This window comes from Pagrus major, chromosome 9, assembly GCF_040436345.1.
Source record: "Pagrus major chromosome 9, Pma_NU_1.0".
Taxonomy (NCBI): Eukaryota; Metazoa; Chordata; class Actinopteri; order Spariformes; family Sparidae; genus Pagrus; species Pagrus major.
The window spans coordinates 12,547,274-12,619,209 of record NC_133223.1 but is presented as its reverse complement, the minus strand read 5'-3'; the positions used below and the strand labels follow the sequence as shown (position 1 = coordinate 12,619,209).

The 71,936-nt window shown below is 41.7% G+C and overlaps 4 protein-coding genes across 4 annotated transcripts; 3 read left to right on the top strand and 1 right to left on the bottom strand.

Annotated features, from left to right (window-relative positions):
* Positions 1-7,847: 7,847 nt before the first annotated feature.
* Positions 7,848-10,286, top strand: col8a1a (collagen, type VIII, alpha 1a). The gene is made up of 2 exons (XM_073474109.1): positions 7,848-8,139; positions 8,350-10,286. Exons 1-2 carry the CDS (start codon positions 7,848-7,850, stop codon positions 10,284-10,286), a joined length of 2,229 nt encoding a protein of 742 aa, XP_073330210.1.
* Positions 10,287-15,034: 4,748 nt separating this feature from the next.
* Positions 15,035-16,800, top strand: jagn1a (jagunal homolog 1a). The gene is made up of 3 exons (XM_073474172.1): positions 15,035-15,068; positions 15,560-15,660; positions 15,772-16,800. The coding sequence occupies exons 2-3, from the start codon at positions 15,572-15,574 to the stop codon at positions 16,232-16,234; spliced, it is 552 nt and encodes a 183-aa protein (XP_073330273.1). The 5' UTR covers positions 15,035-15,068; positions 15,560-15,571; the 3' UTR covers positions 16,235-16,800.
* Positions 16,801-17,040: 240 nt separating this feature from the next.
* Positions 17,041-33,086, top strand: tfg (trafficking from ER to golgi regulator). The gene is made up of 8 exons (XM_073473775.1): positions 17,041-17,164; positions 18,920-19,133; positions 19,364-19,447; positions 22,421-22,567; positions 24,408-24,575; positions 24,718-24,864; positions 31,606-31,698; positions 31,815-33,086. The coding sequence occupies exons 2-8, from the start codon at positions 18,950-18,952 to the stop codon at positions 32,213-32,215; spliced, it is 1,224 nt and encodes a 407-aa protein (XP_073329876.1). The 5' UTR covers positions 17,041-17,164; positions 18,920-18,949; the 3' UTR covers positions 32,216-33,086.
* Positions 33,087-34,963: 1,877 nt separating this feature from the next.
* abi3bpa (ABI family, member 3 (NESH) binding protein a) lies at positions 34,964-68,011 on the bottom strand. The gene is made up of 20 exons (XM_073473911.1): positions 67,844-68,011; positions 59,032-59,211; positions 58,878-58,946; positions 58,608-58,740; positions 56,604-56,794; positions 55,886-55,929; positions 55,086-55,134; positions 53,837-53,896; positions 48,557-48,745; positions 47,678-47,743; positions 44,993-45,055; positions 42,835-42,957; positions 42,334-42,423; positions 41,993-42,202; positions 40,731-40,836; positions 37,846-37,925; positions 37,205-37,234; positions 36,912-37,070; positions 35,908-36,030; positions 34,964-35,531 (listed from the first exon to the last, which is right to left on the bottom strand). The coding sequence occupies exons 1-20, from the start codon at positions 67,956-67,958 to the stop codon at positions 35,416-35,418; spliced, it is 2,196 nt and encodes a 731-aa protein (XP_073330012.1). The 5' UTR covers positions 67,959-68,011; the 3' UTR covers positions 34,964-35,415.
* Between the last annotated feature and the right edge of the window lie 3,925 nt (positions 68,012-71,936).

Here is a 71,936-nt window from a genome sequence, read left to right as displayed (position 1 = left end):
AGTAGCTGTATTCCTCGGGGTTGTGTACGAGGTTTGTTTGAACGAGGAGGTTTGCAGCGCCACTTGAAGAGGTGTTAATTTTACGAGGTGTGCTTTGTGATAAAAGCTGCGTTTAGGGAGCCGAGGAGCTGCAAATGTTTTTCCCTTTCGCTGAGAAACCACAACGTCAGAGCACTTACCAAGATTGAGTGCAAGAGTGCTGCTGGCTTAAGGTTAAATTTGTAAATGGTTTGCGGTGCAGGGAGGGAAGGCAGAGCGGTTTGCCAAACATGCTCAGTGGGATTTAAACACTGACTTTTCGGTCAGGCTGCCTGTGAGATGCAGATGGAGAAACTCAAAAGACCTAATTTAGGCGAATGAGTGAAGAGTTTAGGTGCGTAAGATTAATCGTTCAATTTTGAATCTTTGCCCAGAATGCGATTTGTACAATTTGACCTCTCACATCTCACCACCACCGGACTTTTCTGTAGAGCCTTTTTTCTACTCTGTTAGCAAGGTGGTTTAAAAAGACACACAGTCTCGCCCTCTGACATCCACAAAAGCCTGCAGGGTCAGTAAGTGGCTTCAGGTCACTGAACCGGGATGTTTCCAAAGGGAGAAAGGGGCCAGCGAGGGCAAATAGACAGAAATGAGGCAGAGGGTGAAGATGGCCCGGAACAGGCACGGCTCTGTTCACACAGAGACACAGGAAGAAAGAGAGACGGTGAGAGGAGCGCTGTCTGTATCTGACAGAGGACAGAGAATAGACAGATGTGTCTGGAGACACGGGGTTAGCAGACACAGAGCTAATATTTCCATCCCAGTCCAATGTCACTGTGTGTGTGTAAGTGCATAGTTTTGTGCATGTGTGTGTGTGTGTGTATAATGCATAAGCAATGCAAGCCCATGACACCAGAGACAGGTGCGTTTCCATGAGTGAGGAATCAGCCAGCAGCCATTCTCAAATATTATCTATTATCTATTATCTTGTGCAACACTGTTGGGTGTTTTTACGTGCATGATGTAAGTTACACCAACTTTTGCAGTGTTTTTTGTGTAGTTTTGTCTTGAATTATTTTGGCCTCCACACAGTGACAGTATGATTGCACACTGTCTTCCCTTTTATCCCCACAATAACAATGCCTAAGCGGTGTTATGTTTGGAGTTATATCTTTATAATAGCACACTATAATAGCACCAATGTCACACAAAACATCATTTGATAAATTAATTAAAGTAATTTTAAGGCATTTAAAGGACAGTTTTTCCTAAAATACCTTTAGTGCTGTTTATCCATCTAGACTGTCTCACTGTGAGTTGCTGAGTTTTGGAGATATCACCAAAGATATGTCTGCCTTCTCTCTGTTATAATGGAAATAGATGGCACACACACACAAAAAAAAAAAAAAACATTTGAAAAACCTCACAGCAATGTCTCTTTCCAGAAACCATGACCCGGTTACTCAAAATAATCCACAGACCTTGTTGTCAAGAGTTTTATGTGGCAACTATTTTCTTTCCGTATCACCGTGCAGAAGGAAGTGCAAACCTTCTCGTGGATGAGAGGCTCACACTTGTGTCAGCGCGGGATGTAAACGTTAAAGGTGTTGTACAACGTTAGCTTACTAAGCTAGTCTCTCCTCTATGCACCCTTCCTTCTGCACAGCGATACGGAAAGGAAACAGTTCCTACATGAAACTGCTCACAACAAGGTCTGTGGATCATCTTGAGTAAGCGGATCATTATTTCTGTAAAGAGACATTGCTGTTGAGTTTTTCAAATGTACTTTTTGTCACCACAAACCAAGCGCAATCTAGTTCCATTATATTTGAGAGAAGGCAGACACGTCTCCAAAACTCGGCAACACACAGCAAAACAATCTAAATGGAAAAATACAACTTCAGGTAAAAGGAAAAACATGTACTTTTAATTTTAGGGTGAACTGTCCCTTTAAGTTGCTACAATAGCTTTAATGAACACTGAAACTGAGGCTCATTTCCACATCTGTAGTTTTGATTCCTTTATTCCTTCTTGACACATTTGTTCAGGGTGTTGCACAGCTGTTGCGCTTAATAAGATTCTGTAGGTTGCAGCTTGTATAAGCCGCAGTAGCCGACACCTCAGCTTGGGTTGACTCAGCAAAAAAAACACAGAGATAATGCCCATGAGTCCTCTCAAGTCGCACACCTGATGGTCAATTTAATGTGTTTCGTTTATGTAAAATGTCATTAAAAGATGGACATCTGGAAGTAGTCGGGGAAACAGAGGCACACACACGAGCACGGACTACATACACACACACACATTTCATACAATGTAGACTACTTTGAGGTTTGCTTATTTTTGAAGCTGTCTGGACCTGGCAGGACATGCTGAGAGCTCAGTGGTGTATGACCAGCCACACATGATTTTGGCAGCAGATGTTGAAAAATTAGGGTCCGAACCACAGATATCTGTACCTCCTCATCCCCCTGGGCTGCTGACTAATGGTTAACATGTTGGGTTAAATTCAAGTGACAGAACAAGATGTGGTGAGTGTTAAAAAAAATGAAAGTAGTAACTTTAGCATCACTTCTTTCACAGTGACAGAAACATTAGAATATAATGGTTACTGAATATGCTACACATATTTAATGTAGCCATAGAAAATGTGTTGTAGATGGGCTCTATCCATAATAGCTGCGTGGCTCTATTGGATCTGATTAATGATTGTTTTTGCAACTTCCTTTTATTGCTTTTTTTTTTGCTATGATACCATGTTTTTATATTTACATGCCATATACATATATTTATTTACTGTTTTCTGTAATAGAGCCTTCCGCCCAAAGAATTTCACAAGTGTACTTGTACAACCAGAATGACGATACACATCTGAAACCCTGGGATGGTACTGTCGGTCTGCTGGTTCACCTATTTTGTCTTGCCTGAATCATCTCAACAAGTTTTGGATTGATTGTCATCGCTGTCTGTTCAGACATTTGAGCTCTCTATAGAATGGATCCTGATGAGCACCACCATGAGGTTCACATGTTGGGTTTTGAGGGAAATATCTTAACCACTCTATGATGGATTGCCATAATTTGGTTCAGACATTCATGTTCCCCTCTGGATGAACTGTTTTCCCTTCAGTGATCCCCTGACTCCTTCTCTGGTGCCATCATTAGGTTAAAATGTCGATTTTTCCAAAATTTGGTTCTTGCAAACATCAACAAAACTACTGAGATTCCCATTAGCCTCAGCTGCATTATGTGTTTAGTGCTAATAAGTAAATGTAAGCATGGTAACAAATTGGGTGGTGAACATAGTATCCATTATACCTGCTTACCATCAGCACATTAAGATGTCACTGTAAGCATTTTACAATGCTGACATTAGCATTGCTCCTCGAATGGTCCCGTTTCCTGAGTTGAGAAGTTGTCTTTCGACTTCAGTATTTTCATGTCCATCAAGGGAGCGACATCGACGCCAAAAAGAAGTTGTTTTGTATTTTATCATTCAGGACGTTAAACAACACCTTGACAGCTGTTTCCACTACTTGAGTGACAAGGAAGCACAAAGGAAACAATAAATGGCTTTTTAAAAGGTTCTTGCCAGCAACTCGTGTACCAGGTTGTTGTTCTGACTTGAGAGGGCATTTACATGAATTTTCCCTGCCAGAACAGTCAGTACAGCCTCACAAAGCTGCTAACTTGGCTGTAGAGTCCTGATACAGAAAACATTGCAATTATACATGGAAAGTATAGCATATTTACAGTTATTTAGGAAAAGTCACCTGATCACTCATGAATGCCTCATCACTCTTAAGAAACTATTTCAGCATCCATACTTGCTGGCTTAATGTTCATCATTATGTGCACGTGTGTCTTTTCCTGCCTCATAAACAAACCAGTGTAGAAAGGGTGTGAACTGAATCACACATGGGTGACATCTGCCTGGTATGAAAATGTAGAACATGGTTGCTGTTCCTGTTACAAATGACAGCGTGTCAGACAGTCATCATCGAGCGAGCCAGATTGTTTTACACCAGTGTGTGAAAAAATTCAACTGTAAATCTTACAAATGTGAGAAAGGGCTCACTACACGTTACTCACACCATCGTGGCTTCTCACAGCTGTGGCACATTTATACGTCACTTCATGTCTGACATCTGTGTGGATAAAGACGGAGGGATGACACCAGCATGAAATATAGTCAATCGGTATAATAGACTTCTTTGTAGTCACTTTGTTATAAGTGCACCCCTCTCTCTGTCTGTTTTCTCTCGTAACAAGTTAAAATGTGGAAACTGCTGCTCAATGTTTATGTCAGAGTCTGAAAGTGGTCCTCTGGAGGCAACACTTATGTAGAATAATGTGTTGGAGAGAAGCACACCAGGTAAAGACAGGAGGTGTTTCCATCACTCTGCGGTCACTGTTACAACGTTGTGGTGTTGCTATGTGACGCTGAACAGACCCTCGTTGTACGTTCCCTCTGATCTGCAGTCGCAAGTTTTGTCAGAATATTTCCACCCCTTTAAAAACACCTTTCCACACAAACACACACCCACATACCGACAGTGAGCTGGGACGTTCCTAAAAGGTAGTAAAACTGTCACATTCATTTTCTCAAACCTTTATGTGTGTATATACTGTAAATACATGGTCAAAATAAGGGAAATACATATGAAATAGATCACTGATATCACTGATCCTGACCGTGTCTTCGGAAATGCCTCCGATACTGGAATCTGTATCGGCAAGTACACATAATGTATTTATTAAAAATGGGACGCTTCTACCTCCTAGCAGCGTCCCATACACCTGCGTGGAATATACATATTTTTTTACTGCACAAGTAGCCAATATCCAGAAACAGCAAGTGACCTTTTTTTTTAAAATACACTGGAATTGGATAGGTACTTTGGTGCTGGTATTGGATCGGTAACCCTGATGTTGATCAATTTGTAGATCAAATACAACTTTTATGAATCATATAATTGTCATCCTCTCATTAACAGATGGGATGATTCAGTTGTATGTTTGGATTGTCGTGCTATAAAAGCTTCTCTGTTGCTGCTGTACATTGTGGAAAATTAAAAAGAGCAACTGTGTCCGGTGTGCCATTAGACAGCGGGTGAAAGTTTGCACCTTTGTCACAAATCCTTGAAAGAGGCTCCTCTCGCTTCTGGTGGGTCTCTTGACTCGGAGTATTTGCTGACAAAAGTGTGTCTGAAGATTTTAACCTGACAAATGTCTCAGGATCAATGCACCTTTAGGGGGAACGGCCCACAGCTTCCACTCAGTAGGCAAAAATAGGTTACAGTTTTCGTTGGGAAAACTTGATGGCATTCCTCTGGACTCTTTGGCATGTCTGGTCTCTGTCGCCATAGAAACAAGGTGGGCTTCTTTCAAAGGCCGACAGTCATCGGGGGAGACAGTGGCACGGCCATGTCAAAATCACCAGCCGACTGAGAAAAGGCCAAAGGGCGGAAAAGATCCAAAGAGCCAGTGATGGAGTGGACACTAAGGATGTGGTTTAGGATGTGGTTTAGAAAAACGACAGATGAGTTGTAATAAAACTGGGACTGTGATTGAGGTTGAGCCTGGACGGGGAGTGTGGCAGGGGATGAGTATGCTGAGTCCGGGATGGAAATGGCACTTTAGTAAAAGAATGACTGAATAAAACACTCAGAGGAGCAGCTTATAGTGAGTATTCATTGGCTGTGGAGCTAAATAAATCTATTTGCCTTGCTCCGTTACTGACTATTTAAAGCAGACAGCTGAGGGAGGTAAGATGAAAATAGGAAGTCTGAACTGCACAGCTGAACCGAAACTCTGTTTGTTCAAAAACTGTTCTTATTGGACCTGAAAGGAGAGAAAAGATATTGGAAGGCACATCAAATGAAGGGATTCTTCCTCAGTAGTGTTAACCAGTGGGGACAAGCCCTTTGTATGCCTTCCTCTGTCCACTTGACTTTTTATGTCATTAACGAGAATTTGTATTGTTTTACCTTATTATCAGGAGTAGTGTGCACACCAGTGAGTTAACTGGAAGGTGGCAGAAATTCTTCACACACTTGTAAAAGATTTTTTTAGGCTTGAGTGTCAGGCAATGCATGTTCATACAAATGTCCTTGTCACCACATATCTTGTTAATTTAGAGCTCAAATCATCAGCATAGTGTACATTGTCTTTAAGAAAAATAGGAATATGCTCTGTACTAACATGCATATCAGTATGTTATAGCCACAGGACTGCACTCTTCACCTCTGTGAATGTGCAATTCTTTGGTAACTCATACAGTAGTACTGATTCATCATTGTACTGGTAATGAAGCATCTTGAGCCAGTTATCTCAAAGGCATTATGTTTATTCTGCTAAGATTTAAAGTAATGGTGTATTTGTTTGTAAGTAAAGTTTTAACCAAACTAGGGACAGGAGGGGATTCAAAAGTATTCTGTGGTATGACATTTTATGTGGCTCCCTCTTGTGGATAAGCACAGTAAGTGCAAATTATCCCAGTCTAGCCTGAGAGAGTGACACATTATTATGTGTCACAATGTGTAAATTTGTGTATTTTTAATGCCAGGTTTAAATGGCATACACCTTTCAGACAATTTAACTTATTGTTCAGAAATAACATTTTATAGTCATTGAGCAGTAGTTTAGTTTAGTAGTTTATAAATATCCCCAAAATATGAAATTACATTACCAGTAAATATGAGACATAAGAAGTGCAATCAATATTTATTATAGATCACCAAAAGTAAATTAATTTGTATTTTACTGTAACTTCAAAAGATTTTCAGAAAATTGGTCTAGATTTGTTGCAGAACACCACATTCATCTTCCTTCATACAGTCACTTCATCTTTCTGTGTCAGATCTAAACCAAAGACACATTGATAGCAGATTATTCCCAAGAAGAACATTTCCAAAATCCTATTCTGAATGTAGTTTGGTACCAATGTGAAGAATGCATATCCTCTCTAGCAGTCAAAGACTTAAAAAACTCCTAAGAGCCATTTACATTTTATTTCAAGTCCATGTGATTGGTCATCTGTTTCTTAGTAGAAATATACAGCAAACATCTGCATGGTTCGGTTTCAAACAGGGTTCCAGTTACATGGGAGCCAATATGAGCTGAGCTCCCATGGAAGCAGTAAAATCACACATATCTAGGGGTCACTAATACATTACTAAATACCATTATTTTCATTTTAAAAAATGATTTCTTCAATGTAATTAGTATTAGGGATAAAAATAGGTTAAAAGAAACAAGTTTTCCAGTGGAACTACTTCACTAGTAACAGCAATATCACAGACTCCCTTACAAATAGCGTGATTTTAAGAAATGGTGCATGAGAAAACTTAACAAACTTTGTGAAACGGCTGCAGCAAATTTAAAATCTTTGGTGCCTTCTTGTAAATTAGGCATTAAACACAATACATTAGGATGTTTCTTTCCTTGTAAAAAGTGTGAGTTTGTGGCTGCACCACTGTAAAAGCTATCCTACATCCTGTCTAATTCCGTGTCTGAAGTGCTTCTTACCTCCTAGCAGCTGTTCGAACACACTGTTTCAACTGATTTCACCATTTACACTAGATTTATTAAAGTTGCAAATGGCATCCACTTAACCAGCCCATTCACTCCAAAGATGAGCAGAAAAAGAAAACAAAAAAAAAGAAACAACTTTCTGATGTTGTCTGGCTATGACAATATCACACAGATGACACTCAGACACAAGTACAACATGAATGTTCATGATATGTAAAAGAAATGCTAAACTACCACCCCACAAATCTCTGATCTACTTATTAATGTACATTTGCAGTCTTTTACTCATTCCCTTATATCTTGTCTTCTCTTCCTTCTAAACAGGCCTTGGCCATGCCTCCCCTCCCTGTCCCCCTCTTGACACTGCTACAGCTTGTAGTACTGACTTGTGTGAGCGATGGGGCCTACTACGGACACAAGCAACACCCTCAGCCATACCAGCCAATGCAGCACCTCCCTCACATGGGCATGGGTAAAGAAGGCTATCCCCAACAACAGTACCTTGGAAAAGAGGGGCCCTATATGCAGTATCCCCACTACAGGAAGGAGCTTCCTCAGATGCCCATGCACAAGGGCAAAGAAACCGGTCGTAAAGGGGGCAGCTATAATGGTGGCCAAGACAAAGGTGAGAAAGTCAACATTTTCAACAAACATTCACCAACAATCTACCAAGAACATTTGGATGTTGAACACATGTGACATGACATGTTGAAACATGACAACTTTCTTTATTTTTAATGCCATAAAATACATTATTTTTTATGCTGATTCTTCAAGCGCTGAGAGAAGAAAAGTTCATAAATAAGAGCTATTTTATTTATCTCATCCCTCACAGGTCAGACAATCCCTAGTGGTGCTGAAGGAATTCCCCAAGGAGAGCAAGGACCAGCTGGGCCACCTGGGCCAGAGGGACCTCCAGGACCTCCTGGACCAGCAGGTAATGGACAACCAGGACCTGCAGGACGCCCCGGGACCCCCGGTCCACCAGGAGTGCCAGGAATGGGCAAGCCAGGTTTGCCAGGACTGCCAGGCAAGCCAGGAGGAAATGGTGATGCTGGGCCTGGAGGAGAAATGGGCCCAAGGGGAGAAGAAGGGCCAGCTGGACAGCCAGGGCCTCAGGGTCTTCCAGGACCACCTGGTCTACCAGGAATAGGTAAACCAGGGGTACAGGGATTACCAGGCCAACCGGGGCCCAAAGGGGAGCCAGGTCACAAAGGTCTGCCAGGACTTCCTGGATTACCTGGACCCAAAGGAGACAAGGGGATGGGCCAGCCCGGACAACCTGGTCACAAAGGGCTCCCGGGGCTCCCAGGACCTGCTGGCCCAAGAGGGCTGCCTGGCTTTGGAAAACCTGGATTGAATGGGGCACCAGGGCCACAAGGACCACCAGGAGACAAAGGACACCCTGGAGAGCAAGGACCAACTGGGCTACCTGGTGAAGGAGGACAGCCTGGTCCTCCAGGTGTACCTGGTCAAGGGAAGCCAGGCCAGAATGGCCTACCAGGACAGCCAGGCATGCCAGGTGGGAAAGGTCATCCAGGACCACCAGGTTTGCCAGGAAAGCCTGGACTACCTGGATTTGGTAAACCAGGAATGCTAGGACCAAAGGGTGATAAAGGTATGGGCGGGCCACCTGGATCTCCAGGACCAAAAGGAGATAAAGGCCATGGTGGACTACCTGGTATGCTTGGCCCTCCTGGACCAAATGGTCCACCTGGTTCTCCAGGTCCTATGGGACCCCCAGGAGGTCTAGGTGCACCTGGTCTTAAAGGAGACTGTGGAGAAGGAGGACCTAAAGGACTTGATGGTGGTAAGGGTGACCCTGGTCCTTCTGGGTTACCTGGCAAGGATGGTCTGCCTGGAGAGCGTGGAGAGCCAGGACCAAGAGGTCCACCAGGGCCAATTGGTGCCAAAGGAGATGGTGGGCACAAAGGTCTGTCTGGTACCCCTGGTCCTCCTGGACTTCCTGGGCCAAAGGGACAAGGTGGACTACCTGGTGAGGTAGGACCTCAAGGTCCTAAAGGAATCCCTGGAATGGATGGTGCAGCAGGACCAATCGGGCCTCCTGGTCTTCCAGGGCCAAAAGGATCTAGTGGTCAACCTGGTTCACCAGGCATTGCAGGTGAAGGGATTCCAGGTCTTATTGGTCCCGCTGGACCCCCAGGGAAAGATGGCCAAGCAGGACCCAATGGACAACCAGGTCAGCCCGGCCCTCCTGGACCACCAGGCCCACCAGGAGAAACTGGTCTGTCTCCTGACATGGCTGGAGTGCTCTCTCAGATGGGCCCTGGACTAGATGGTGTTAAGGCTGGTACTTATGGTAAGAAGGGCAAGTTTGGAGGCAATGGGGCAGAAGTGATGGGTGCCAGTGGGTTGGAAATGCCAGCATTCACAGCTGTAGTAACAACTCCCTTTCCACCTGTGGGCACTCCAGTCGTCTTTGACAAGCTCTTGTACAATGGTCGCCAAAACTACAACCCTGAGACAGGAATATTCACCTGTGACATGCCTGGCATTTATTATTTTGCCTACCACTTTCATTGCAAAGGAGCTAATGTGTGGGTCGCTTTGATGAGGAACAATGAGCCAGTGATGTATACATATGATGAATACAAAAAGGGTTTCCTAGATCAAGCATCAGGGAGTGCAGTATTACCTCTCCAACCTGGAGACACTGTGTATGTTCAGCTGCCCTCGGATCAGGCTGCAGGACTTTATGCTGGGCAGTATGTGCACTCCTCCTTTTCCGGGTATTTGTTATATCCGATGTAAAGCTACAAACTCCAGGGATAGAGAGGTTTCAGTGACAACAAAGTGGTAGCATATTTTTTATAATATAAAACATGATCATAAGCCACCTTGGACTGAGCAGTATTAGCAATGTGAAGTCAGCCAACTATTGATCTTGTCAGCACAGCTGAGAGGACAAGATAAAATATCTTAAGGAAAATTAGGAGTATCACAGTCTGTATATACAGCAGCTTTTGATGCAGCCTTATAGCCATGAAATTGGGAGAGCAAAGATGTTTTCTTTTACAGCTTTGAAGATATAAAAGAATGTATAAAAAGGCATTCAAAGAAAACCTTGAAGATGGCTGCCAATGTACTTGTAAACACAAGAGTGCCACAAACCCAAAATAGTGCAATTTGTTATTAGGTAGAAACATATGAAGGGAAAATGTGAAGTGTATGCAAAAAGATAAAACAAACAACAACTTAAATAATACTGTTCCACTAGTGTCAAATTCCGTACCTCTTCAAAACTGGCAGCTACCCCATGTAGTGAAAAATGTGAGCACATGAAGACTTATTCATCTTGGTAGGAAATCTTTTTGCATGTGTACCTTTGTATAAATACAGTTTTTGTCTCTCTTTTGATAATGACAAGCATGTAAAATGCCTCTTGAGAATGAGATTACAAGGTTTGCATCACAGCAGTTTGTACATGTTTTAGAGGTAAACACACTTCTGGTCATGTAACCTGCAAAAGACTGGGTTTTGGGAAAAGGTCAATTGTATATAGTGCAAGTCTCACCAACATAAGAATTGAGTTTCCAAAATAGAGTCTGGGGGGAACCTAAATGACTTTCACTTCAGATGTGTGAAGACTTTACACATACAACTTGTATTGGTAGTGACCTATTAATGGCAGTTATTGTGCTCACTTATAGGAGCACCAAAGAAATTAAATCGAAATTAAATAATTACATGCATGATATATTTTGCTGACTGACAATTGCTCCCATGAGTGAGAGTCAAAGATTGAGAATGTAATATGAATATTTTGTGTTCATGCATGTCAGTTTATGGGTGTATTGCTGTAAAGAAACATTTTTTGTGCAAAAATACAAAGGTCAAACACACACACCACATTGCCCTGAATGATGAAAACCACTCCATAAACAATATTAAACATAACACCACAATATACATAAAAGTCAGCACTATGCAGCATCACTGTAACACAAACTTAACGGCAGCATTACACAGGTGCAAGTGACAAATGGAAGCCCAGAACCTGTCTGTGAACATTTGCAGTTGCACAGATTTACTACAATATAACACTCAAAGGGGATTGAGCAGTGTTCCAGTTAATCCTGCTATTGGAAGTCAAACCAATTGCTAAAATGTATCTTACTCAATGGTTTTTATTTAAAATTCAACCGATTATACTCTGTAACTGTTTTGCAAGCCTGGTCCATTTGAGAAACAATTTATGGATTGTTGTATTGAAATGAAACGCTTGTTGGATTTGTAATCCAGTCGCTCTGATGTGATTTGTATAAAAGTTAGAAAACCAAATTAAGTCCTGCAGCTTCCTGGGTGTGCTGAATGTCTCCTTGTCAGGTTTGCGGGGGAATAAGAAATAAATTTGGATTTTGAATGTCGCAGTAATACATAACAACAGTAATGTCAATAATTTATTATTTTAGCCGCTGAACATGTACATGCGATGACGAAAACATAGAGTATGACAACTTTTAAAGGACAATTAATTGTATATTTCTCCTTTTAACCACGGTGCTAATACTGTTGTTGTAACCAAAGATTTTATGTCTGAATGTTTCCTGTTTGTTATTATTGTCCACGTTGTTTTTTCTAAATAAAAATAGTTTAATAAAAAAAAAAAGACTGTTGTTGACATCTCTATTTGTAAGCTCACAGAAATCAAACCTATCAGACAGAGGCTGGTACATCAGTTGAAAACTGCCTGGTTAAATTAATTGTGTGAGCTCATCCATGGAGAAATGGAAGTGTGATTACCGAAAAATGTCGACAGGAATGTTGGTCCACACAGGTGTAGTGCCGAGAAGAGACTGCTTGCCGAAAAACGACTACCCCCGACGGGAACGCGCATCAGTTCAGAGGAAGTGGGCGTAGGTCTACTACGGGTCAGCTGGCAGACGCAGCACCGAGAGAAATGTTTTTTTTACTGTGCAGTCCTGTAGCCCAAGTGAAGAGGCTACGGAAAAAGAACGGCGCAGATAAAAAAAGTAACCTGATGTTTCCATAATGTAGGCTAGTTGTCAACAATTGATGAGGGTAGATGCTTTACCTTGCCACTTTTATTGTTGTTGTTGAAAAGTGACTGCACCCTGTAACTCTGGATTGGGAGGGGTTACATTCTCTGTCTTTTCAGCATTAATAGTAGAGGAAACCAGGTGCATGTACAGTGAATTTGGTCAATATCACTCCTTGCAATAAGAACTTACAGGGTGCAGTCACTTTTCGGCAGGCCCTGCCGAAAAGTGACTGCACCCTGTAACTCTGGATTGGGAGGGGTTACATTCTCTGTCTTTTCAGCATTAATAGTAGAGGAAACCAGGTGCATGTACAGTGAATTTGGTCAATATCACTCCTTGCAATCCAGAGTTACAGGGTGCAGTCACTTTTCGGCAGGGCCTGCCAAAAAGTGACTGCACCCTGTAACTCTGGATTGGGAGGGGTTACATTCTCTGTCTTTTCAGCATTAATAGTAGAGGAAACCAGGCGCATGTACAGTGAATTTGGTCAATATCACTCCTTGCAATAAGGACTTACAGGGTGCAGTCACTTTTCGGCAGGGCCTGCTGAAAAGTGACTGCACCCTGTAACTCTGGATTGGGAGGGGTTACATTCTCTGTCTTTTCAGCATTAATAGTAGAGGAAACCAGGTGCATGTACAGTGAATTTGGTCAATATCACTCCTTGCAATCCAGAGTTACAGGGTGCAGTCACTTTTCGGCAGGGCCTGCCAAAAAGTGACTGCACCCTGTAACTCTGGATTGGGAGGGGTTACATTCTCTGTCTTTTCAGCATTAATAGTAGAGGAAACCAGGTGCATGTACAGTGAATTTGGTCAATATCACTCCTTGCAATAAGGACTTACAGGGTGCAGTCACTTTTCGGCAGGCCCTGCCGAAAAGTGACTGCACCCTGTAACTCTGGATTGGGAGGGGTTACATTCTCTGTCTTTTCAGCATTAATAGTAGAGGAAACCAGGTGCATGTACAGTGAATTTGGTCAATATCACTCCTTGCAATCCAGAGTTACAGGGTGCAGTCACTTTTCGGCAGGGCCTGCCGAAAAGTGACTGCACCCTTTAACTCTGGATTGGGAGGGGTTACATTCTCTGTCTTTTCAGCATTAATAGTAGAGGAAACCAGGTGCATGTACAGTGAATTTGGTCAGCATCACTCCTTGCAATCCACAGTTACAGGGTGCAGTCACTTTTCGGCAGGGCCTGCCGAAAAGTGACTGCACCCTATAACCCTGGATTGGGAGGGGTTACATTCTTTGTCTTTTCAGCATTAATAGTAGAGGAAACCAGGTGCATGTACAGTGAATTTGGTCAATATCACTCCTTGCAATAAGGACTTACAGGGTGCAGTCACTTTTCGGCAGGGCCTGCCGAAAAGTGACTGCACCCTGTAACTCTGGATTGGGAGGGGTTACATTCTCTGTCTTTTCAGCATTAATAGTAGAGGAAACCAGGTGCATGTACAGTGAATTTGGTCAATATCACTCCTTGCAATAAGAACTTACAGGGTGCAGTCACTTTTCGGCAGGCCCTGCCGAAAAGTGACTGCACCCTGTAACTCTGGATTGGGAGGGGTTACATTCTCTGTCTTTTCAGCATTAATAGTAGAGGAAACCAGGTGCATGTACAGTGAACTTTTCGGCAGGCCCTGCCGAAAAGTGACTGCACCCTGTCATCCTTATTGCAAGGAGTGATATTGACCAAATTCACTGTACATGCACCTGGCAAACACAGAGAATGTTATGCAGAATGTAAAGGCAATCCGTTAGTTAGTCTACAGTTCTATACTGCATTATTGTATTCATAATTATGCTCTTAAAAGTACAAGTTATCCAAAAAGTTACTTAAGTAAATGTAATGAAGTAAATGTAAATCGTTATTACCCACCTCTGATAGCACTTACTAATTTCTCAGTATGTGTTATATGATTGCTATCTAATGTGACGTGGAAACACTCCTGCATTCTTTTCTGCATTGATTTCCTAATCCTCGTTATAAAATCACTGAAACAGTGATACTGAATTATGACTTTATTTATAGATCAAAGCGGTGTAAAATCACATTGCAACAACGATAACAACAACAACAACAATAAAAGTGGCAAGGTAAAGCATCTACCCTCATCAACTGTTGACAACTAGCCTACATTATGGAAACATCAGGTTACTTTTTTTATCTGCGCGTTCCCATCGGGGGCAGTCGTTTTTCGGCACTACCGGCCCTAATGTTAACCAGCAACACTGATAAGGTAAAACAATGAAAGATAGTGGATGCTTAGTGATCTTTGGTGCAGCTTTAATTGAGAAATGGCCCCTGACATGATAAAAGGGTCATTTCCGGTCTAAATCATGAATGGGCGTCGTGGCTCCAGCTGGCTGTCTGCTGTGAGGAGAGATGCTGATGCTGCGGGAGGAGGGCCTTCTGGTCGACATTGTGCGCATGCGCACAGCTGTTTACAACATCCATCTGTCACATCTTTTGTTGGTACAAATTCAAACAAGCAGCTCAGACAAACGTCAAGGAAATACACCGCGGTAAGCATTGTTAGCTGTTACATTTTAACGTTGTGTGTTATCACCGCTTGGTGGTGAAGGTGTACTCTGCTGAAACTGCTAATAATAAAACGACGCCAGCCCAACACGCAGTACGTATCTCCTGAAAGGTAATGTTCAATTAGGTTAGCTAGCAGCAGCAGCTAACAGGCTAGCCTGCTTTAAATCGGTCAGCAGCTCAACGTATCTGCCTAAAATGAGTCATTTTCAATATAAACCGTTGTTTGCGACTTCGTATCAGAATCAGACAATAGTCTGGCTTATTGTGGTTGATTTCCTGTCATTGTGTGCTTGTTTATTTTCTTCCTCTCCTCTGAGAGCAAGATCAGGAAATTGGGGAATTGTTACTGCACTATCCCCTGTATCCGCACATATTACTGACCAAAACCATTCAATCAGTAAATGAATAGTTGCAGCCCTTTGTTCTGTCAAGTGTTGGCTTGTGAAATGTGATTTGTCTCGTGTGTAAATAGGTTTCCCTCACCATGACATCACGTGTTGGCCCTAGAGCTGCTGGTACCAATGGAAGTGACTTCAAACACAGAGAGAGGATAGCTCCACATTACCAAATGAGGCAAGTACCCTTTGTCTGTGTCTGATCACTAAATGTAAATGTTACTTCAAAATATTAAGAACATCGAAAAGGATCATTAATACACCTTGTTATCTGTTACTGGTTTTACAGTGCTTCCCTAAAGTCAGAGGTCCGGAAGTTAAACCTGGTCCATCTTCTCATCTGGCTGCTGGTGGCGGCTCAAGTGACTGTCAGCCAATTCAACCTGGTGTCACATGACACAGTGTCCATGCCATACCAGTGGGAGTACCCCTACCTGCTCAGCCTCCTCCCTCTGCTCTGCAGCAGCCTGTCACTGCCAAAGAACAATATCAGTTACCTGGTCATATCCATGATCAGCGCAGGGTTGTTCTCCATAGCACCTCTCATATATGGTGGAATGGAGATGTTCCCTGTGGCGCAGCAACTGTACCGCCACGGAAAGGCCTACCGCTTCATTTTTGGCTTCTCTGCAGTGACTGTTATGTACCTCATCATGGTTGTTGCTGTTCAGGTGCATGCATGGCAGTTATATTACATGAAAAAGCTGTTAGACTCATGGTTTAACACCACTCAGGAGAAGAAGAAGAAATAATGGAGTGACCAAAGCTGTGACTGGGCAAAACTGTGTTTTTATCTTAATTTATGCATAAAGTTATGAGTCGTCATGTCCACTTATAGTTATTACAGATATTATCATGTAACATTATATGTTAGACAACAGTGTAGAATAGAGGAAGATGTACAATTTATGCAGGAACCTGGATTTTTTTGTCACCATTATTCATTTAAAGCGCTCAATCAGGAGTGGTATCTTAACAACATCCATAAACATAGCATTCATTTGCTTTGTACCCTCTTCAGGACTGAGTCTAATTTGCAGCTTTTCTCCAAACAGAGAAATAGATCATTGATAACCAGGACATCATTGTTATCGCTCTAAAAATGTTGCCATGATTTGAACAGTATACATGTAAAGGTGTTTTTATTTATACATCAGTGAGGGCATGATTGTTCCAACATACATATTTTGCTTAGAAATTGGTACTGTATGTGCAGATGTGCTGATCAGTTGTACCATTCAGTAAGTCTACCTATCACAATATCTTTTTCCCCCTTCAGATTGCATCCAGCCTATTAAAAATAAAGGTCATAATCACAGTAGCTGCCTGCCTGTTTTCTCATTCAGCATCAGAAAGCTAATTATTAAGCCTGTGTATATGAGTTAAATATGCATTTTACACAAAATGAACTAAATAGAAAAAAATGAAATGAATGCTGTTGAGCTTGTCACAATTGATGCTTGATCATCAGTCTTTACAATTAGGTGAGTCGATCACAAACGCACTTTGTCCCAGATGGTCTGCGGCTGCGCGCACGGAATGCCACGTACTGTTTGACGTTTACAGCTTGTAGGACACTTCCTGATGCTGGCACCCGGGCTCAGCTAGGCTAGCTAACATATTTAATTTTCACGGTTTGTGGAAACCTGTGAAATACAGCGTGGTCAAGTCGTCTGATTCAGGTAATAGATTTTCTTGTGTCTGGGGTCCAACTGTACTATAACGCAGTTTAAAGCAAGCAGCAGTTTCTATTTGAGCTGTATTTTGCTAGCTAGTAAGCTAAGTAGTTAGCCTGCTAGTTAGCAGCAAGCTAATGTTACGTTGGGTACGCAGGGAGCTAGACTACACTAGCTCGCCCAAACAGGTGTCGAGACTGATCTGTAGGAAGTTACCCAGTTTTGAATCGATTCTGATTTTTAGGAAAGCAAAGTTGATACATTACTGGGTGAAGAAAATGCTGGTTTACTTAGCTCTGAATGCCTGTTATAGATAGCAATTTCAAGTTGCATATGAAATCTCTCTTAGCCGGCTGATGTCTATAAAGTGAAATTAAGGCTATTTTACTTCAACACATGACATTATACAAAGGGAGATTAACTATAATATTGTTTTTTACTCGCATAAATAGTTTATATTATCGTCATTGACATGACAATGATGAAAAGGCCGATCAAATGTTAACGTCAGCAGTCACTAGATTGCTGTTCACGGGCCAATGACAGATGACTGTGCGATTGAGCCTCTTTAACTATTAGCTTTAGCCACACTTGTCATTTGACAATGGCATGTTAAACATTTAGTCCCGACGTCCCGGACGTTCATTTTGTGGAGCTAGTCTCAATAGAAATGAGTTTGTTGTCGTCCGTTTTTTAATATAGTGTTCACTGTGACGTTATGCTAAAGGTTAGCTACCACACAATCCCTAGCATCCAGCCAATTACTCATCTGGCTAGAGCAGTCAGAGCTGCAGCATTTGTGGAATTAAATCCACTGTTATATATTGACCAGCCATGAACATCAGCAGGTAATGTCATGGTTAATCCAACTAGTAACTACAGACACACGATCAGATCAATGAGAGAGCTTAATTTATCGCTAACTGTTGAGGGTAACTTATCTGAATGAATGTATGTTAGAGTTACATTGCAGATCTATGATTGCAAACCACACACCATCTGTGAGTTTAACCTGCCTAACACACACATGTTCACTTTATATGATTCTGAAAGATCCAGTAAACATAGTTGGATGCTTTGATTCTCTTATCTGAATCGTTGATGTTTTGGGTCAAAGTCTAGAGAGGTTCTGTAATAGCATAGAAATGTTGCTGCCACCTCACTGGGTGATGTTTGACCTTTAGACTCAGTTTAAGTGAAGTTGTGTGATATTGTGAGTACTACATAAGCCTAGTCTTGATTGGATTTTAAAATTATAATCAGTATAAACCCTGCAGAGAGATAGCCTCATTGTTAAAGGTTAAAGGAGACTGTTAGACCAAATCCTTAATAAAGAGAAGCTGTGTCCCTCTCGTTGTAATTATCATAATGCTTTTAGGGAAGACAATAAAGCTCTGTAACAGTATAAAGGAGCTGCTAATGAAACATAATCCCATTGTCCTTGTTAAAGTAGTGACCAGATTTTAGTTGTAGATAGCAACTGTCACAGCAAACACTTCCCCTGACCTGTTAACCTACTTACACAGGCCCGGTCTTACCTGATGACCTTCTTAACCAATTTTATGGACGATAGCTTTTCTTCTGTATTTATCCATATATGATCACAGTTAGTCCAATTCAGCTATTGCTAATTTGTCATAGTTCAGGACTAAAATTCAAATGTGCCCTAATTTGCATTGAGAACAAGAGAAGGAGAGCTAGGGCAACACACAGGCATGTTGTTCGGCTGGTTGTTTTTACAACTGCCTCTCCTCTGTTAAGTGGTGGGAGCAGAAGAGGTCGGACGGCACCATGAACGGCCAGCTGGACCTGAGCGGGAAGCTGATCATCAAAGCCCAGTTGGGCGACGACATCAGACGCATCCCTATCCATAACGAAGACATCACTTATGATGAGCTAGTGCTGATGATGCAGCGCGTCTTCAGGGGAAAGCTGCAGAGTAACGACGAGGTTACCATCAAATACAAGGATGAAGGTGAGTGAGGACACAGGCTGTCGATCCTAATTGGTCTCAAGGGTAAGAACATGAATGCTGATTAAAGATGTGTGATAGTGTGTAGTTTTTGACACTGACTTTGTTGCTTAATCATGTACTTCCAAAAATGGAATAAAGGTGTTGTTTCTTTTGGTATCTTCACATTTTTCGTTTCATAGAGACACTTTCCCTCTCAGTGAATCATTGGTCTCTCTTTTCCCCTTTTCTAGATGACGACCTCATCACTATCTTTGACAGCTCCGACCTCTCCTTCGCCATCCAGTGCAGTAGAATACTCAAACTGACCTTGTTTGGTGAGATATTGAAGTCATTTCCTTTCTGTTGCCCCATCATAGACATACACTGACATGCAAGTGAATTTTGCCATAAGGAATTCAAAGTTCAAGCCTTTAGATGTCTTGTCTCAAATCATGTGATAGCATCATCATGGTAAACTGTAGACCAAGATGCCTCACATCAGCTGTTACAGTAACCCGTCACTGGAGGGCAGTCCAGCTTATGTTTCACACAACAAACCACAGCTCCTCTCTATGCAAATGAAAGTTGTGTGCACTCCCATCTGACCAGTTTGGGCCGGAATTTTTGTGTGTTTCTTAGCACTGATTCAGCACACAAACAAAGTGATAGATAGTAGATGGATGATTCATAAAAGTTGTTTGAGCAAGTAATACTCGCTCCTAGTCGTAATCTTAGTTATGTGCCATCCCAGCTAAATCCATAGCCACTGAGTCATTGCAACTGCGGGTGGAGGCCATAGAACAATTAATAACAATTCACAACAACCAGTTAACCACACCCCAACATGTCAGGTTGAGGCCTGTTTTTTTCACATAGTAACAACACAGCCAGTTAACTTTGTGTAATATAACTGTAGCTTTATGGGTAAATTTATACAGCGCTTTCCTAGTCTACTGACTACTCAAAGCTCTTTGCAGCACTTGTCACAAGGTGCCGACCTGCGAATCAAGAGCGATACAGAGCTCCCTATCCACATTATATTCTATTCTGAGCCATTCACACACACTCACACACTGATGGAACAGCAATTGGGAGCAATCTGCGGTGCATTATCTTCCCCCAAGAAAACTTTGTCATGCAGCCAGGAAATCAAACCACAGTCCTCCGATCAGTGGACAGCCCGCTCTATCTCCTGAGCCACAGCCGCCCCAAACAATAATTATATACAATGTATACTCAACATAATTAATTTAAGCTTTTAGTGAATTTTGTCTGTTTTGTAAAAATGACTTAATGTATTTGTGGGCATGAAGGCAAACGCACAAGTTAATGATGAACTGTATTCCATCCATCCTTTAGCTTTACCCACTTGTCATTTGAAGGCTCACAGGGGCTGGACTCATCTGACGTGCCAGCTGGGACACTTTTCTTTCAATCATGGCAAAACATACGTACCCATATAAGGTCATACAAGGCTCATGCTCAGATTCTCCTGGCAGGCCATCTTTACATAGCATTTGTTTTTCAAATGTTCATAACTTATTCTACTTCCAGTAAATGTTTACTCATTCAGCGCTGTGTCCCAGTGTTGTGCTTAGAATATTTTAAATTTGTTTTGGAGCTTTACTGCTTCCTGCCAGGAAATTAAGATTTAACGTTATGGTGATATCTGCATAAATCTTCATAAATGTCAGTCTTTAAGATATTGAGTCTACAGAATATTGCTATCAGCTGTAAAAAAATAAATAAATAAATAAAAACATGACACAAAGCCATAGAACCATCTTGCATCTTTCAAATTTAATAATGTAATCTAGATTTAAAACTCAAAATGACTCACACAAAGTTAGAAATACAGTAACTAAGTCTCCTCTTAAAATCTGGAATGACAACATGATGTTGTTTCCTCTGCTCCATCCTCTTGCTGCTATTATTAGCCAGGGAGCTGTAAGATGTGTCTCTTTGTTTAAAAAAAAAAAAGTTACTTCCCCTCTATCAAATCTGGCTCATGTTTGCGTGTCATGACCTCACGTGGAACTGATATTCTTAAACATGTGTAGAGATTCAAAAAGAGCAGGAGTAGCTGGAGTCTGTGGCAGCCCGTCTCTCAGCGAAGAGCCTCGTGACCCCGTGCTTCTCTGTTCAGCATTATCCACTCAAACAGAGAAAACGTTGTGAGAGAGAGGAATGTCCAGCGAATGCTACTCTCGCTGTTGTTGTTTGCGATGGAAATTTCACCCCTCTACATGAATTATTAGTGGGAAAATGAGGGTTGAAAGAAGGTAGAGTGACCCGCATGGTGCAGGTCACACAGGTTCGAGGGATGTGAAGAATTTTGTCCCGCGTTTCCTGCAGATTGGCAGAGTAATAATGGACCTGTTGGTTTGATTGATGATTTTATTTCATAAGTGAGCATGACCAACCAGTGTCCTTTCTCCCAGCATTTTCCAGCTCCATTGTTAGTTAAATACCTCTCTGGCAGGGTGTGATGATGAAGCTCTCTCTGTCAGCCTGGCTGCTATTGTGACTGTCTTTGTGGATTCAACCATGTGATAGATGATCTCTGTAATCCCATGTATTCAGAGTCTGGAGCCAACACAATTGGGACAGATCATCATTCATACTGTACACATACTTACTGTAGCTTTTACAGACCAATGAACTGCGGAGTTCATGTGTATACTGTGTTTATTTTACATTAATAGATGTTGTTGTGTAACCACACATTTTGACGTTTCACTTAACTGTTAATCATAATGTACCAGTTAAAAAACATCTTATAATATAACCAACAACATTATACCTCCATGACATGCCTCTCAGTGGTAGCTGTATATCACCAGCTGATAGCCCCTTACAATCGAATTTATTTAATGTTCCTGCTCAATTGTGGTTTGGTTCACCATCTGCTGGCTGCTGACACGTTTCTGCGCAGTCTGACCCAGATATTCCTGGGAGCTCATGGCTATAACTCAGCATCTGACGATGATCTATGTCAACCAGCAGTTCAAGTTCAAGACAACATCGTCCCAAGTGGGAAATGATCTGAATTAATGAGATCCAGATTCAGTAATGTATAAAAAGCCCCCATTAATAAAGGTAAGGACCAGGGGATTGCTGTCTGTAAAAGCGATCAGGAGAACCGTTTTATCCATCACCCTTCTTGCAGTCTAACACACAAATGGAGTCGGCTGCGCAGAGTTGGAGAAATGTTTGACTTTGCTTAATCATACTCCCCAAACAAATAGCAGGGATTTATTTTAATTTGCTCACATATTCCCTCTCTCTTCATCTCTCATTATGTGCAGTGAATGGTCAGCCGCGGCCTTTGGAGTCGAGTCAGGTGAAGCATCTGCGCAGGGAGCTCATTGAGCTCAGGAATAAAGTCAACAACCTGCTGGACAGCCTTGAACCCCCCACAGAGCCTGGTCTGGCTGCTACTGCACCGGACAGTGGTAAGCACCCGCATACACATACATGTTAGCTGCTGTAGGCCAAAAAATTAGTTGATAATGGCTTATTGCAATTATGTTTGTATTGGGATATACACCGATCAGCCTCAACATTAACCCACTGACAGTTCAAGTGAAAATCACCACTTGACACGCTCCCCAAACATTGTCGCAAACCAAGTACACCTCCTCAAGGCAACAGCACTCCCAGATGGCACACCTGTCACCTGGTGTGGCTGATAGGTGTATTTTAATCAACATTAGGTTGGGACTAGCGATTATTTTCATTGTCATTTAATCTGCTTATTATTTTCACAGTTAATTTATTAATCGTATAGTTTATAGAATGTCAGATTGAAAAATGCTCATCTCAGTTTCCTAGAGCCCAACTTGACATCTTTACATCGTATCTTGTGTCCAACCAACAGTCCAAAACCTCAAAACTCTTCATTTATAAATGATGAGCAGCAAATCCTTACATTTAAGAGGATGGACTCAGTAAATATTTGATGTTTTTACTTGAAAAACAAATGAAACAATGAATCAGTTATCAAAATAGTTGGCAGTTAATTTTCTTTTGCTCAACTAATCCTTTAATCAACTAATTACTGCAGCTCTAGGTAACATGTTACATGAAATTGCAGTACAGAAATGCCAAACTAAGTTTTAATTCATTTTGAAAACAGTGTCCCCATTACGTAGTTCGCCTACTGGAGAGCACTGACGTGTTGAATTTTATTTTTTTTTCCCAGCTGAAAAATTTCCTGCTTAATATGATGTTGGTCACAATTCTTAAAATATAAATCAGCAAACCTAAGGGATTTGTATCAAGTTTGTTTATTTATGTTTTGGGCTCATGTGTAAAAAACAACTAATTGCTATTATTACTATTACTTAGCCAATATATTGTTGTCAGATTTGTTCACCTGTCAAATATCCTTGTCAGTATTAGCCACAAAAATCCGGTATCTGTGAGGCCATTGGTAATGGCACATGTACACACATATAAACACAGTCCAGACAGTTTTATTTCTCTTTTGGTTTCTTTTTTTTGTGTGTGTCTTAGATCTCTTAATCCTACTGATGGGAGTCACGCGCCCTTGTTAACAAATAACACTTGTTCACATTCCACATGCTCACTGCCCGAACAGTAAGATGTATAACCCACAGAGACACTGGCACCAGACTGAGACAGTTTATAAGGTTCAGTTATTGTTGGAATAATTGGAATAAAACTTTTTTCACCTTGAGGTTTGTCTGGAATTGTACACTACATTTGTAGCTTCAATGTGCTTCATGTACTGCATGCATACTGGTTCTGTCCAGTTAGCTTGTGGTCACTAACACCCAAACACATACGCACACACGCCCTTCCCTTGTCATCATAACTGTGACCGAAGACTTAATGTGACGAACACGTGTGGTCATTTAAGAGTATGGTAGTAGGCGTTTGTATTAAAACTGACTGCTGACTGACTGTTCCGCTGTTTGTAACTCACTGAGAGTAAACAAGAACATATTTATATGTGATTTGGCTGGAATTAAGGAGTGAAATAAACAGGGGTGATCTGTATTTTGCAATCTGGCACTATACTGAGACAAACAAGGGGATTTGTTCTTCTGAGTCAGATAATCAAGTTCTTTTATGAGGCTTGGACAGTGTTTGCGAAGAACACTCAATCCTCCATCCGCCTTCTGCTACATGTTTGTGTTGATGGTGTAATAATAAAACTTTTTTTTTGTGGTCAACACAAACGAGAGCAAAATGTTGCATACAGGCATTGCATTATTGCCACACTTTGTCTCTCCTGGTTCTTAAACGTTTCTGCTTTGGTGTTTCTAGAATCAGTGGATGGACGAGAAGGCAAAGTGGTGGCAGCAGACCCCACAGTGAAACAGGCCACTCCAGTCAGTGCGGCCAGCATGTCAGCCTTCGACCCCTTAAAAAACCAAGATGAGGTCAGCAAGAACGTCATCTCTGCTTTTGGCCTGAGCGAGGACCAGGCCCCAGGTATTACACACTATCCAACTGCAAAAAGCAGAATATGCTATTTATTTTTTTAATCATTTGATTTTTTTCAGCACATAGTTATCATATAAAAAATACATGTCTCCTTCACATGTCTGCTCCCCCCCCCGTTCCACCTGCGTAGCTCCCCCTGCAGTTGCACCAGAGGAGCGCTCAGGAACCCCTGACAGCATTGCCTCCTCCTCGTCTGCAGCACCTCAGCCAGCAGTGCCCCCTCAACCACAGGCCCCATATCCTGGAGTACAGCAGGGACCCCCAGCTGGCATGGATGGTGAGACACTTGCATCCCCATGAAAACACAAATTCCCTTATGCCATATTTAGCATATAATTGGTGAACACACACGTAGTCTGAGGCAGGTAGGGTCTGTGTTTGTTAGAGTGCACAACAGGGTTAATCCAAATGATCACAGGGGGTTGGAGACCCTGCAGTAAGGGCGGTTTAAGCAATTACACTTTCTTTTACTGTGATGCTGTTATACTGGGTATTTTTCAGGAATTACCACCAACGAAGCCTCATAAAAATGTCACCCCCTGTTGAGCGAGTTTTAATGTGTTTCCCTGAACTACCGATCCAAGCTCTTTTGTAGAGTAGCACTGCCTGGGATCTTACTGACTCCCCTGGTGAGTTGTAGCTGGCTTGGTAGTTCATCTTTTAAACATTCTGCGTTAGTAGTATTAGCAGTCCACCACCCAGACAGATATGCAACTCCCCTCTCAAGTTCTTGCCATAATTCATATGTGAGTCAGTGTTGTAATATTTCTTTAATTTGAAGATTTGTGTTGAATAGATTGAAATGTACTCCAACTGAACTTTGCTATCAAAGTCAAACAAAAGAAAAAATCTTGAAAAAGCAGCACCAGATAATCTGTGCAGGGGTCCTGGGGCTCTTGTGTCCTGTATAAACATCCCGCCTAGTCGACTTACACACACGGTACCACCGTGAAAGCTAATATAAACTTACTGAATCATAAACACTTCAGACTGAAGTTTTTATTATTTCTATTATGTTGTTTATATGAGTTCAGTCTTGTTTCAGCTCAGGTCATGCACATACGGGGCAGTACTTACACACAGGCCTGTTGGGCAGAACTACGCCCTTTTCTTCATAACGGAGACTAAAAGAGTAAATCTGCAGCCACTGCCACAGTCTGTGCAGTCCTGCTGTATGTAAGGTGTAATTTCATGCCACGCTTGTCTGAGGCCATTCTATATAATGTAATATAGTACATGTATGACGGACTGGGATCAAAGAATGCACCAGAAAAATACTGCACTTCCATTTTTTTTGTGAGCTGTGTTGGTTAAATTCCACTTACCTTCTTTTATTTTTTATTGGATTACAGACAATATCACATTTTTCCTGCCAGCTATTAAATGAGGTGATGTATTAATGCAGTGGAAGATTATTATTTTGATATGAGTAAAGCAAACTGAAATCTGATCCGTTCTGCTTTTGAAGCAGCAGCTTTCAAAGAAAGAAAAATGAACCTAGAGTCTTACTGCAGTGGAGTCTTAATTAACACTGTGTAAACAAGAATCCAGGGAATCAGAGTTTATCTCATGCAGCAAAGACCTTATCACAGCTCTCCCCTGTGTGAGATCTTTAACATGCATATGTTGGACCCAGACCCAAGGCCTAGATAAAGATAAATGAACTAAGCATTGGGCAGGATGTTGGCAAAAACAACAAGACTTATGTTACTCAGTTTTCTCAGCAGAGTACCGCTCTGTGATCCAGCTCAGGGGAAGAAATGATCTTCTGTGCCAATCTCGCACGTCCATTTCTTTTATCCAAGCATCTCACTTAACATTTGGGAATTCTCTGGCTCTTGTTGTGTAGAAAGGCCCAGGCAGGTGCAGCCACTGAGGTGCATATCATATTGTTTGTTAAATTGCTGTTAGTGGATTGGATTGTTTTCAGCTTGTGGTTTGGCCCAGCTGAAGGAGGAGACCACTGGAGCAAAAGAGATGACTTTTTTTTTTCTTTGCACCCTGTGAGAGCAGTAACACTGCTGACTCCTAACCACACCTGCAACACTGAAGATCAACACACATGTGGTATGACTACTTCCATTTAACTGGTGGTTTGTGGTTTGGCCTGGACTTACTGGGCCTCTCCAAAGGCTTCTAAAAGGGTTCAGTTTATCCAGAGAGAAACTTATTCAGTCACTGGGTTAGCCAGCAACACGCCATGTTGCACACAAACAGCCAGCTCAACTGCAAGCTGTTCATATTGCTTTTTCTTTCTTCAATAACAAAACAGTTAGGAAGAATAACAGCTTCTCTTGTCTAATTAGTCACATGTTCTTGCTGATTTGATGTTTGATTCTGACTGTTTTCTAGACATAAATAGATGTGATAATGGAGGGATGCAATCATGGAGTCTAAGCTCTGCACGGGTACACAAATTAGCATCATTCCAAGCTTATTGAAAGGAATTAAATGCCATGTTTTTGTTCATTATCACCCTTGCTCTGTGATGGTTGTTACAAAGTTCTCATTTGGAGAAACTCGGTCACACACAGAATTACAAGTTGGTGCCAGGCAGACCCAAATTTATCATCATAATAACCAATAAACTACTGTACCTGACACACCTCACACCACCCTGTGTCAGTTGTTGTGTCTTAACACAATGCGATGCAATCAAGAGTGTGTGAAAACTTCTTAGCAAGCGGTCAGTGAAGTTGAAATACATCACTAAAAGTAAAAAAAGATACAATTCCAGGAGTCAATATCAAGTGTTGTCTTCTCCCAGTTAATATTAAATTCACATTATGTCGATTTTAGCTTCTAAAATCAAAATGTTTGAACCAGGACCTTCATTTGGATCAGGTAGCTCAGAACAAATGTGTTTAAGATTACTGCAGCTGTTATTTCAGTGTGTCAAGTACATATTAAATCAACCTTTATGTAAATATATTAAGTATCAGGCTCTGCAGGAGATATCCAGTGTTAAAGAACTCGGATTGGGACCAAAATACTTGACTGGGTCGATAAAAGATTGAAACATTCAGCAACTCCAAGTGGTAGTATTACGGACGCAGGCAAACCTACTGGAAAAAAAAGAAGAGATCAGTAAAGTATTGTCATTATACAAATTGGAAGCTTTTGCTTGGTACCATCTTGTACCCTTGCAGCAGGTTGTTAGATACATCTCCAACCCCAACGTGGCAACAGTTCATCCTCTCCTTGCTGCAGATGGTTGGCACACGACAACATTAAATTAGATCCTGCCAAGCCTCTCCTCACTGCTCACTCTTTGTCCTCATATAATTCCTGTCTCTGGTTGCAGACTGTTTATCAGTATGACAACCTCAAGGCAAAACAGAGCAGCCACAAAAATCTGTTAAAGGTAATACATCGGTTTGGATGCCAGCTGAGCACGTGTGGCCTTTTTAAAGGCAGCCTCAAGCTCCCTTTTAATGAAAGCTTGGGTTACTTGTTAACATAAGAATGCTGCTAACAAGATCCATAAGATTTCAACCTGTTGTCCGTCAAGATGCTGAGAGACCCTTGGCAGTAATTTACATCTGTGCAAGAAAGAAACTGTAAACACATGTTGTAGCAGCGGCTCAAACATTAGCGTAAGGCCTTTTATCAGATGGGCAGATGTGTGTTTGGTGTGAAATGTTTATTTAAAAATAGGACCTGTTCTCATGACTACTTCTTCAGGCATGTTTAGGGGTCAGTAGAATTACAGCCAACTGCGTCTTTGTTCCAGTGAACATAATTTTTCCCAACTTGGGGCTTTTCTTTCTCCTGAAGTAAAGCAGCTCTGTGTTCAGTGAGCCCCTGGTCGTTTCTTTGTCCTGTGGGCGCTCAGCAGGCTCATAGTTGACCTCTTGGCTCCACTGGAGCAAAATGGACTCCCCAGGGCCAAAGGGGTCTAACAGCCACGCATCCTTCCATCACTCTTACATAACACTCGTGATGGATTACAGTCTGAGGAGAATAGGAGAAGAAGCCAATTTAACACACATGCCTTCACACAATAAAGACCATGGTGTTCATGTAAAAGGTGCTGTCAGAGAGATAACAGATGGTTGCCACATCTTGTCAAAGCTTATAAAAAGTGGTACACTGTTTCTAGCTAAATATTTAGTTGTCAAGTGTCTTCCAGATCAATGCAAAGTAATACAACTTGTTTTCTGCTAATTGATTGAGCCTCAGCTGCTTGAACACAATATTTGTTACAAGAGAGAGTTATTTCTAGTGCTTTTCACAATGTATTGTAAGTATTCTTAAGGGCTTTTACACTGCATATTCTCTGTAAGAGTTGACCCTTGGGTAACGTAGCCCCTTCTCACACACAAATTGTTAACCCTGGGTTAACCTAAGCCCAGGGCTTTACAATTCACACTGAACTTCCAGCACACAGCTTGTGTAAGTTGCGTCACAGAATAACCCATATTTTACTCTCACCCCGTTTCGCACTGGCACAATCTGGCCCTGTGTTTAGTCTATTTTCTCAGATAACCACACAAGCTCAGGGCTAACACTGCTTCCGAGCAGGGCCAGAAAGTCACGGTTAACCCACTTTGAATGTGTCAGTGTGAACGCTTTCTTAGCCTGCCGCTATCAGCCCCTTTAGTTTGGGATTAAGAAGGTTCCAAGAATGCTTTTAGCTTTGCAGTGTGAAAAAGCCCTTTTCACACACATTGTTAACCTAGGGTTGACCTAAGTCTAGGGTTATCCAATTCACACTGTACTTCAACTAGCCCTGAATTAAATGTCCGTAGCAACACGTGAATAATGTTAGATTCTAGAATGACATGTGAGTACTCCATTTCACACTGGCACATTTAAGCCAGTTGTTTAGTTGATTTTCAGGGAGTAATCCTACAACCTTGTTTGCCCCAGACTAAGAAAGCTTTGAAACTGGCACAATCGTGGCATGTTCTAAAGTCAGCTAACCCCGACTTTATCCTAGGGCCTGCTGGGGTAGCCCCGAGTTGGCAGGGTTATTCCCTAAAAATCCACAAAGCACAGGGCTAAAAGGTGCCAGTAGCATCATTCTAGTATGTAAACACTGGCTGCATGTTCCAGCAAACATTTAACCGAGTGCAAGTAGAAGTGCAGCGTAAATCGTATAGCCCTGGGTTAAAAATGGGTGTGTGGAAATGTTATCCCATAGTCAACTCTTAGACCATGTCTTAGAAGAAGGGCATCTCACACTGCATATTCTTAGCTAGTCTGAGTCCATTGAGGTTCTCGGTCAGTACGAACAGGACTCTTTTCAGCTTTTATCTTATTTTGACCTTCAAAAAATTGTAATGCGTCACAGTATCAGCCCTCTTACAGAGTGGAAAATCAGCACCAGTTTTACCAGTATTTAAACCAGTGAACCTACTTTCATTCTTCCTTCTCTCTTTTCTTCTCTTCATATGCCGTCACCCCAATTTATATGGCAGCAAGGAGAGGAGTTGGGCCTCGTTAAGGAAGAACACTAGCTCGCCAAATTTTTGCATGTTTGCTGAACATTCAGGCATTCACTGGAAAACTTGATGAGCAAATGTAAAATAACAAGGAAAAAAAGGACGTGCATGACTTCACTGTCGAGCATAATATTACTGATTACTCATCGTGTTGCTCAAAAGTTGTTAGTGAGTGTAACATAATGTTCCAGGCTTTCAGAAGCATTTAGAGAATTACTATTTAAGACACATCATTGAGATGACTGGAGTTGTAGACATGAGACCATCCTCCACATGTGCACGTATGCAGTGTGGACTGGTGAAGTCATGGGTTATAAAAGGAGAGCAGGAAGTTGCTGTCTGCAAACAGACATGTCTAGTGGACAATTTCTTGTCCTGATGCAAGTTTGCCTGAGTCATTCACGCCAGTGTGCACATAATATTTTTAACGGACACATATGTCAGCCTCAGTTTTGTGTTTGTTAATGTCTGCTCGGGCACCTGCACGCTGCTCTCCAGCTCAAAGCTAGTTCTTAATGTAAAGCGCCCTAGACAGATACCTGTGGGCAGCACCGGCTTTTAGCAACAAATACTTGTATCAAAGTGGTTGCAGCTGTTTGCACTGAAGCCGTTTCTGTCCAGATGCACAGGTGTTCCTGTGAAGATACAGAGACCCCTTTAAACTTCCTGCATCATGGATAGCTATCATATATAAAACATTGCAGTCCCATTGCATTCCAGCCATATGTTAAAATGCAATGTTGTAAAAAGTACCCCTACTTGAGTAAAATAAAGATAATGTGTTAAAATATGTTTTCGGTAACAGTGAAAGTCACTCATATGAATAGTACTTGACCTAACATCTTACTTATACGTTTGTTACTGAAGTACATTTAAAAGTAAATTACAAATATATATTTACATGTATATAAACTGTATATTATGGGTTGACCGATTATTTGACAGGCTGCTTATCAAATCCAATATTCAGCAAAAAATGTGCAACTTTGCGTCTGATGCAGCATGTGATCTTCAGAGTAACTGTAACTTAAGTGATCAAATAAATGTAGTGGAGTAAAAAGTACAATGTTCGCCTCCAAAACTTTGTGGAATGGAGTGGAAACATAAAGTACCAGTGCCTTAAAATTGTACTCACTGTAAGTACAGTACTTGAGTAAGTGTACTTACTTACATTCCATCACTGCTGCAAATGCCTCTTTCTAAGACATGTACACTACTTCCCCACACTGTAAGTACAGTGTAAGTGTATGTGTGTAACTGTGAGTGGTCTTTCGAAGGAGAGCTGATTTCAATTTGCATGCAGAAAACATACACATAACAAACAGATGCACGTATGTGGCTCAGTGTAAATGTGTACTAAATCACGGGGCGCATCAGTTGCTTACTAGAGCATGTGCCCCATGTACAAAAGCTGTATGCACCCAGGTTTGATGCCAAACTGTGGCACCTGCATCTGGATGTTATCCAGATATGAAAGTATAAATGTGCCCACAGATGTAATGGATAGTGGCTCACATTATGTTATTTTTGTGGTTCTTCTGTACTGATGATGCTTGTTCCTGTCTCTTCAGGTCAGGTGTACCAGTACCAGGCTCCAGGTGGATACCCGCCTCAGCAACCAGGCGCTCCCCCACAGCAGCAGCAGTACGGTATGCAGTATGCTGGTAAGAGTAAAAATAGTTAGGGTTTTAAAAAGAAAAAAGGTAGCTGCTGTCGCTCTTTTCCCTCTGTAGAATGAATTAAAGAAACTACCTCCCTCCCTTCCTCCCTCTCTCTGCAGGATACAGCACTCAGCCTGGAGCCCCTCAGCCTGGCCCACCTCAGCCGCAGCAGCAGCAGTTTCAGAACTACGCGCCTTCCGCCTCCCAGGCTCCGGCTCCCGGTCCAACTCCAGCTCCGGGCTTCCAGGGTGGCCAGCAGCAGCCCCATCCATCTCAGGGAGCCCAGCAGTATCCACCAGGAACCTTTCCTCCCCAAAACTATACCTCCCAGGCCTCGCAACCTGCCAACTACAGCATGCCGCCCAGCTCCCAGCCCGGCTCAGGGTACCAACCCCGCCCTGGATACACCCCACCTCCAGGCACCACCGCCACCCCTCCACCAGGAGCTGCTAACCCTTATGCCCGCAACCGCCCTCCTTATGGCCAGGGCTACACTCAGCCAGGCCCTGGATACCGGTAAAAGAGGATAGCGGATGTTACTGATCCTCACACACCCTTCAAACCCCCTACTCTATATGTGGCTCCAACTGTTTGGCGTGGGTGCAGGAAATATGATCTACTGCTCTGCATCCCCTCCTCCCCCTCTCGTACCAATATCAAGTCCAAATATGAAACAAGCAACTCCCCCAGTCTGATGGTTAGTGTTTGTATGCTGTCTCTCCAACATACCGCTCTGTTTTGGCCCCGGTGTGTGTTCCTTGTGTTATTTTCCCCTCTTCTCCTGTCACCGCCACATCTGTCGGCTCTGCCCTTTTGTGTCTGTCATGGTAAAAATGTAACCAGTCTGTATGTTCACACCTGGAAGACCAAAACAGGCTGGTGCACAAACTGTTTCTTGTTCTTTTGATGGTAACGCTTCATTTCGCGAGTGAGATCCGCATCAACATTCTGCATTTGTGTCTCGCACTTCAATGACAAGCATCTCAGCCGGTTGTGTTGAGTTTACAGTGTATAGATGCATTTATAAGACACTATCTAAATGAAAAGTTACCCGTCTGTCGTTTGTTTTGTCTGTTTTTTGGTTTGATTGTTTTTTCTTTATTTGATCAATTTCACCACCATGTCGGTATTAATGATGTGTCAATGAAACTGCCCCATGTTGGGAACACTAGCTAAGTGATGGCTTATGGGAGGTGTAGTTCCCATGAAGGAAGGCTTCGTTTGTTTAGCTCGTTATATCACCTCCAGTAAAGCTTGCTTATTCCTCTTTCTCTTTATCTTATCACTGGTTTTTACTAATAAATCAAATTCCACCTTCAAGTGAGATTAGTTGTTTATGTATAAACTGTAACATTTTTTTTTTCTTGAACCTAATAAATGATTGAGACCCAGCTGGAGTCCTTTTTTATCTTTCAATATTGTGTTTCTCTTGGCCCAGTGTTGTCTTGCTGTGTTCTCTCCCTCTCTCTCTCTGTCTGTGGTTTCTGAGTTCATGTCTCTGTTAAGTTTGGCTTCTCTCTTCCTCCGCTCCTCCACCCAGATTTGGAAAACTGTGGTAATGCTGGTAGTCCTATTTTGTTTTCCTGCCTGTGGGTTGTGGTTGGCTGGGACATATGGCATGCGCGTATGTGGTTGATCTTTCATGTCAAACTGTCTCGCTGAGTGAGAAGAATTGAGCACAGCAGGTTTATTTAGGATAATTGAGATTCATTTATTTAGCATCGCTCTTCACTTGTTCTGCGCCAAACTAAAATCCATCTTTTTAGCTGCGTTTGTCCACTTTAGATGGTGCGTGATGTTGATACAGTTAGCACAATATTAGGAATGTCTTAAATCAGGTTAATGTCAAATTCAATATCACTCCCACAATCCTGTGTTTGATCTAATTTGTTTCTTCTTACCTGTAGTGCTTTTTATCCATCCTGATTGTTTAGTGAGTTGGTGAGTTTTGGAGGTATCGGCCGTAGAGATGACTGCCTTCTATCAAATATAATGTAACTAGATGGTACTCTGCTTGTGGTGCTCAAAGTGCCACAAAATACATTTGAAAAACATCAAGAGGGAGAGCTATTTTCTTTCTGCTGAACTACACAGCTATAAAATTAATGGCATCTGTCCTAGCTAGTCTGTACACCAAGTATGAGGCTACCACCAGCAACCAGTAATATGGTATATAGCACTGAACATGTAACATTTCTTTTTTCTGCAATTAAACAAGATATGTGTTAGTGACCTTAACAGGTGCTGGTAGAGTGATTTTGCGGGGCAGAGCTGAACTAGCCATTTCCCTGTTTACAGTATTTGTGCCAAGCTAAATCAGTCAGAATCCTATTTTCTGAACAGACATAAGAGTGCGTATCGTCCACTATTTGCTCAATCTCGGTAAAAACGCAACTGAGGACGAGATTTCCCAACATGGTTGAAACTTTAACATAGAAGGCATAGAATCAAATGGAAAATGAATGTCAGTCAATATAAAAACAAGATTTATTGCTGAAACCATACACGGTGCATCAAAATGGCAGTCATGGCAGACGTGGAAAATAACTTGCAATTTCTCTCCAATTATTTATAGCTTTATGTACACTTTAATTTGAACACAATGACATAAATTATGGGTAACACTTTAAAATAACCATTAATAGATAGTAAATGTATAGCTAATTAAACTTAAGATGACAGTTAATGAAATGCTTTATAAACCATTTATTAAGCAATTGTTTACGTTTATAAACCTTTATATTTGGTTAGTAAATGGTTTCTGAAGTATCTCATTGTTTGGTAACAGCTAAAAACGATTAGTTAATGTTTAATTAACCATAAATTTACCATTTAATAATGATGGTTATTATAAAGATTTACTAAATTATGTAGTTTGCTTTATGTCATTTCCACATTAAAGCTCAGTTTATTTATTTATACATTTTATAACATTTATTCTTCTATAAAATACAGGAAAAGACTGCATGAGCATTACAAATACATCAATCTTTTGTTTCCATGTGACCCCATAGTAACACTGGACTCAAGCTGTCTAACAATAGAGCAACGATTTGGCTGAAGCTGATTTGATCTTTTATTTGACGTATATGAAACTATATGATCCCTGGAATACATATTGTATTTCACACCATATACATATATGAACAGAAGTTTAATACTGTGCAAACTGCAACTGCTAATAATCCCTTAGGGCCAGCAGAAGGTCAATCCTGCATGTCTGTGTGTAACATAGTCCAAATGTACAGCAAAAGTCTGATTGGCACCTTTCTGTACACGTATGTGTTCACTGACATGCAAGTATTGGAAACAATTTTTACTTTCTCATCTTAAAAGCCCCGAGCACACAGAATATTCAGTCACGATCCCCCCATAAATAATATCATACAAGTTATTACACTTTGGGAGCCAGCTTCCCAACATTTTCTCTGTGATTACTGTATATTCAATAATTCGGTTCACTTCAGCTCCTGCATTCTTCATGTGCTGTGACATTTTCGATACATACAGAAATCAAGACCAATGTTACAAATACACTCAATAGAGGTCGGTGACACCTAAAAGTCCTGTAAAGGGTCACACCTGGTAGAGAAGGCAGAACTCGCCTAAAGTGTCCCGGGTAACATGAAAGAAAGGCCCACTTCCCGTCAGGCCAAATCAGGCGTCTTCATCTCGCTCACCACCAAGGAAGTCATCCTTCCTGGACAGCCTCGTGGGGTCTTACCACTTCCCAGGTATGGGTGTGCCGCACTCGTACCAGGGGACGTAAGTAACATGTGACTTCCCTCCAATCTCTCCGAAGTGGACAGGTTCCTGTCTCAACGCTCTAAAAAACCCTGGTACAGAGACAGAGGAGGGTTAATACTACAAAGTAAATGTTTGGTTTGTGGTAAGAAACTTTTGATTAACACATGTGTTGCATATCAATTTTTTGCCCGCATGTAATTTTGTAATAAGATATTAGACTGCAACCATTGCTATACATGTAGAGTGACCTAGATTAGTTTATAAAAGTTATTTATTAGTCTGAGACTAAATCACTTTAATTTAACACATCTTCTTTGTAGTGTCCATGTTGTTTCCACATGACGACTTAAAAGCTCATGAACATAAAAACGTCAAAAGACCGACATCTGAACTTAGGAAATGGGACAATCTGATGAGCATGTGAATGCACTACTAAAATAATCAACTAACAGCTAACCAAAATACCTGGCCTGCTGGGTAGCTCCTCAGCAGACATCTGGCTGCCGGTGCGTCCATCCAGGAAGGAGTCCACAAACTGACAGTGGTCCTCACCGTGCCCCGTCTGATCTCCAATGTTGTAGAACTTACCTACAGAGAGGACAGACAAAGTATGTTTCTGTCTATGAAAATAAATCTGATCACATTATCAATCTTCAGTCTTAGAGGTTATATTGATATTGAATTGAAGTGATCACACAAATCATCAAATCAGTCATCCTGTGTTAAAAAGACAGACATGTTATGTTTCCTTCAAGGAGACTAGAAGGTTTAAATTTGTTTCATACGGTTGTGGGTTGGTTTAACATCATTGCTGTTTGCACATTGTGTGTGATTGTGTTTTCTTGTTTGTCCTCAGGTCCCCCCCACCCCCCACCCCTCTCTTGTCTGTGAGTGGAGGATCACATCTGATTTCATTCAGCATTAAGCCTTGGTGTTTTATAAGCTCTGTCTAACCTTACAACAGGTCCACTGGGCCAAGCGGCTGTAATGTGCCGCGTGAGCCAGAGAATGTGATTGGTGAGGTGCTGATCTCTAATCATTAGTGATTTAATGTTTAACACTGGAGTTGCTTTGTGGTTTTTTTTAGATCTTTGGTCTTTTCTTCTTTTGTAGGATGACGGCATCTTTATTTTGAAAATGCTTGTTTTCTGTTGACCTTAATATTATTTGAATTTGTAAATAAATCATTTTGTGATCAAAACCCCTGCTCATGGTTTCTCCTTCTTCTTTTACTCCCTTGTCTAATATATCTAACTATGTCCCCTGGCCTCACAGGGATGTTACAGAGAGGAAGAGGATTCTGAAAAAGATTTAATTAAAGTTTGCATTAGTTCATTCTTCAACTTAAATGACTGTTACCCAACTAAAACAAGGAAGTTCCCACAGAACTGACATTTCAGAGATGCAGTGTGGCAGTGTAGGGGCCCCTAAGCAGCAGCCCTGAATTCACTGTTTCGAACTGTAATTACCATTGAGGGAGTCACTCAAGTAGATCTTGTATCTCAGGGAGTTGCAGAGCTGGATGCCCACAAACTTTCTGTACCAAGTTCTCTTCACATACTGCTTTCCACTGCATTCAGAGTAGGCATCGGATTTAAATGGGAACTGAGTCCAGATGGCATCTTTGCCTGAGAGGAATTCATTAGAGGCAAAAGCTTAATATACTGATACAGAATCCAAATGTAGTGTCAGTTAATATATATCAAAACGTAATTTAGCTGGAACATAGTGATCAGGAGAGAAAAAATGATATGATATTCACCTGACACATATTCGCTCACTCGTGGATCCGCTACAAACGGGAGAGAAACTTGCAATGATTAACGTCATCAAAACAGCTTCATATCAAAGTCATGAGACATCTTGAAACATTGTGCTAGACAAAACGAGACTTGTATCAGAGCCCATTTGGCAGAGTGTTTACAATGTTCAGCCCCGAAAGGCTTCGCTTTGATTGCGCAAGGGCAGGAGGCCAATTAAGCAAAGTATTCCCCTCTCAGTGTTGTCATTGTGAGTTGAAAACATTTGACGAACTCAAGCTTTTACTTTATGATCAGTGTAAATTTCGCTGTGCTCGGAGCACTCTTATCAGCAGGTGGATGATACGCCTCTGTTAGAAAAGAGCCTCGGAGGACATCTGGTGAGCTGACAAGAGCCTTGAGTCTTAATCAGTCAGACCCCGGTGCCATGTTGAAATCATTAGACTAACAACTGCCTAACAGCCCACCTTCAGAGATTCAAAGTAATGCTAATCACTTCTTGATAATTAGCAACATGTACAGTACAGTGGCATCAACAAGCAACTAATTAGTCTATTCTATTTGAGCAAACTCATCAGGGTTTATCAGTAATGTCCTCTGGTATGCATTGTGCGGATTAGATTAGAAGGTTTGTAAAACTTGCCTGATTCTGTGCTGAAAGACACAGGATCACTGGAGGGTCCTGTTCCCAGCTCGTTCTTTGGTGTTACTTTGAATTCATAACTGAAATAAAACAGAAAAAGGGGATAAAAGTCGCAATCCAAACTCTCAATCTGAATTCCTCCAAACTCCAGAACTGGGACGCATAATATTTTCGTGCCTTAGACGGCTAAGAATGGGTCACACACACACACACACACACACACACACACACACACACACACAAGCACACGCACACACACAGAGCTGATGGTTATTCCACGTGCTGCGTTCAGATGTCCTGGCAGTAGTCAGGCCAGCAGACCCAGCCCAGGGGAGGGTTCTGGTGAGTTCTGAGACTCCAGATGCTGAAATCTAATTAAAAACTCAGTGACCCTCTCCACCCAGGTTTCCTCAGCCTTTATGTCGTTTTGGCCATTTTGCGTGAGCAAAACCAAAACATAACTCACTCATGGGTCGTGCAATTACAAGTGAATCTGGAGATACCTAAACAAAGCACACTAATAGCTTTTCAGTGCCATTTAATATGCCTCTTTAGATGAGATCTACAATGAAACGTACTAATGTAATCAGAAAGTAGATCAAGCATACAGTTATTGTTAAGGTGCCCCTGGGTTCTCTTGTAAATGAACAATTAATCAATCAATCAATAAATCTTTATTTGGATAGGGCCAGTTCATAACAAAAGTCTTGTCATGATACTTTCCAAATCAAACCATACTCCTTGATTAATTCATTTACAGAGACCCAACATTTCCCCCATGAGAAAGCACTTGGCGACAGTGGCGAGATAAAAACTGCCTTTCAACATGCAGAAAGCTCAGAGCAGAACTGGACTCAATGGTGGGCCGCCATCTGCCGAGACCAGTTGGGTTGAGCGAGACAGACACAGGTAATGTTAACATTCAGTGTTACTAAGTCACATCGTGTGTACCCTTGGGGTCTAATAACCACAATGAATGCATTTCCTCCTCTTTGCTGGCATGTTACCACACCTGGAACAGTGTACAAACAATAGAAAAGTAACGCACACCAAGGGCTGTAATGAGGTGCTGATCACTGGAAGTGGGCTGGAAAATATTTTTTAAAAAAAATGTTTCACACTCTGGCTCTGTATGCATTAATATTTTTAATTAATGTTTCGTCCCTCAGGCCTTCTTCAAGATTGGTCCTGTGGGCCGAAACAAGAAGAAAAATGCATATGGAGCCACAGTGTGCAACACATTTATCTACTTTTCAGTGGAATAGTGTAACAGCATTGGCAGGAATATGTACCATAACACCTCCATGTACTGCACATGGGCACCAGTGTCCGTCAACAGGGACCCTCTCATAGAAAAATTGCTCCATAGCGCCATGACAGAACGTTTAAGCAAATGGTTTTATGTGGGCAAATGTATAGTGATGTAAACCTGCCGTTGTTTTTAGTGTGCTCATACCACCACAAATTGTCAAAATTCACCTAGAGGTTCTGGCCAACATCCCAATTCAGATTTCCCAAACAGCCATTCTGGGCGATCATTGGATGACATGGATGCCAGAAATTACTCTCCTTGATTTTATATGTGATTCCATGAATCAGCTGACTGGAAGTGATTCAGCTTCCTGAAGTATGTGCCTGCTACAGCTGCAACAGCTCTCGACAGCTGTTCCAGTTTTGTTCCTCAACCAATTTAAGCACAAAGTCTACAACCTCTCTTCTTCTGCTGCTGCGTAGTCACATTCCAAACCTCATCCAGAGAGTTGCAACAGGTCTCAGGGCGCCATCAGCAGGACGCAACGCACCAGCTTAGGTAATGCCAACTTCGTCATGCTTAAAGGCTAACTCCACTTGAAATCAGAGCTAGTCATAAGACTGAAAAAAGCCGCCAATCCTTTGGTGAAGATTTGAGGAAAAAAATGACCGCTTACTTACGACCCAGAAATCACAAAAGAAAGCCAGACCAGGACTGTGGAATTTGCCAGGAAGATACGTCAGCATCAGCAGGTGTCGCTATGATATCCACAGATATAAAACATGTTCATGATAAGTTTGACATTTTAAAATGTTTAAAAATAGTTTTAGAGCTCAGCAGGACAAAGGTGACTAGAGAGCACGCTAGGTTTATAGTTTATAGGATTTGGGGTCTTCTAGCTTAGTAGATATGTCCAGGGAGTCCTTCACCGTGCTGACTATCAGACTGAAAACCCTCTGTTTGTTTGTCTCTCCCTCCATTGCTTCTCCTCCGTGTCCTCTCTTTTTACGCAGGCTTCTCTGTGCTCAACCATCAGCTGTCTGGAGACCTTTCTATCATCCCTGGCTGTCGGTGCGTCAGTCACTCCAGATGTTTTGGATCAGGATCTTCGTCCTCAGGGAGTCCAGCCTCTCCTCTTCTTCCTCTTTGTACCGAATGTGCTTGGTGTCCTTGTCTCTCTCTCCCTCCATGTGTTTGTTTCTCCTCTCCGTGAGAACAGTGTTTGAGATTTGCTCATGTATTTATGTGGTCAGTCTTCTTCCAGGTTCCAGCGTGGAGAGCAGTTTGTGTGGCTCTGGGCTGTTTGGGAACACCTGAAGAGGCTCCACATCCTCCATATTTACAATCCATGTCTAATTTTGTCATCCTGATTGTCCATACTATAATTGGTCTGTTCTGTACACACAACATCTATTGTATGTCTGTCCATCTGTTGTTCATCCTGACATTTCCTCCATTATTTCCACATTAAAGGGTTGTTTTTGCATCCTCATCTGAATTGATATTTTGCTACATAAAAAAACACTGACTTGACTACACACAGTAAGAGTGAAAGACTAATGGAAAACAATGGCAGCGTATCCCTTTTTCCATGAAATAATTTGTCCCGTGTAATAATGTCTGAGACACATACCTGCTCTCTGGTTTGAGATTCTCCACAGCTGTGTGCGTCTGGTTGGTTGTCAGTATGGACACCTCCTCTCCATTCGGTCCTTTCTCGGTGGATACGACTTCATACTCTGAAAAAAGGAGCCAAAAATCAGTGTCTGTCAAATAACATAAACTTTATATTTCAACTTTTTTGATTACAGAGTACTTTAGGCAGCTTGTTCTAATAATGGTATAAAGGGTTTACATGTTAACATTACTAGAATTTATTAATTTTGACTATTTTCCATAAGATAAATAGTCACAAATTGAAGGGGTTTTCTTGATTACTTAAACCTATAGACAGAAAAGACAATGAAACACTAAACTAAACAGTCACCAGGATAAAATGTTGGCAGTGAACTATTCTGCAGACCACTGATCCATTCATATTTGTAAGTGTGACACCACTGGATGTTGTTGAGGAGACCTCTGGAAATCTCCAACCATGTTTGTGGTGACCAAAACATGTACTTCTTCTTCTTCTTCTTCATCTTCTCCAGACCAACTGGTTTCTCTCTCTCTCTTTCTTCTATCTCTCTCCCGCTCTCTCTCTCTCTCTTCCTGTTCTGGTCAAGGTTTCTGCCTGTTTAAAAGCAGTGCTTGCTCATTGGAGAAATGTTGGGTCCCTGTAAATAAATTAATCAAAGACTATGGTCTAGACCTGCTCAATTTGGAAAGTGTCATGAGATGACTTTTGTTGTGAATTGGCGCTATACGAATAAAGATTGATTGATTGATTGATTGGTTTGATTGGTTGGTTGGTTGGTTGATGTGCCTAAACCTAACCACACAGATTACAAGGGTTTTCACAACATAAAATAGAAAATTGAACCTAAAGAAATGTTAAGTTGCAACATAAAGAAATGTTAAATTTAGACATATACATGGTTTGCAGAAACATACATTGCCAACATTTATTCTGCCGATTGGGTAGAACCAAAAGGGGTAAGACAACCCTGGGAAGCAAACACACTATACAGTGTCAATATACACCAGTCAGCGACAACCACTGACAGGTAAATGGATTAACATTGATCACTACGATAAATTGCAATGCTCTGCTGGGAAACCTTGGGCCCTGGCATTCATGTAGATTCCCACTTAACACGAATCACCCACCCAAACACAACTCTTTATTAAGCGTGGCTTATAAGAAAGCAGTTTCACCTACATCTGTACAACCTGCTGTCATGAATGAATTGCCAATCACCCTGATGCAAACCCTAACTGAAACAAGAACCGTACCTCTGGTTTCGTTGTCAGATTTCTGCCAGTCAAGAATGACGAACGACGGGCAGCCCTCCACAGTAACCACAGTGAGGTTGGACGGAGGTATGCGGGGAGGACCAGTCACGTTCTGATCATTGGCCTCCTCATCAGGGAAGTAAGCGAGGGACGAGGTGATGGAGCACGGCTCATTAGGCTTCTTATCGGTCTTATAGATCACATGGGGGGCTATAGACAGGTACAATAAAAACAGCACTTTTATTCATGCCACCCTTTTAACTCCTGTTTATTCGTGCAGTAGTCCTGAGTATTGTTGCTAGAGAGCTGATGATTTCAATGATGAAGCATTTAAGTCTTACCCGTAAAGCGCTTTTTGCCCATGATGTCTATCTCTGATGTAGGCAAGGGCCTGAATATGGAAGAGTTTTCATTTATGTCAAAACGGCTGCCTGAGAGGGGAACAGGAGAGAGGAGTCGGGGTTAGCTTGATGTGCCAGCAGGCTCTGGCAGCTCTCTCTGTCCTCACTTTTACAGCTCTGGCCCTGAGAAACAACCAGCCAGCTCAGCACCTGCTCTGGCCTGCACTCAGTCTCTTTGTTTGTCTCTTAATACTGAGAAAATTCTCTTTTCCTTTCTTTTTCTTACTACTTTACACACCTGCAAGCTGCATTAGAAATATCTCCTGATTATTATCACATGCATGCACTGACTCAAAGACAAAAAAGCTTTTTCTGTTGCCTATTTTTTATCTTTTTTTCATGAATTTCAAAATTAAATTTTGTCTCCGGGCAATGAAAGCACTAATGATAATGAGTCATAACTTTCCTCCCAAGACGCATGAAAAGTTGTGTCACTCGTACTGTTTACTGCGGAGGCGGGGGTGGTTGTCTGCTGCCGGCGCTCTTGCTTGGGCTTGGCTGTGACCAGAGCGAATGGCTTCAAGATGGACTCCTTGTCTCCTTGTTTCAGGTCCATGGGTTTATCTGAGGACAGAGAGCAGGAGGAGGAGGAAGAGGAAAAATCAGTTCTTCACCCTCATCATCTGACTCACAGTTGTGATCCATCTGCTTTGGCCATCCTCACTGAGCAAGTCAGTGGCCTTTCGTGGCTGCTGGAAGATCAGAGATTGCTTGTTCAGAAAGATCTCTAATGCTCTTCAAGGGGGAAAAAGGTCTGCCAGAATACGACTGCTGAGACCAAGGATGCCCAGATGCTCCGAACCATGCACTTACTCACACACGCACATACACACTGGCTTTGTGCACATATACAGAGAGAAGGATGAGAGATAGAAACAGAGAGAACAGCATGAGAGAGTCCAGAAAAACAGCAACAAGACCACTGAGATGAGCTGTAATGTTTAGATGAATGCTCTTTTGTTCATTAGTAATCACTGTGTAATTCATTGCATGCTCTCTTTTTTTGGAGTTGTAAGCACATTTTTGTTTGCAGAAGATAAGACAGTGGTTCTCAAACAATAATGGATGGCGTAGCCAAAACTTGACCCTGTGGAAAAATACGAAGCGGAACTGAAGTTGAATAAGTCGTCTTCATGTGGGACTAATAAACAATGTGCACAAGTGCTTTCACGCTATCAAGGCTGTGATTGAGTTTAGCACGCTTCATTCAGGCGAAAAAAAACAACTTAAAAAATACAAGCCATATGGCCATATTTTTAACAGGAAAGGAAATGAAAACAAATGATGTTCATTGAAGAATCATGTCAAAAGAAGTCAAGACAACAGAAAAAAAAAGTATTTTGTTTCAGGTTCAATGCAGCAAACAAGCCTTGTGTCCTTCGTGTCTTCAAACTCTGGCAATTTGGGGGAAACTTAGATGACATCAACATCTGCACAGTAATTTTGCAAGAAAGCAAATACGTTTTTGATAATCCTTAACATTATTTAATTAAAATAACTACTTGTCTTGTAAGGATATGTTAAAGGCTGGATAAGGTTTCATTTGGTTTACAGAGGGAAGGAAATGTTTGAGAACCACTGGCTTAAAAAGCAGTTTATGTCCAGCCACCGGCCTGCTGTGTGCAAAATGCTGCGATCCATTGTACTTATGACTCGGGTTGAAACAACGACCTCCAACACGAAAAAGTGAAATGAAACTGACTCCAAGTTGGAAATTCGGGCCAGATCCATCTGATCCAAACTGGTCAACATGAATACATGTGACATCACAGCAATATGGTGGTGCACAAGGTGAACAATAAGAAGAGTTAACTTTTCATCAGTTTTTACCTCTGCCACAGAGGTTATGTTTTCACCCCTGTCTGTTGGTTGGTTGGTTTGTCAGCAGGGTAACACAAAAAACTACTGAACGGATTTCCACGAAAACCTACAGTAGATGTTGGATGGGTCTCAGCCCAGAATAGACCCCATTAACTTTTGGTGCAGATCCAGGATTTTCTTTCTCATTTTTCTTTAACATTGTGAGATAAAGGGTTTTTCAACATTTTCGTTAATTTCTCAGGCAATAATACATGGATATTAATGAAAAAACTCAGATGCATTTAGTTGGCTGGTATCTATGAGTGAGAACAATTTAATTCAGATCCTAGATCTGGTGAGCTTAAGTTATGTTTAAGCATCATGCAGGGCTGTCGAGTTTGTTATTGGATTAGGCTTGATTGAAATAAAGGGGACTGTTGGGCTGTGAAATGTGCTGTTAAACGTTGTAGTTGCCATTTCTATTTTCATTTTTAATTCAGTTGATTTGTGCTTGATGGAGGTCTGTGCGTGCATGCATTAGCCTACGCCTCTCATCTCTTTAAAAGTTTGCTTCATAGTTAAATCAGCTTCTGTAGTGTTAAGTTGGTCCTCAGTAGATGCTTGTAAAGTTCCAAGACTTGCCATATAAACATCAGCTTCCAGAGCAGATGCATAGGGACGCATTTAGATTGGAAAACCGACTTGGAACTACGGATTTTCAACTTGCAATGAACTGCAGCATTTTAAAGTATGCATAAGGTGCAGCAGTGTCCAGTGCAGCCATCACAGGTGCCCTCACCATGGTCAGTAGGTTTCCCCACCAGGTTGGGTCTCTTGTTGACAGGAATAGGTGGATGCAGAACTGTAGGGAATTGTGGGAAACAAGAGTCCATTTCAGATTAAGAATCACATTGAAACAGAACAGGTGGTCGGCACTGAAGAAGAGATACAAAACTGAAAAACAATATTGTTGGTTATCTTTTATAGTGCAATAATGATGAAAGACTGTAAAGATTAAAAGAGGGAGATATTTTGCAGGGCAGACGACCGCAGTAAAACTGTGAGCTGAAAAATGAGTACACAAAACAAAGACATAATACAAGCAACAATAAAGCACTTAAAAGCCAAGCAGATTGCATGAGAGATGCTTAAAAGTCACTTTGTGAAGTGCTGCCACACAGCACTGCCATGGTCTATGACTAATGAAAACCATGTCACGAGTTTAATCACCATGAAACTATAAACCGGTGCTTTAAACACTCACCCTAAATCCCCAGGAGAATAACTGAGGAATTTAACAATCCTTAGTGAATCCTAAACAGGAAAGTACAGCAGCAGGTCCAATAACATTTTCGGTATGATTTTCACTCCCTTCTATGAAAAATTATTTTGGATCTGATGCTGACCACCAGAATTTTCCACAGCATTTCTGCCCCGCAATGAAAACAATAAAATAATAAAGATTAAGCCAAGCTGTGAGACGAAGAGCAGATCGGTTTCACTCTCAACTGCTTTAATGAAGACAAGGAATTAAATGGCTTTCGAAAAATTTGAATTTGTAATGAAAACACCCTAGCTGCATGCTGTCAAACTCAGATATTTCAACACGAGGGTTCTTCCATGATTTAATGTTGTTTAAAAAAACACATAATCTTTATAAATCGTTGTTGTGATATCTTAGAGGAGGTGGAGAAGCTCTGGGAGGCTTGACACATGAAGTTTCCTTTTAACGTTTCATATCTGAGTTGCTTCGGCTGTAATTCATTTTAACTGTTGTGATTCATTTCCAGAGTATCCACTCCTTCACCAGTTCTCATCTCCTTATCTCAGAGATTCATTAATGGTCATTCTGCTGACAAGATTCTGTAGTTGTCCAAATCGTGACGCCAAAACACTTCAAAAACATTTCTCTTGGATCTGTTTCCTCTCTGGAGTTGACCTTCGCCTGGTCAGCATAAATCAGTGATCTCCCGAGAGAAAAGAGTTGAGGCTATCAAGACAAACTGAAACAACATCTGCCAACACTGAGAATTGCACTGAGTCACACATGGTATAACTGACAGCTAATGGCAAACATATGCCCATACGTAAAGTCACACAATATGATGATGCAGTAATTTAAATGCCAGTCTCAAGATATACAAATAGAAAAGACAGGGGTATGTGAAGTGAAGGACTGACAGTACAAAAGAGTGATGTCATGATTAACTGGGTAGAATGTATATAGTAAGATTTAGTCGGTGTTCTGTGGCTTCTACAGCGGGTGTGTTTGGTTTTGTGGCACAATAAACTCCTCAAACAGAAGGACGAGTCTCTGATTTGCCAAAAACTTCTGTGATGTGAAACCACAGCAGTGGTGCGAGCGCTGGTTTCTTTCAGATAACCACCTCTTCAGGGCGAGAACGTAAAAATACATGCAATCAAAACACAAAGTTTTATCTCGGTCCAGAAAAATGTTCCCACTGAGATACATACCAGTGTCTCACATCACTTGTGTTGTTGCAACACGCACTCAGATTTCATGGATGGACGTTGTCCATCAAATACCTGCACCCTAACCCTTGAAACATATTCAAGTTGAAATGCAAATGTGAAACTGAGCGCTAAAACAGTTGAGGACACACTCTAATTCACAACAAAAGCAAATTCTGCACCGGCTTTTGTGTTCAAACAAAAATGCAGAGTGCTGTTTGGAAGAAGTGTTAATGACATATTTTGTTGCATGCCTTTTCCTTCACGAGGAAAGAAGCTGAACTCCATATATAGGTTATGTCTTTTTAGCGATGTACAGGAAGTCAGGAGGAGGTGTGGTGTGGTGCGTGCAGGGTGCCAAGCAAAAAAGACTGTTCTTGTCTGTAGAGTTGCTTCCAGAGAGCCTTGTGACTCCTTGAAGACCTCTGAAACCGTCAAAGTTTCCAGAAATAACACACACCAGCTGTGACATGGGACTGAAGCACAACCTCTCTTCACAACTCGGAACAACAAGGAGTGAGCAGAGCGTCACCATTAATACATGTGGTCCAGACGTGGTTTGCATTACTACTTGAGATGGATTCAATTACTCTAATTAACTGAGCCTGCCTGGCAGAATGGAAACAATGTGATTGACCAGAAAGAAGGGGCAACCCACACTCACCTTCCACAACAAGCAGGCTAACGCTGTTCTCAAACTAATTGAAGTCAGGGCCTGATTACAGGTGCACATGTGCGGTAGACGAAATAATGTGTAGAGGAGAGGTATATGCCAAAATTAGAATTACATATGGCTTCAGTCTCAGTCAAGTATAAGCTACTGGGACTACATTTTGGACAACACAGACCACAACCAGACACATGACCTCACGCTGACAGACAAAATCATAAAGCATGACAGGATTGTGACTAAAGCACAGATCAGCGTGGCTGTGTGGGATGGGACATAAAAGTGCCTCTTAGGTTAGTGAGTGATGAACGCTGAAAGGCAATATTCTTGGTTTGTCTTTACCAGTTTTCTCTTTGGGCCATACCACAGGTTTAGGGAGAGCAATGCCCCTATGATGCACCCCATCGGCTGTTGGAGGGAGAAAAAGGTCTGTTATAAAATGTTTTGTGTCAAAGCAGCAAACATAACAAATAAGACGAAAGTCAGAAAGAAAAAATGCTTTTGTCTTTCTTTCTCACTGTCCATTTTTCTACTTTTCTCACTGTTGAATGTCATGACAACAAAGCCAGAGACTTGTTTGTGTGTTCAGTCTGGTTTTACAGATGTTCTTTATATACAAATGAAATTGCAATGACTTGAAAACATAAATTCTACCATTTGACATTTCTCACTCTCAATTCTTCCACAACTCTTTAGGGAGTGTGCGGGTGTTTTTGAGAAAAGAGGAGATACAGAAAGAGAAAGAGAAAAGAAAGACAGGCTGTGGCGGCTGTACTGTCTACACAGTGCTTGGCTTGGCATGGTTGGTGTAAAACGTGGTGTGTCCTGGCCAGTGCTGTGGCCAGACTTCCCACCCGTCCAGCAAGAGGGACCGTAAATCATGTTAACGATCCTGACCCCAGAGACGCCACTGCTGCTCGTGGTAAAGCTGTGAAATACACACCGAGCACATGTGGCGGAGCGTGGAGAACATATGGGCTGTACGAGTAGGTGAAGCAGAAGATCGAGCCAGAGAAAGAGAAAGGCACAAGCATTAAAATGTCTATAGTATGCTTTCAAACACAGATCGTGTGCTAAATCAAGAGTCGTGGATTTGTTTGCCTTCTTCTGTAGATGTACAGCTGCACACATGAGCGTGAGAGAGTGCTGACAGGAGAGGATAATCTGAGGTAGCTACTTGGGAAGAGAGAATGAGAAGAAGGGTAGTGAGTACTCCATTACCCCCAGGTGTGCTGGAGCTGAGAGAGGTGGTGAATGTCTTGGATGGAGGAAATGGTTGGACACTATTACGAGTGGAATGAGGAGGAACCCGGGGGCGAGACAGCGTAGTGTTCCCTCCTGCTGGAGTAACTGATGAGCTAATGGGAGAACGAGGAACTTCAGCAACGGATGGTCTGAGGACACCGGTACCTAGATGAGCAAAAAGGCAATTAGGGAGGTTAGGAATGATCCACTTCTGAGCTTGACAGCTTTACCTAGATGGAATAAATAATGGAGCACATCAGTGAAAAAGACAGGACAACGAATGAAAGACAGAGAGGCATGAATGAGATTGAAAGCTAGACAGACTGCTCAAGTTGTGAATGGGCAATGGTGAGGTGAGTGTGCTGGGCTGAAAATGGAGGCACACATCTGACGCATGGAGGCAGGGCTAATGATGGGGTGGGGTTGTGTAGGGTAGTAAGATGGAGATGGAGATGGGGAAGCAGTGACATCATCCAATGGTTTGACATAGGACTGAAAGCATTGGGTTCCACGTGACTTGACGAAAGCAGAGATGGTAATGGGACAAACTTGTCATGGTGTTTACCCTGATCGTATCTACCAGACTTCTCTGTAGCCAGGACAGGAATTGGTAGAGGCTTGCCCTCTTCTGGTGGACTAGGAGCTGTATGAAAGAAAACTCACTATTTATCTAAGATAATATGTATATAAATATATGTATATATATATGACTTTTAAAGGGGCAACCCTTATTTCTTAAAACACAAGGCATTACGTTTAAGTCATTAGAGCTAGTAGGGCGTTGTGATTATGATACCCACGAAAAGGCAACCAGCTGGTAAGCTAAATTTAATCATGGTTTGCAAGAGATTCTAAATGTAAAATCTAATGCAAGGACAGATTTTTAGCAACTTATCGAGATTTACTTAAAAACCTGTGGAATTTGTTAACCTGACTCTGACAATGAAGATATCTGGTTTTGACAAGTTTTCCTTAATAAACTCAATTTAAATACTTAGTTAATAGTTAATATGCCCCTTTAAAAGGTTATCTGAGACAAGGTCTTAATACTTGATGGTATGGACTGCTGATGGCAAAAAGTAGGGTCTTTACCCGTAGGGACAGCCTGCCTTGGGGTGACCTTGGTGGGTTCAGGGTAGGTCCTGGTCTGAGACTCAAACTGAAGCCCTGGTTGAGGCTGTGGTTGGGGCCTAGATGCAGGGTGTGGCTTGGGTAGAAGTTCAAGTTGGGACTTAGTCTCGGTCTTTGGTGGCAGGGGGGTGGGTTGAGAATGACTGACAGGTTTGGTGTCGGTCTTTGTTTGAGGTTGCTGTTTGGGCCCTTGCTGAATCTTTGTGTGAGGTTGTTGATGGTAGCTTGTTTGGGGCTTTGGCTGCTTTTTTGGTTTAGTTGATGGTGGAGGCTTTGGTTGGCTCTTTGTTTTAGGCCGTGGTTTTTGCTTGGGTTGGATCTGGGGTTGAGGTTCTTTTTTTGGTTTGGATTGGTTCTTGGATTCAGGTTGTGTTTTAGGCTTTGTTTGGATAAAAGGTATCTTTGGTTTAGTTGTTGCTTGGGCCATAGACTTCTTCTTGGTGGTTAGTTGAGGCTCTAGGGGGATTTTCTGTTGAGATTGGGTGTGTGACTGAGTTGTAGATTGAGGTTGGGGCTGGATGTGAATCTTTGGTCGTGCTTGCTGGGTCAAAGCTATGTGCTGGAATGTTGGTTGAGCTGTTTTACGGTATACCACAGTTGTGAGCTTTGGAGTTGATTGAACTTGATGCTGGGTCTGGGTCTTTAGATGCCATTGTGGTTGGGCCTGGTGTTTGGGCTTGAGTGTTGGGTGAGGTTGTGGTTCAGCCTGGAGTTGGGTTGTGGTTTGAGGCTGTGATTTGGGATGTGGCTTTGGCCAAGATTGTAACGGAAGTTGGGTCTGGAGTATCGGCTGGGATGTTGGTTCATTCTGGGGCATGGACTGGGATGTTGATTGTGCTTGAGGTTGCAAATGGGGTACGGGCAGGGATGTTGATTGGGCTTGAGGGGGTTGGGGTTGTGGTTGGGTCTGGAGTATGGGCTTGAATGTTGGTTGGGCTTTGGGTTGGGGTTGGGCTTGGGGTTGGGTCTGGAGTATGGGCTTGATTGTTGGTCGGGCTTGGGCTTGGGGTTGGGTCTGGAGTATGGGCTTGAATGTTGGTCGGGCTTGGGCTTGGGGTTGGGTCTGGAGTATGGACTTGATTGTTGGTCGGGCTTGGGGTTGGGTCTGGAGTATAGGCTTGAATGTTGGTCGGGCTTGGGGTCGGGGTTGGGCTTGGGGTTGGGTCTGGAGTATGGGCTTGATTGTTGCTTGGGCTTGGGGTTGGGTCTGGAGTATGGGCTTGAATGTTGGTTGGGCTTGGGGTCGGGGTTGGGCTTGGGGTTGGGGTTGGGTCTGGAGTATGGGCTTGATTGTTGGTCGGGCTTGGGCTTGAGGTTGGGTCTGGAGTATGGGCTTGATTGTTGGTCGGGCTTGGGGTTGGGGTTGGGTCTGGAGTATGGGCTTAAATTTTGGTCGGGCTTTAGATTGGTGGTGGGTCTGGAGTATAGGCTTGAATGTTGGTCGGGCTTGGGGATGGGGTTGAGAGTGGGTCTGGAGTATGGGCTTGAGAGTTGGTCGGGCTTGGGACTGGGGTAGGGGGTGGGTCTGGTGTATGGGCTTGAAAGTTGGTCGGGGTGGGGGTTGGGCCTGGAGTATGGGCTTGAATGTTGGTCGGGGTGGGGATTGGGCCTGGAGTATGGGCTGGGATGTTGATTGTGGTTGGTTCTGCAGTATGGGCTGGGATGCTGGTTCGGGTTCTGGTTGAGGTTGGGAAAGGGGTTTCGGTTTTCGTTGTGGTTGAGTCTGAGCCTTCACCTTGGGCTTTAGTCGAGGTTTTGGGGTTTGGGGTTGTGGTTGTGGTTGTGGTCGATACTCTGGCTGGAGCAGGGGTTTTTGTTGAGGCTGTGCATGAGGTTGGGACTGGGGCTTTTGTTGTGGTTGACTCAGAGGATGCCCTCCATGTTTCTCCACATTTGTCTGAGGGACTGGCACAGACGCCATGGTGGCTGTAAAGTTTGGTGGAGGACGGAGCTTGGGAGCTAAGGTGACCTCCAGGAAAGGAGGCAAGACAGATCTGGAGAGGTCTCCTTCTCCTAGGTTGTGTGAGAGAAAGAAAATATGGCCATGAACCCACAACTGTGCAGTAAATATAATTTCAAATATAATATTCTGCAGGTAAGTTATTTTACAAAATAGAATAAAACAAAATGTTATTTTATTGTCTAGAAAATGGTGAAAGCAAGACATAAAGGCAGTTAGGCAACAGCTGAAATTTAGATCAGCAGACGTGCCAACAGCTACTGGCTTGAGAACTCACAGTGCTAATATTGGACTGAGGCACAGGTTACACAATAAGTTTTACCTGGCACTAATCTGATAAAAGGGGTTCAATTTCAAAGGCAGACAGACCATATGTAGGTATTTGCAATGTAACAGCCGTGTTACTACAGACAGATTCAGCTACCAGGACCAGGATGCCTGTGAGCGACGGCCATCCAAATCCATTTGCTGTGACTTTGACACATGAGGGTTTAATAGCTGGTGATTGATGGCTTGCTGTGGGATTTTGATGGACCATTCTAAATTGATTGTTCAATCTGATCAGATGTTCACCTCGGTGAAAGAGAATGAGAAAGAAAAAGAGAAGAAGTCAGAAAATAGGAAAGTGGGAGCAAAAGAAACAGCAGGGAGGCAAAGCAAATATTCCAGGCCTGTAGTACCTCAACTCAACTTTATGGCCATGTAATGTTTAAAATTCCTCTGTTTTTGAGGTTGTTGGCTAATTCAGTGGAAATATAACCAACCAAGAACAGGGATCGCAACACTGCTCAAATGATCGCTTCCTGGAAATGCCTCCTGTATATTAAAAAGAAATGGAAATGTGTCTCAATACAGTGGCTGGAGCTTCTTAATCAATGCAGCCCATGGCAGTGAATCCTTCGTGCTGCAAATACATGCTGCATTTGAAGGAGCCTTTGAAATTGAACAGATTTATCTGGTCATATTCAGATGTAACCAGGCCTTGAACTGGGACATAGTATTTGTATTACCTCTAGCTTTATTAAACTTGAATGAGAATTCAGGTTACTTGCCAATATGATAAAGATAAATATTGGAGAGAGGGACACAGGACAGGGTAAAACAAAAGAAATGCTAAAAGAAAAGAAGATAAAACGTCTGTTGAAGTTCCTGCTGGAGAAAGAGGAATGTCCGGTGCATGCAGTTTTGTCATGCAGACTTCACACCATCGCCTGTGCTGCATTGAAAGCAAAAAGTTCAAAACAGTGATGAATAATCATACTGTAAATACTGAAAGATGTGGTAAAAAAACAAAAAACATTGCAAGATCAAGTTGGTAATGATGGATTTTCAAATGACATGTGAAAATGAATAAACTCAGTCAATATATTTGAGATATGACTGATCTTTAATGCACTGTTTGACTGAGCAGCACTTAATAAGGTTCTCAGTGGTGGTCAAAGGTCACCTTTTTCTGAAGGACTGGGAATGGTCTACGCTTTTGGCTGGTAGGCCCGTCTAACTGAATTCTGATTTGAGTCTTGACCTTTTAACAAATTGTGTAAATTACATCTTGCAAATCAGTCACTAAAAATATCTGACACACACAATAGGACCTTGAAACCATCATTAAGAATCCCTGTAAGCTTTGCTGGTTTGCCATGCAGCCAAGGCCACCTACCTTACCCAATTACAGCCCAAACAGCTGACACCATTTTCTTCGAGGGGGTCCGGCTACTGTACTTACTCAGAGCATGCCACTGTTGCTCATGCAGCAAATTATAAAGGACACTGCAAAGCACTGACAGCCTCTCAATTACAGTCTGCCAAGTCTATGACTACATAAGGCCAAAATGAGAGCCATGAAGCTTTTTCAAAAAGAACCATGATTCACTGTTTACCGATTGGCCGTTTGGTGACAACAGGCAGTGTGGGTCCAGTGGTCGACACAGATTCCTGTCTAGTAGTTGTGGTTGGAGCTGAGAAATATAGTGTGCGTTAGTAGACCTGGAAGAAAAGTTATTACTGTACGTCCTGTAGAATGTACAAAAAACTGGTGTGTGTGCAGTAAACACTGAACTAAGATGTGCAGGGCAGTGATAGAGATGTCAGGTCAAATGGTCAGATGTGAGGTCAAGACTTCTTTCTGACCTCTGATCTCAGTTTAAGGTCAGAAAAGTCATTACCAAGAGTTGTCTTTGGAGCTATGTTCCGGGAGGAGGACAGTCTGGTCCTGTTATGGTGAACTGACAAGGACAAAGGAGGAGAGATTTAAGTCAAGGAGTTACACATAATATGTCTTCATAGTCCTGAAAAAAAAGAGTTATGTGAAAGAATCATGTTCATAAAGATTAAAAAAAGATTTAATGCACTTAACATGAGATGGAAAAACTGTTATTGAATAAGTTCTGACATAGCGAAAATTTTACTGATTTTTAAAATTACTTTTCAGCTGTCTGTTCCAAGAGAAAACAACGACGAGGAGAAGAAGAAGAAGAAGAAGAGGAAGAGGAAGAGCCAGATATTTCCATTACACATGAAAACATAGTTGTGAATAGCAATAGGTACATGTAGACTGATGAGACCCAATTATTGATTGGTCTCATCCATGAAAATCCATCCTTTTCTTCTAGACACACGGCTGCTCTCTGTAGTGCAGGACAGGTAGCGTTCAGAGGATTTTATCTAGCTTTTTTGCTAAAAAGACACTGATGAGAACAGTGAGAGTAGATCAAAACAGTTAAGTTCCCAGATAGCAAAAATTGTTGTGGCCCAGATATGGTCCACACCAGACACGTTCATTCAGCCCACATACCGCGTGGAATGAAGGCACTTAGCCGCTCCACTCCTGTTTCCCAGATCTGGGCCAGTTCTGGTTTATTCCGTTCACTCCTGGCTCACGTGTCCATGGTATGGCCTGCCTGTGGCTCAGATCTGGCAAAGAGGAGTGGACCGCCCAAGCGCAATGACTCCACGAGTTATGTGGGATGGATGATTGTGTCTGATACAATTTATTTAGAAATGAAAACACAGAGCTGATTCTGGAAGCATATAGCTGAGGGGAACTGCAGAGTCGGTTGATTATTGGCTGTAGGTGCATCACTACAAATAACCCAAAATTGAGATATTGTCATCATGGACACAGGGCTTCAAAGCAGATTTCGTGAATATGGCATCTGCAATAAACCAGCTAAATGAAAGTTGTGAATGCAAATAAGAGAGACTGGATATGATGAGGTCCTGTCAGCAAAACGATAAATCAAATCTCTAGTTAAAATTCTTCCAGTGCAGAGTCTTAAAGCAGGGGTCAGCGAGAAGGGCTGAAACAGACATTTCTGAAGAGCAATAAATCAGAATATGTTATAAAAATTCTGATGCCGTATTAAAAAGGGTTCAGTGGGTTTGACCAAAAGCAGCAGGTTTCTATTGGCTTACCATGGCGAGGAGGAAAGGGGAAGGAGTGTGGACCTGGTGGTAAAGGTTTCTAAAGAGTGAGAAAACAAAAAGAGAAGGGGGAGAATTAGTCTTTGTAATGATCACAAGTCAAGGTATTGGCATTTGACCTCAGTGCCACCTCTTTCTCTGTGTTTCATAACGTTCTGATCTATGTCGAATCGGTTAAGTCCCTGGTGAGAAGCTTGTTATTCGAAGTTTCCCTCTGGAAGGGCAAGTGTTGTGGCTGATTCTCAACAGCTGTGATGTTTTACAAGTACGGCGCCAGGAGCACGTGACACATAAGCCTTTCATTCTCCTAAATCAGTGCCACCTTTCTCCTCTCGACTCATTTCCACACCGTTATCCTTCGTCTTCTATCCTCCCCTCTCATCTCCTTTTTTCCCCCTTCTCTTTTGTTCCACTCCAGAAGTTAGCTAGCTACAGACTGCTCTCTTGGCTTGGCCGGTCCTGGCTGCACTGGTGCTGTTTCCATTCGGCTGTTGGATGGAAAATTAATGAGGCAAACAACCCTGAGAATAGCATAAGCTCACTAGAGTGCACAACATGGACTCTAAAGCACATTCTCTTGTCAAGTATACACTCTGTTCCCAAAAATGTCTTTTTTGAGGACAGAAAGTGAACCTGTGCACTCTCAGTACTCTCACTAGTTTGTGACACTTACTTCATTTAGCATATTCAACAACTATTGTATCAACATATTAACACAATAAGACTCTTATTGCAAGCAACAACTAAGAAAATTAAGAAATAAGATATTGAAAAGTGTGTCTAATACATACCACAGGGCTGTGGGGGCGTTTAAGGATCTTCCTGATGGTCTTCTCTAGAAACATGACACAAGATACAAATCAGTGCAGAAATCAGCACAGTGGAACTAATAGAAAGTGGGGGGAGCTAAATCAAACCACATTACAAACATGCTTTGCTCAAGATGCATTCCATCCTAGAAGATTGAATGAGATAGTTCCTCAGACATGGCTTAATTCAAGTTAACCACAGGGTGGTTTTGATTTACTAACGCTGGTTAGTTACATCAGTGTGGGAAGGCTCATGTGATACAATATTTACATGTGATGTCATCACAGTCACTCAAATACACAGTTAAGCCTATTAGACTGACAAATTCTGCTTTAAAAGAGGACCTTCCTGCGGTTGCTCAAATAGCAGCATAACCCCCCCCCCCAACTAAATGCCAAATTAAAGGGGAAATATTTAAACATTTAGAAATATACTAAAACTATTAACAGAATGTGATGGGTTCTTCTTCTGTGGAGCTACATGTTTAAACATATTTGTGTCATTAAAGTCAATTTCTGGCCACATGTTTACGTCCACACACTACTAACATTGCATGGATCTTTGTTGATTCTGATCGAAATTACTCTGTTAAGAAGGTACAAGGTACTCTGTTGTATTTGTGTAACAGCCATAGTGAGAGAGTCGTTTTAGCTGGGGTGAGAGGGATTATATCATGTGACAACCTGACATCAAACATACCCTCTATGCCCCCTGAGCTGATGTTGTGAATGACCGGCTTGCTCCACTCTCCAGTGCCATCCTTAGAGCTGGGCTGGACACCAAACTCATAGACGGTGTTGGGCTTCAGGTTGTCAATGACTGTGTCACTGGTTGGGCAGGTGTGGTAGTTCCACTTCCTGTTCCTCTCACGATAACGCACTGTGTAGTGTCTGAGCCAAAGACAGAGAAAAACAAATATGAAGATAAACAGTAAGTCCTACGTCTATGAAGAAACTCGGACATCCAGGTGATAGAATATCACATTTTGTCATTCATCATGGCTTCATAATTTCTGAGATCCCACTGAAACCTTTGAAGGGACAATCGCACTTAAATGTCACCTTCAGTGTTGCATAGTTCTTTCAGTAATGCTGCCAATTTTCAACAACTGCATGATCAGGGGTTTGATCTTAGAAAAGGCCATCTCAAATTGCTGCTCCTGTGAAGCTGAACACTATGTAATCCCACACGAACTGCACCATCAGGATACATTGCTGTGATGCTGTGAAAGAGATGTAGGCCCACTAGTCTTCCCACAGGGGCAGATGCATGCTTCTGTCCCTTTATTCAGAAGATACACACCAAACTAATATTAGACATAAAACCATGAAGATTTTTTCCAAAAGGCAGAGCAGAAGTTTTTCATCAAATGCTTCCAGAATGGTTTTTCAGAGAAGGAAAACTGTGTCACATACGTTGCGTGGGTGGACTGCTCTCCTAAACACCTGGCTGTCCTGGATCCACCGCTCAGTAACCTGAGAGACTTCAGGGATTAATTTACTTTTTGTGCAGTTATACCAGATACAGTGTGTGTGTGTGTGTGTGTGTGTGTGTGTGTATGAGAGAGTGAGTGATGTATCCTTGCACCATCTGTTCTTATGCTTACCAAAACTACAATACAGCCAGCGTACATGAAATGAAAAGGCTGGAAATGGAATTATATTTCTCAGTACACCTGTGCATCTGTAGCAGCCATCTTACTGTCTTTGCTCCATGGTGTTTAGTAAATGTTCAAACCAAACTTATTAGACATACTTTCAAAGTGAGCCTACTATACCATCACCACTATCACTGACGGAATCATAAGCTAACGAGCTACTAACCTTATGTACAGTGCTTGTTTTAGCTCATTTGGTATTTTACTAATAAATGTGACAGCTTGGCTGCCAACAGACTGAAGGTGTTCTGAAAACAATTAGAAGTTACGAAATGCAGATTGCCACGCTGGTTTTGCAGTTTATCGACATGGTTAAAAGGTGTTCAGGTCAGGACAAAGCCTATGGAAGCAATTAATGTACTGTACTTTAAAGAGTTCTGATTTCCAACACAAATAAATGTCCACAAATCCCTTTCTGAATCATAGACAGAAGACACTCCCAGATCTTGTCTGAGAATCATCATGTTTTTAAGTTTTTTTCAGTTTCAAAGTAACCCAGTGATAGCTGTCTGTACATCCATGGATTCATTGCAAACAGGAGGTACTAATAACTGATTCAGCATACTTGTAATGATGGCAATGTGCAAGAATGTTTACAAAAAGAAGCTAAAAGAAATGGGGATCAAGTTGTAGCTCACAGCTAACTAACTGATTGACTACTTCTTAAGGGAATTTATTGAGGTAAATTCTCGTGCCAAGTTCTAGTCAACTTTTACAGAGGAGCAACAGACTGGAAACATCACAAACTGGCATGGTTCCTGCACGACCCAGGACAGGAAGGCTCTACAGCAGGTGATTAAAACCACCCAGAACATCATTTGTACCCATCTACAGAGCATCAATGACAGCAGTAAAGTGAGGTGTCTGCACAGAACCCAAAGGATACTAAAAGACAACACCCACCACAGCCACAGTCTGTTCACCCTGCTGCCATCTGGCAAAAGATACAGAAGTATCCGCTTCCGTACCACCAACTTGTACAACCCTGTATCTTAGAATAACAAATCAGTTAAACTAGAGCCTCGTGTGTAAGTGTGTAAGCTCACCCATCCTCAAGACAGTCATTCATGACGTTGCCTTCATAGGGGGTTTTCAGCAGAGTCCCCCAGGACAGAAGGACTGAAGTGGGCGTTACCGACCCGATGACCACGTGCAACGGCTTCTGCAGTTCCACTTTACCTGAGAACAAATTAACACTTTACTTTTACCTCCATGTCCACCTCAACACCTAACTGCTCATGTTTCATGTCTGAATGCCACTTTAACCATCATCACCTTGATGATGATTTTCACCATAGATATTACGGAAGCTTTACCTGTGCACTGTTTTTTCACCTCATTGGTTGGAATGGGCTGGACGGCGATTAGGTACTTCGGCTCAGCATCTTGACACAGAAGAATAAAACAGGAAGTTATACGCATCAATACATTTTTAACTTGGCAGACACACGTATCAGCAGCCTCTCTTACCAATCTCAGTCTCATATGGCTGTCCGTTCTCAGGAAGCTGAATGAACTGTTTGGAGAACATGCTGCTGCCGTAGCCCAGGATGTAGCCCTCGAGCTTGGTTTCAGCATTGGGAAGCAGAAACTTCATTACGATGGTGTCTCCTGTGGCATTGATGCGGACTTTCATGTTCTGACGTCTCACTGGGGAGGCAGGAGAGGACGCCGTTAAACATTCAAGTAGCTGTTTTATGTTAGTCTTGTTGATTTTGAGAATATCACCACATTCATGACATACAGTAGTAAGGTGCAAGAAGGACAAGGAAGAAGGTTCTGCACACTTCAGTCCAATGCAAGTATTTAACGATAAAACTTCAGTCGTTATAGGAGCCCCCGAGCCTCTAATGGTATCAAATAGAGCACACATGAATGTCCATGGGAAATGCAGTTTCAGTTTCTTAAAGATCACAACAATCAAAAAAATCAGAAGTAAAAAGAAGAATATTGTTCAGAAATATGGTAAGTTCAGTACCTATGAGTCTCAAACAGGCCTTTTTTTTCTTCTTCCTTCCATTTTAGTCTTTTTTTTGTAAAAGCGGAGTGAAAGCTTGTGAGGCAGAGTTCACAGAGTTAAATAAATGCTTTTTATTTTAACAACGTGCAATTCCCGGATTCAACACTTCTGTTCTCCATCACTTCACAGGAACACTCAAGGAGTACAGTACATGCAGTCAAAGCACAAACACTGCTGAGTTTTACTGAAAACTATTAGAGTTGATTTTATTAAGCGGGCACAAAGCTATAGGAGAAATACCTAATAACATTTTTATTGCGTGCTTTCTAACTGAATAAGAACATTATTTTAACAGGGAGTATTAAATATTAACCAAATGCCATTTACAAGCATCATAAACTGATGCTGAAGCTTCTCTTTAAGTGGGTTCAAGTTATGTGTATGTGCTCAAAATGGGCTTCTGAAATACATACACTGTTATTGTAAAATCGAAATCTGTGAAGAGGCCTCATTAAACCTTAAGGTCAGCAAGGCAATGTCGAGTTTGACAGGGAAATGGTACACAGAAAATACTTCTCGTCTCTCTTTCCCACACACACAAACACACACAGGTTGACGTCAGTTTACAAGAAACTGCACGTTTTCTGCCAGAGCTGACTTCAACAGAATGCTGTCCCAATCAGCAGAGCTTTGGGACAAATATGAGGACATTCATCGGAGAAATGGTCGTAATAAACAAGAGCCAACAGTGGTCACAGATGAGCTGGTTTTTACTGGTCGAAACAGCCATCAAAAATAGACCTGGTCTGAGGTCAGAGATTGCTGAGCCACTTGTTAATATACTATTGGCAAAAACAAGTTTTTGAGTATTTATATTTGTATCAGTGGTTTAGCAGACTTAATAATATTGCCTTTTGTATGTTTTAATCTAATGTAAATCACTTTTAAACTTGCCATGACTTGCCCTGCCTAGTATATATGCTGAATCTGATATCATGCCATGCCGTGTAATAGACCCACCAGTCCACTGTGTCGCTGTCATGGTTGTCCTCACCTATAGAGTGGTGTAGTATTGTAGTCCTACAACCCAAAAATCGGTTTGCATTTTTCCAAATCCGGTTTAGTTACAATCTATTCTAACTCTAACTTTACAACTTGTAGGTTGATCGGTTTATAGAAAACATCTAAAGTAATTGTTTAGTAAGACAATTAGTGTTGTGACGTTTAAGTCATCTAGTCTGTTTATAGCCTAACACTAGCTTTTTACTTCTAGTGATTTAATTTATGCTTCAAAAATCACAAAAGTGGTGTTGATATGTGAAGATTATCTGGCGTGTAAGTATCAGAAACTTGTGTTTGCCACAGAGCTTGTTTTCAGCGATATTCCAAAATCCAATGGAAAAATTCAATTGGCTTGTTGTCAAGGGAACCAGGGTGATATTAACTTCCAGGTTAGCCTACAAAAATACGTCATTGCTACAGCACTCTATTTGGAAAACAATACAGTATCATTCTGTGGTCAAGTTAGCAATAACGAACATGAAACTTCCGGTTAAATTTCAAAATAAAGGCACCAAAAGTACTTGGTTAGGTTTAAGATAAGATTATGGTTTTGTTTAAACAAACTAAAACTAAAACAGTCAACACTGGCTGGTCACCTGGGTGAAAGCATGTGATAGACTTGACAATCCACCAGAGGTCAGTATGTGAGAGTAATAGTTTGGTTTGCCTCCGTGCAAAAAGGCGTGTGTGAAGGTGCTGTACCAGTAGGGGGCGATACTGACCAAGTCCTGACCTGGTCATTAGGCAACAACCCTGGTTGCCTGGCTGAAAGTACCATGAATGAACCGCCCTACATCTTTCTGGCATTTTGAATTGCGGTCCTGCGATGTTCCCATCATTATCGCCCCCTGCTGGTATTGCACCTTCATACACGCATGTACTTTGAGATTGGGCTCAGATGCCATAAAAGCAGCGTTAAATGTCTGTAAATCACATAAGAAATAATCTGTGTTGGTAAAAGGGATGTATTAGTTGTGTGTTGGGACTGGAATAACCTTTGAATGTATTTAGCCATGGGACACACACACAAACACAGCATGTTAAGAAGATCAGGTTCTGCAGGGATGGGCAGGGAAATATGATCTTTATCATTATTGTTTGCCATTGAAGTGTTAAACTTTAGTTGTCACCTTCCAAACCACCTCAAACATTACTGTCTGTAATTACCGATAGCTTATATTAACATTTAACTTGTGAATAAAGCAAGTCTCAGTGCAGCTAAGGTAACCATAACTGCTGAACTGACAAGCAACTCAAGGACTGTGAGTTCAAAGAATCAATGAATTTGCTTATTTTTCTCTGCCATGTGGCCTTCACTACTTGCCAGGAAATGGGCATGTTAACAATTAGCCAGTTTGTAACAGGCAAGCTAGTAAACAAAACGCAGATGAGAGCAGCTGCGCCAGAAGTGTGACTTATGACTGACAGCTGGCCGGCGACCATGTAAAACAATAAATAAGCGCACCAGTGCAGCCCTGGATGATAGATGGTGAACAGTGGTGATAGAAAGATATACAGGTTTGTCAAATTTAGCCTGCTTTTATTAAATTGTGGTTCTGATTTTTATCATTTTGGCTGTTTTTGTTCAGTGATTCATGTTCTTCTTAAATCAAGTTAGAATGAATTAATTTGAGCAAATTCATGAATTCAGTTATATTCTTATCATTTTTATTTCACAGTGGAAATCAGAAATGAAATTATGGAGCTCAAACTTTAAACTCTCCTCGTCTACAAGTCCTAAAAAAATCGACCTTCTTCTTGGTTTACAGCTTGTATTATACTCTCTGAAGCTCATTGTCCTTGGCTCATATTTCAGCATTAAATGAAATAATGGAACTTTGCATGAGGAATCAAGCCGCCAGCTGCCAGACACCAAAACAGACACTGACAGTGAAAGAGGGGGAAGCCCTGGATTTGAAAAATACCCTCAGGCTTTTCCAGCTATGTGTTTCCTATCAAAACTGCTTTTGTTTTGATTCTCCCATCAATATTTCCGATAAAACACAAGTGAGATTGGCTCAGAGGGAAAGGGGTTCAGAATGTATGAAACATTAAGAAACTTCTGGCAGCGCATTTTAAACTCCAGTACAAGCAAACACTGGCTCAGTCCCACAGCAACCCGTCCAACACCCAGCCATTTGGCCCATACACCACTTAGGGACTGTAAAGACTTATCAGTATTTCCAGAGTAAAATGAATAAAGCTTAAGGAACGGATCCAGTCACAATCCTGAATCAGTCAACTACACTACAAAGTCAAAACTATTGACAATTTAGCTAGCCAGACAAAAAAGTGCTAAGCCACAAAGTCATGCTGGTGTGTGTTTGTGTCGACGAACTGTGGGGAAAATGATGATTGATTACTTGAATTTAAATTCCTCCTGAGCGCAGCTCTGCTGGTGACTCTGACCCTGTAAAACACATGAGATCGTTGAAGATATACAACCTCACAAAAGACATGTAACTTAAGTATAATTAAATCCATAATCTTACCCTAAAAAACTATGGATGGACCCACAAATTGGCACAAAATGACCACAAAGAGACAAAAAACAACCACAGAGACAAAAAACAGCTACAGAGACAAAAAACAGCTACAAAGAGAAATAAAATGGGATGCAAAAAGACTCACAAAACAAGAACTAAGGGACACGAAACTACCACAAAGTGACACAAAACAACTACAAAGAGAGACAAAATGACCACAAAGAGACAAAAAATGACCACAGACACACAAAATAACTACAAAGAGACACAAAGAGACCTCAAAGATATGTGACTGACCACAAAGAGACAAAAAACACTGTAAAATGTCCCTCTTTCGATGCGGGTGACAATCTAGATATAATATACAGTAAATCTCATCATAAAGACTGAACCCTTCAATGAAAAGATCATGGTTACCCCCCTTGTACACAGAACATAACCGATCCATCAACGAATACTGTACGAGTAAATCCATCATAGCTGGGGCTCAGCCAATAAACAAGTCGGTTAAGCAATAAACGGTGCCACATCACTCAATAAACATTTCACCATTATATTCATCCTGTTCTGGACTAATAGCCAGGGGGTGTAATCCTGCTGGCCTGAAAAGAAGAAACACCCTCTCACTGGAAATTCAATCTTGGCTCAGCGGAGCGTCTATCTTGGATCGTCGGCAGTGACGGATGATCCTCTGGGAAAAGGAGTAGGTTAATGGGGTTGTCAGCACAACATGCTCTCTCCACTTTCAACTGCAATGCAACACGGTATGTTTATGTATCACTGGTGTTAGGAAATACATATTAACACGTGCATCTTTACAGTTTTGGCACCAATAACAAACATCTAGATTTACTGTCTGACATAATCAAACCACAGATTTAAATCATTGGCAGCTCCCTTAGTCTCCACTGACTTTCCTCTGGGTTCAGATGAGGAGGAGGACTGTGTTATACACTGAGATCATCACAACACTTTTCCACTCATGCCGATGCGTGAACTAATGAACTATAAATATCTGAAGCAAAGCCCCAGAAGAAAACAAAACTTGGAACAGGGCTACACGGCTTGTTTTGTTATAAAGCCATGCAATGGAGAATAACTTTTCCGCTCTTTGTTGATATTAATGTGGTAAATATGGTGGATGGAAGCAGCACAGAATAATGAAGTCAGATTGCCTTGAGCGGCTGACCTCTTCACACCAAGATGCTCTACAGACTCCATGTATCACACTCCTTCGTCTCTATAGAATCAATTAAACTGACTGCAGGTGACACCTTTCCTGCCACACATAATATCCTGAGTTTGCGTGTGTGCATGGTGCCCTGAGTGACTTTATGCAGCTCTGGCGTACAGTATCCTAGCCTCTCGGGTTTCTGTCCTGGAATAGGAGAGGTGGAGAGAAGACTTGGCTTCCTGCACCGTGGAGACAGAGACAGATGTTTTATGGCCCCTTGGTGAAACAGTCACCTTCATTTAAGGCAATGAAGTGTGAAAATCTCTCAGACTCTCTGGGCCTGAAATAATTTAGCTGGTGAGATACGACAGCTGAACTGACCTGTGTTAGCTCTAATGGGAATATCCCCAGCCTGCAGACTGGGGTATGTCTGAATATCCAGTATAATTCAGCCTCTCTTGTCCAGTCATTCTCATAGGTGTACAAGAGGCCTCACCTCAACCGTGCCTGGGATTGCACTGTGGCCTCCACGCTGGTCCCTCCGCTCTCGCACTATATATCCCACCCTGTCAGATTCAACAGAGCAACAGCTGTTTTCTCTTCCCGTGTGGCGCTGCTCCATCCCATCTTTCCTCTCCTTCACTCAATCTCTGCTGTCCTATATGTGTCAGTGGCCATCTTTCCATCGACCTGATCCTCTCTCAACTTCCTGAAGTGCTTTGAATTCATCTGTCGTGTCCTTGAATCTCCTCTACTCTGGTCTTCGTCCTTATTTCCTCTCCTCCATGTTGCCATGCTTTACATGGCTCAACAGTAGTTTTCAGGCCAGTTATTGTCCTGAAGTGGGGAAGTTGAAAATACTCTTTGTATTACAAAGGACTACAGTCATTCAGATAAAGATCGTATCATTTACACTTATTCGACTTAGTCTAAATGATGAAAAACACATGTAAATGGGAATTAAGTAAAGACTACTGACAGTGCTTATCCGTCAACTCTGACACCTGTGTATTATGCTATAATATCCACGGCACAAGAAAGCAAACACCTCATTGCATAACATGTTTCATTCTGAAACCAGGGGCTTGATCCAAGAAGAACACAGATACAGACGTTTTACTCTCCGTCCAAAGCAAAAACAGACACACGGCCCCTTTCATCTAGCTCCCAGAGCTGCACATTGAGATTTGTCTGCAAGCCAAGATTAGCCCGCCAGTTACGCACTGGAAGCAGCCTTTTCCACTGTGCTCACCTCTTCATACCGACTCCAGTCTGCTCACCTCGAATCACTTTTACTACCATCAAAGTCTTTAAAGGCTGCACAAGTTTAGTGAGTGTGTGTGTGTGTGTGTGTGTGTGTGTGTGTGTGTGTGTGTATGCGTGTGTGTGTGTGTGTGTGTGTGTGTGTGTGTGTGTGTGTGTGTGTGTGTGTGTGTGTGTACCGACACAGCAGTGAGATAATGAGAATATGGAATATGGAAAATGTTTGTGGAAAATCTTCTCCTTTCCAAGAATGTCGTGACAATCCTAATCAGACAGAAGGGGCTCAATATACTCTAATCTGCTTATTAAAGTTAGTCTGTTTTATGCTTTCCTGGTTTATGGCATGTTGGAAAAGAAAACTCTACATGTGCTGGTGAGGGGTATGGGAACTGACACTGCTTATCTTCAAACTGTTGACAAAAGCCTCCACATAGTGATTTTGTGTGTTAATATTTATACAGCACAAAGATGCTGTGATTACTTCCACGTTGCTGTTGATATTTTGGAAACATTTTGGACACATGTGCTTTGCACTTGCCAGTAATGATACGTCTACTGCACCGTCTGTGTTGAAGTTTTAAGACTCTCCTCATCTGGTTGGATAAAATCTGTTAATGAGAGCTGTAATAGGTTTAAAACATGAAGCAATGAAACAAATCTTTTGCCTGAGGCAATTAATTAAAATAAATAGCCAGCTTATAAACTCATCAGATCTTCTGCTGGGTGGGCACAGTTCCAGGAAGGCCATCCCATCAGGTTGTCTAACCCCTGACCCCCAACCTGGAAACACTTTCATTAAAACCTGGGAGCAGTAACTGGCCTGTTTCACTGTGTCTGCTCACCTCATTTCAGGGAAATGTGGATAAACCGCAGGGATCGTAAAAACAGTGCTTTCTAATCAAGTCAGTTTGAAAGCCAGACAGGTGGCTCCATGTAGGAAAGCTGATTTTTCTTCTAGATTTGGGGTTCAACAGCATTTCACAGGATCAGAAGTCATCAACAAAAGTATTTATTGAATATGAAACCTTTCAAATCCCCCTATTTATTTAGGTGCCTTGTGCAGGTGGACACAATCTATCTGTGCTTATAATGAACATTCAACAACTGTGAGTCACAACACACAGTATAAAAATAACACTTTATAATAACTATCATTAATAAATGGTGCATTTATAGTTAATACAACAGTAGTTGATAGTAATTTCACTGTTAACAAACAATGAAATACTTTATAACCCATTTATTAAGCAGCTGTTTATTGTACAGTTGCAATTGATGTTTATTATACTTTGTAAATAGTTAATAAACTGTAGTTCATCTATAAACATTTAAATGGATGGGCATTATAAAGTTGTAACTGATGTTTAAAAATCTTATCAATTGCTCAATAAATGGTTTATAAAGCATTTCATTGTTTGTTAACAGTGAAATAACTATTAATTACAGTTTAATTAACTATACATTTACCATGTATTAATGATGGTAATGATAAAGTATTACCAAATAACATTTTTTTAGAACTATAATTCAATGATTGACATTCAAAGAATAAATTAGGGTTAATTTTGCAGTTTGCAGCTGGAAAAATAGCAAATGTGGCACAGTGCTCGTAAAAACAAAACTTGAAACGGGACTCCCCAGTTTCACCATGCAGGAGACATGCGTACAACAATAATAGGACACAGCTTGCTTTGAGTTTTTTGGACACAGAAAACAAGCTTTTGAGGAACATGTGGAGCTACATTAAAGCCAAAAGTGTTGATCAGGCTTGAATCTAATAATAATGGTATTTTTAGCAGATACGAATATAAAAAAGAGAAGGAAGGATTTCTGAGGAAAACAACTTGATGCCTTTACTTATCTGAATATTTCAGTATATGTGTGCATTTGCAGATTCCTGCACATCAGAACTCTTTCTTTCTCAGTCCCCTTTGTAACGTTACAAAGGACATATGTCAAGTGGTATCACCATCACCTAACATACTTTGCAGTTATAGGTTGTCTCAATATGGTTACAACACTCGTTGTCTTGTCATTTATCCTTGAAACAAATATCCATCTTACTAACTATGACATATTTCCTTTCCAAGCGTATCCCAGCATGCATTTGGCAGAAAGCAGAGAAAGACTACGGAAAAGCCATCAGTGCAAGACAAGGCAATCACACTGATGTTCACTTTCACTTATATGGATATTAGACTGTTGGAGGACACCCACAAGCAGAGAAGACCATGATGACCAAACACAGGTCCACCCAATGACTGCATCACTTCACAGGTAGTTAATAGTGTCTCCTGATGCGGACGTCTCAGAAACACTGATGCAAGTATCACCTACCTCTGCTCCTGCGGGGAGTTGATGGGCCGGAGAGAGCTATCCCAGACATGAAGACCATGAGGAGAAGTACCAGAAATCTGTGTGAGTGTTGCTGCATCCCCATCATCATCACCATCTGTGCTGACGAGTCTCAGGTGTAACAAGCTGCTGTGATCTGAATAACCTAAGTTCAGCTCAGAGATCTCACAGCAGAAGCAGGAGGCCGTCACTCAGCGTCACTTCGTTGATAAATCTTTGGCAACAGACTGTGTGTGCTGCAGCTGCAGGAGTCAGGCTGGAGGTTTGTGGAGTGGCTGGACTACTTCTCTGAGCTGGTGGCTTTCAGGACTAGTGCAGCTCACTGGACTGGACTTGTGGGTGCAGCAGGCTGCTCCTGCACCATCTATACCTCTATGATGGAGGGAGGGGACAGACAGAGCCAGGCACACCCACTGCCATTACCCTCCCTCATCTCTCCTGTTCTGCCTCTCTCCCTCTCTCTCCATCTCACACTTTTTCTCTGGAAAAGGAGTGAAAGTTTTCTGCAAGCTTCCCGCCCTCTCCTCTTTTTTCTGTTCTCCTTTTTTCTCTGCTTAGTCTGGTGTGTCCCCACTAATCCTACTTTCCATCTGCAGAGGCCTTTTGACACTTTTTGCTGTTCTTATTCTCTCCTTCATTTACTTAACTTATCTCACACTATACACATATGCACAGTATGTTTATTTGCACTCTAGGATCCTGGCATTGCTATTCTGGATGTGACATTTAGATGAAATTTGAGAAATCTGGTTATTTATATCCATGTATACATGATTTGAGTATGACATTTCTAGTTATATTTGCACCAACCCTATGAACCAAATGAAGAGAGCATTAATTAAGTGTGCTACACACCCAACCACCACCACCTCCACACGCTTAATTTCTGTCTGGCTTCATGAACTTTCTGTATTGGCACTGAATGTTGACATTGGACAAATGTCAGGAAGTGCAGAATTATTAATTATGGGTGTTACTGCTAAGAAACACTCAGCTGCTGCCACCCAATTACTCTGTCAACAGTTGAGGTTTTCACTTTTCACTTTTGCTTTATTGGTATGACAAACTTTCACTTTCATTCCAGCAAAGATCAGTAAATCAACATTATCATCGCATTTTTTACCTCAAGGCAGGGACACATCTGCACACATGGTAGACAGAGACAGGGAACATGAATACGTTGTTTACAAACACATTATGCCTGTGTATCCTGGAGAAATCCAGCTAGTATATTCATGTAAATCAAAACCAGTGGATAGTCAAGTTAAGTTTATTTATACAGCACACAATCACAACTTTGCCTCAAAGGGATTTACAGTTTGTATAATATGTGACACACATATTAACAAAAGGACATTTAATGGGAAAACAAGGGTGAAATGTCAGGCAGAGCAACGGAGGGATCCCTCTTCTTGAGCTGTACTCATACTATATGTACCATACTATAAATATCTGGTACCACCACAGACTTCATACTCATACAGACACACAAGAGACAAGATTCAAGGATACCGTTCATACAGAGGGAAACAAGGGATGCTGAGAGAAGATAAGGCAGTTTAGTGCAGACACCACACAATGTGATAAGTAATAAAGATGTACTAAAGTGATGAAGCCTTGTCCAGTTTTCTGAAACCATGATTCAGTGTTTAAACAACACAGACCCTGGGATACTCCTGAAATAGTGTCACACCTGTAAACACACACACTGTATTAGTGTGTGCATGTATACGGGTTTCATATTTTGTAATCTGTGCTTGTTTCAATTGACTCTAATGTCTTTCCCTCTTTTAACACAGACACACACCAGCCAATCCTCCAACCTCCCCAAACCTAACCTCAATGTTTACTTGCAGTGTGATAGTTTTACATATAAATTAAGATCCATCACATTTAAGCCCTTGCAAAAAGAGTTCACACACTGCTGATTAAGTCTATCACCACCAGGTAGAGAGAGTAGAGAGAGCTCTTAAATCTTGTAGTGATGCATTTCACATCAAGAAACCAATATTGGTTTTCTGAAGCGACACCACAGGCCACAGGAAATACAAGCCTGGTGGAGCCCATAGTGTCATGAGCATGTCAACAATGTTGATGTTTGATTACTATCACTGCCAGAAGGGGGAGACAAAAGTTCCACAATGCAGGTTTAAGCCCGATTCCAAACATAAACCCAAAACTAGATAATAAGCCTAAAATAAGCTGTTAAATATGGGAGAAGCATCTTTTTGGTCCCCAGAATGAAGCCAAGTCCCTGCAACATGAGTAGACCTCCAGGTTCCCCACTATGCCATATAAACGTGAACGCTCACTTCAGTCAAGAACATTTGAAGGGTGATTGGAAGAGTCTTATAAGCTGTGTGTATCCAAGAAGTTTTGAGTTCACGGCGTACGGCTGCTGTTATATTCCATGGAAACAATGTGTCTCATCATCATATCTATAAATATATTTTCTGTCAATGATAAAAAACACATCACATGCACTCCAGACCAGCTAATAAAAACATGCTTTTTGCAACCATGTGTCGAACAGTCAGGCATAATTTTCTGCTGTTCTAACCGACACATGGAAGCAGCGTTGCATCATGGGTTTTCTTTGAAGTCTAACTCATAGTATATTATTGTTAACAGCCAATGAGTTCAGTTTTTGCGTTTGTTTGCGTGCAAAATTGTGTGTGTGTTTCGAGCCAGTTTAAGTCGTGGTCAGCCAGATATCTCAGCCAGAACTGGTCCTCAAGGACAACGAATGTGTGCTATGAGCGAGGCGCACACATGTCTGCTCACACGTGCATACAGTATGTGTGTGTGTGCTGTAGTCCAACATCTCCACCCTCCAATGCATTTGATTATAACCCACATGTCATCACACGAGACAGGAAATGATGTCGCACGCCAAGAGGAGGTGTGTCTTCGGAGGAAGTCCCTGAACAGATTGTTGCAGTGGAACCCCGGCCTCCATCCCGCCAGAACCCATTAAAACACAGATGAATCATAGACTGTACGCTGTAAAAATGACAAAAGTTTGGGGTGTAATCTGTTATGACCTAACCTGCTTTGCATTAGGATGACGGGAAACAAGCAGCAAAAACAAGAACATCCACATTAATTGCCCAATATTGTTTTTTAAAAAAAGATCTTCTCCTGAAAAACAAGCTACGTTCACTCAAGAATGGCAGTGAAGCAATTTTGAGGTGCTTTACTTGAATATTTTCATTTTAAGCTACTTTTATTCTTTTGCTCACAACATTTCAGAGGAATACATTGTTTGTTCTTCTCCACTACATTTATTCTACAGCTTTGGAGGCTAGTTACTTTTCAGATTTTACATATAATAAGCCTAAAAAATATGATGCATTGCTAAACAATAGACTAGTAGATCCCAACTCTTTTGGTGTATAACCCCTGCAGATGTCTGAGTTGTTAGCAGTTCCACCAGAGAGTGATTTCCCCTTTGGCCGCTCAGATGGTTTCATTTAAGTAACTGTTGGAAGCCCAAAGTCGTAAAATTAGCCAAAAATTTCTCCAGAAAGAAGAAAAAATAGTCCAAAAACTGAATACAGATCTTTGTAGGACAACTTTATTTATTTATTTTTATTTATTTATTTTTTTTGCTTTCCTCTCCCATTAATCATCTGAAGACCCCTTAAATTAATCTTGTGACCCTTTGGAAGGTCAAGCCACTAGATTGGGAAACACCAAACTAAGTCTGCCAGCCCTGGAGGAGAGAGTCGGGTGCAGAGCAAGACCTTGTAGGGGAATAAACAGCCGCAATCATATAGGATGCTGCTCAGAGAGTCAGAGGTGACTTTTGACTTTTGGGATTAAAAAGTGGATTTTTTTTCACTTCTGTTTATCAACCTGACTGCCACAGTGATCCACAGAGGCAATGATGTCATTTGCCTGTGCACTTGTCCACCAGAACAGACAAAATGGGTACCAGGAACACAGTCATAGAGTTGAAAACGGAACTCACGTGGTGACTATGAGCCCATGTGCACGAAAAGTGAAGTTAAAGTCATTAGTGTCTGGTGCTTCCCAGTGGTTTTTATCAGAAAAGAAACTGGTCAAGTTTCCA

Coding starts and splice junctions, on each gene's coding strand:
- col8a1a (XM_073474109.1), top strand. CDS start 7,848: ATGCCTCCCCTCCCTGTCCCCCTCTTGACACTGCTACAGCTTGTAGTA. Junction 8,140..8,349: donor TAATGGTGGCCAAGACAAAG/GTGAGAAAGTCA, acceptor CATCCCTCACAG/GTCAGACAATCCCTAGTGGT.
- jagn1a (XM_073474172.1), top strand. CDS start 15,572: ATGACATCACGTGTTGGCCCTAGAGCTGCTGGTACCAATGGAAGTGAC. Junction 15,661..15,771: donor GCTCCACATTACCAAATGAG/GCAAGTACCCTT, acceptor CTGGTTTTACAG/TGCTTCCCTAAAGTCAGAGG.
- tfg (XM_073473775.1), top strand. CDS start 18,950: ATGAACGGCCAGCTGGACCTGAGCGGGAAGCTGATCATCAAAGCCCAG. Junction 22,568..24,407: donor TGCTACTGCACCGGACAGTG/GTAAGCACCCGC, acceptor TGGTGTTTCTAG/AATCAGTGGATGGACGAGAA. Junction 31,699..31,814: donor GTACGGTATGCAGTATGCTG/GTAAGAGTAAAA, acceptor CTCTCTCTGCAG/GATACAGCACTCAGCCTGGA.
- abi3bpa (XM_073473911.1), bottom strand. CDS start 67,958: ATGGTGATGATGATGGGGATGCAGCAACACTCACACAGATTTCTGGTA. Junction 56,795..58,607: donor AATGACTGTCTTGAGGATGG/GTGAGCTTACAC, acceptor TCTTTGGCTCAG/ACACTACACAGTGCGTTATC. Junction 55,135..55,885: donor AACGCCCCCACAGCCCTGTG/GTATGTATTAGA, acceptor CTCACTCTTTAG/AAACCTTTACCACCAGGTCC.